The sequence below is a fragment of the Mesoplodon densirostris genome, chromosome 7 (assembly GCF_025265405.1).
Source record: "Mesoplodon densirostris isolate mMesDen1 chromosome 7, mMesDen1 primary haplotype, whole genome shotgun sequence".
In the NCBI taxonomy this organism is placed as follows: domain Eukaryota; kingdom Metazoa; phylum Chordata; class Mammalia; order Artiodactyla; family Ziphiidae; genus Mesoplodon; species Mesoplodon densirostris.
This window is the reverse complement of record NC_082667.1, coordinates 111,406,175-111,477,084: the sequence shown is the minus strand read 5'-3', so window position 1 is coordinate 111,477,084 and position 70,910 is coordinate 111,406,175. Positions and strand designations below refer to the sequence as shown.

Here is a 70,910-nt window from a genome sequence, read left to right as displayed (position 1 = left end):
TAACTAGGGACGGTTACAGAAATGCTAGTAGATTGACAAATGCCACCTCAAGATGAATTGCTTGTCACCTTTTTTCTCTGCTGTGACAAGCAATCAACAGCTCAGATCTTTCATGAGCAGTGAATGACTGTTTAGCTTACTATAGTTTTTCCCCCAATTCAATTATTTATAACAACAGAGCAAAATCTATGCTCATTTGTAGACTGGAATCATTAAGCAGTTAAATGGAAGGTTTCTGAAGGAGTATATTACAATTAAAATATTTAGAGCTAGTGAAAAAAATCACCCTAAATGATAATAATTTTGTATAGTGTTATACAAAGCTCTGAGAACTGGAAGACATTAAATTTTTTTCTTTTATTTATTTTTTAATTCAGTTGCTTATTTGGGGGGAGGATTTGGTATGGGGGCAAAGAAATACCAAAACTAACAGAATGAAACCAACTTTTTTTTCCTCTTATACTAGTAGATAAAACAAACTTTATAAGTGGGTCATGGAAAGAAGAGTGCTTTTGAAAAAGTGTCTAGTCTCCCAGTGTCTTTCCAAACTTAAGCTACTGCAGCACTTATTTAAAGAATAGAAAACATCTAAATGTTTAGGAACCTCTCCCCCTACCCCCTGCCCGCCCTGTTTACAGCTTGATATTTTCAGTTTTCACCAACTAGGCTGAAGATGTTATTTCTTTTAAAACTGGAATTTCCAAATAGTTTATCTGTATTTAAAGATGATGAACTTTGATATTTTTTCCAATACTAAAAAAAAACCTGGTATAATTTACATGTGAACCTTGATTCTGAAATGCATTCCATACCTGTCTCATTTTGCCTTTTATACTGTCTAAAAAAGTACAGTTTCAGTACCCAGTTCTGAAAGTAAAAATTAGATTTAAAGTCTATATTACCTTTCACATTTTCTATTTTTCTCTGTAATTCAACCTTTGAAAATATAGTAACTGGGTATTTCTTCAAACAGATGGCCTGGGTGATGTTCCATAAGTGTAAAGAGGTAGTTAAAAACTCATGGAAGGTGTTTCCAGCAAAACTTGTAGCTTTTGTGTCTTGGCTAAATATTCAAGGGTTAATATAGCCCAGCTGTTCAGTGTCTTTTACTTGAAGAGAACTTATGTATTGTAACTTATTTTTTATTGTGCCTTAAACACTATGTAAATAACCTTCAGTAATAAAGCGTTACAATTATATAATTTGCTTTTATGCAAATCTAAAATTTTTACATAGCAGGTCACAGAAAACTGATGGGAATACATTTTATTTTCACAGAAAAATTTTCTTAGAGGCAGCCTGGGAGTCAATAATGGATAGAATTAGTTTCTACTGGATAAATAAACCTGTATGAATTTCCACATTGCTTCAAATAACTGAGAATTGGGCACAACCAACTACTTAGTTTGGGGACTCTTTTGAAGGAACAGTATTGTCTCTTCCATTTGATACTCTTGCATTACCTTCTTAATAGAGAAAACTACCAGCTTTCAAGTCTAGTAAAGGAATGGGAGTTGAAAAACGGAAAGTTATTAACTTTCCCAAAAGCTGAAGCATATTTTCGTTCCTCTCTTGCTTTCATTAAATACACATAGATTCCAGGAGAATAGGTTGACTAATGATTAGAGCAGGGTACCATCCCATCTCTTTTTCAGAAGAATGTGACACCATCTCTTCATTTCACTTCAAGCACTTCCTCACTGTTCCAACCAAAAGTGCCACAAATCTCAGCTCCTTTTTGTAATGATTGCCACTGTCAACAGCAATTTAATAAATACCCAATTTAGGTAAGTACTGAACTGGATGCTGTAATAGCTATACACACAAAAAAAGAACATGAACCAAACAGTCTTGAGGCACAAATTGACAGGAAGGCCTAATACATATTTATCTATTCACTGACTGATCCTGTATGATCTCCTAGATCCCTCTGAACTCTAAATTTATAGAAATCTATTCTGAGAGCATTCAAATAAAATAATTTGTAGGGAGTAAAAAGGACTTCTGGCTTAGAGTCAGGGGGATCAAGACGATTACGTCCTGCAGAATTCCGTAAAAATAAATAGTAAGTTCTCCAAAGCCCGTCCGACTTCATTTTCGAGCAAAAGGGAATAATGAACTCCTACTTGAGAGTTAAGAATCGCTGACTTGAAGTGAGCAAGTCCAGGTGTGGTTCTGGAAAGAAGCCACGTTACTATGGCAACTTCGAATCGCCATTTTAGGTCTTCTCGCGGCCTCCCGCCCTCGCGTCACTTCCGGTGTCACCTGTGTGGTTACAGGGAGCCGTAAACAGGTGTGCAAACTTCTGGAGATCTGTCGGGATGCTGCAGAGCGGGGCGGCTGGAGGCCGTGGCTGTGCTCTGTGCCCACTGCTGGGCGTTCTATTCTTCCAGGGTAAGTGAGTCGGCGGCGGGCTCGGTCGCACTTCCGGCCGGGGGCTTAGGGAAGATGGTCGCTTTTCCGGTTCCGGTGGGGGGGTCTCAGGAAAGACCCTACTGCGCTTCTGGGAAGGAAGGAAGCGGGAGGGCGTGGGGAGGATGTTCTCTTCTCGTAATCACCACCCACTGAGGGGTGTCGGTAGCTTCTCCGTACTTTCCTGAGCCCCTGGCAGCTCGATCACTGTGCGTTGTATTGTGGTGATGGCACGGCTAGATAGAATCACGGAGGGCACTGGGTTTGGGGGCATCCGGTGTTGTCTTATGAGTTATCAGTGGTTGTTGACTCGGCTGTGGTTTTGTGGGCCGTATATCCTGATTAGGAAAGGACAATTCTAGTCTTCAGGAGTTCCAGTAATTTTGGGAAATAAAATGATGACTGTTGGTAATTTTTTTTTTTTTTTTGTAGGTGATTGTCAGGGCCTATGAAGTAAAACGTTTATGAGTCACAGAAAGGATGTGCTTTGATTTCATTGTAACAGAGATGCATGTGTTGAGGAAAAGCAACTGCTTTGGTATTTTAATAACAGTTTTTTTTTTAATACAAGGAAGGGAATATCAATTCTGTTAAGATTTTAATCTATTAACCGATACCAGAAGTATAGTATTCACACTATCACATAATCTTAAAATTTGGATAAGTTTTGCTTTCATGCAGTTTTCAAGTTGCATAAATTTCAGTCAACCTAATTACCTTCATTTAGGGTGCAGTTATTCCCTGGATTTGTGTGAGTGTGTGGGTGTGTGTCTTCCCCAGGAAATCATATGTTAGTAGAGCTAGCATAGGAGTGTATTGTTAACTTCATAAAATTTCCCTGTGGGTAATGGGAATTTCTGAAGGGGATCTTTGATGTAAAGGCTTCGGGTGTGCTAAGTCTCAGCAGGTAGGGCTAGGGAGTTGTAGTTTATTTGATGACTAGTATTTATGCTGCCAGTATACTCCCTGATCCCTCCCAGCTGCCTGTGTCATAACAGGTGTCCAGTTTTTCAGCTAAATTATTTTGCAATATACTATTTAGGCTGAACTCCTGTCACTCCAAATCATCCTAGTTTCCTCTCTCTGTCTGTCTGCCTGTCTGTCTCACACACACAGAGAAATGTTCAAATATTGTCCTACTGAAAAAAAATTCTAGAAATGGTGGGTGGTTTCACAAACCTGATGTCATTTCACATTGAAAAGAGTCCATCAGTTCAGCAACCAAATAATTCAAATGTTAAAAGTTGAGTCTATGATCTGTATGTATTTGTTGATTTATCTTTTGCCTAAAAAAACCCCCCAAAACCCCCAGCTTTATTGAGATATAGTTCACATGCCGAACAATTTACCCATTTAAAGTGTACCATTCAGGGAATTCCCTGGTGGTCCAGTGGTTAGGATTCCTTGCTTCCACTGCAGTGGGTCATGGTTTCGATCCCTGGTTGGGGAACTAAGATCCCTCATGATGGGATTTTATACATGGCACAGCACGGCCAAAAAAAAAAAAAAAAAAAAAAAGCGTACCATTCAATAGTTTTTAGTATATTCACAGTTGTGCAGTTATTATGACAATCAGTTTTAGAACATTTTCATCTTCCCAAAGAAACTCCATAGTCATTAACAGCCACTCCTCATTCTTCCCTCCCCCCTGCCCCTGGCAAGCACCAATTTACTTTTTATTGCTGGGGATTTGCCAAATCTGCACATTTCATAGAAATGGAATTGTACAATATGTGTTCTTTTGTGACTAGCTTTTTTCACTTAGCATGTTTTCAAGGTTCATCCATTTTTGACGGGGTCTTTTGAGTCTCTTAGGTAATAGACTTTGGTTTCATTCCAGTTTATTTGCCTTTCCTCTTCATATTTAGGACCTGTTAAATTATTAGCTTGTTTGAATTCTTCCTAAGTTATAAGTATGGTCCTGCTATATCAGTTGTCTAAGTATGTAAAACCAGTAGATTAACAAGCCTAGGGCTCTTACACTTTTCTCTTTTCCACTTGAGTGTGCAATTTTATGAATCAATTTGACAGATTTGTATTTTGGAAAATTGGGTGTATAAAATTGGGAGTTTTTGTCATTTTTTTCCACTTCTTCCATGTATAAAATTACTTATGGTTAAATGTGATTTTCTTGTTTTCTTCCCAGATTAAAAATTTTTTTAATATAATTATTTCTATAGTTGGCTGTTTTTACCTGGCAAGAATGCTTTTTCCCTCTGGGGAAGAGATAAATATCCATTAGCACATTAGGCCTAGGGTGAAAGTTTCTGAATGAATGTAACATTGGATTGATATTTTTTTCTTATTTTATTTTTTGAGTGGAAGAGGCACATTATTTTATATCCATTGATTTCAGAATACTATTAATTTCAATAAAACAGAGAAAAGTGCTTATAAGTGTACAGCTTAATGAATTTTCAGAAACTGAACACACCTGGGCAACTAGCACCCAAATCAGCATGTAGATTGTTACTGGCATTCCAGAAACTTTCCCTGTGCCTCCTTTCAGGCATTCTTCCTTCTCCTCCAGGGGGAACCAATATCCTGATGTATAGATTGGTAGTGTAGATTTGTTTAGTTCATCCATGGATGTTATGGTTACTTTTCTGTAACTATACATTTAAGACCTGCTTATCCAGTGTTTAGATTTCAGTGAAGTGACTTTACGTATTGATAACTTTGTGGCAAAATTATGTTCATGAATATGGAGTTTATATAAAGAAGGAAGAAGCTGCTAGTAGGTAGTTTGATTAAAGGTGTACTTGCTGTAATTCAGTAACCAAAATTTGCTCAGAACGTGTAATTTGTATGCTTATTTTATAAAAATTTTTGTTTTATAAAAGGAAACTCTTGGTTTGGTTCAGTTGAATAAGTATTACTGAGCATCCATAATGTGCTACGTTCTATTTCAATGAGCTTAGGGTCTATCAAAGAAGACAGACAAGTCAGCAGATAATTTTAAAACCTAGTACTAAGAGAGAAATGCACTAGAAACCATGGCATCACAGAGGAAGTGCCCTTAATCTGCCAAGAGGATACAGGGAAGACTTCCTGGAGGTGTCTCCAAAGTTAAATCTGAAAGAAGGATAAGAGTTAGTTAGAGAAAGGGAATGAGGAAAATTCCAGACATAGAGAAGAACATAAACAAGGCATGGAGGTAACTTTACAAGAAAATTTTCTGAAACTTACTTTGATTAGATTAACTTAAATCCCGTGTTGACACCAAATATATCTCTGTGGTCAGGAGAATGGTGTGCTGGAGCTACTTTCTACTGGCTCTCAAGAGCCAATCATGCACATGTCTTCCTAACTCAGCATTCAGAGACTTTTACCTTCATAGCTTGAAATTAGCCATGGTGGGAGTATTTGTACCACAGAAATTGTCAAACCTACATATTTGGATTTTCTATTTTTAGCTGTTCACCAGCACACCTCTGGATGTAATGATTAGTTTAGGCCAATCTGAGTCACCTTCCAGAGCTGGGAGTAGGGTCTAGTTATTCTTGGTTTGCTCCTCTCTCACTAGATCCATTCACTTCTCTGTTTTACCTACTCCCTGGAAAGCTGACCTATAAACCACATCATCGAGGCTCCCATCCTCTGGGTTCCAGTTAGGTTTGGTCAGTGGGAGGCATTGGCAGGAGATTGGAGGGCAGGAGGAGAAAGACATTTTTCTTCCCTGCTCCCTCCCTGTCATGGTGCCATGGTTGATAGTGGCTGTGTTCCTCTGTGGCTACAGCTTCTGTCAAATGGCCCACAGATCCACCTCTTACCAGGCTTCAGTAACACCATTTCCTCCCTTTGCCCCTTCAGGCGTGGAGTGGTAAAGGCTTTGTGCCTTTGTTGGCTTCCTTGATGCTGAGAAAAGTCCATTTGAAAAGTGACCCATACGCTCTTCAAAGTTTTAGCTGATTTTGCCTTCTGTTTCCTGCCTGGACCCTGACAGAGGCCTCTACTCCCAAGCTCATGGGCTATGTAGGAAAGGGTGGATATCTAAAGAAAATCTGGATATTGTTAGGAAAGGAGATGAGGGGAATGGATATTGAGCTGGTAACAAACAAGAGTTCACTACCTTCAGTTTGGATTCCTGGGGTGGTGATAGTCAAGTGGGTATATCCAGTAATATTTGGACACTCAGAGACAGGTCATGGCTAGCAACATAGTTTGGGGAATCATTAGCCTATTAGTGGTTGTGAAATCTATAAAAGTGGGTAGGATTGTCCAAAGAGAACATGTTGAAAGAAGGACCATAGGCTCAGGGTGGAACTCTGAGGAACACCAGTGTTTAAGGGATGGGTAGGAAAGGAGGAGCCTTAGAAAGAGATTTGATAGAAACTATCAGAGATGTCGAGTGTGTGCGTGTGTGTGTATGTAACACAATCAGTGTGGAGAGTTGGTTGGAGGGAGACTAATGAGATTCTGATTTATAACTCTAATCCATAGTTCTTTTTTGCTATAAACCAGGGTTGGCAAACTTTTGTAAAGGGCCAGATAATATTTTAGGCTTTGTGGGCCACATGATCTCTGTTGCAAGTATTCAACTTTGCTGGAGTAGCACAAAAGGAGCCCTAGACAATACATAAATGAATAAAGTTGGCTGTGTTCTAATAAAACTTTATTTATAAAAAGATGTTGTGGGCTAGATTTGGCCCATGGTCCATAGTTTGCCCATCCCTGCCCTAAATCAACTGCCCCCTTGACATTATCCCTTGGATATCTCAAAGGCACCTTAAACTTATCCAAAATCAAACTCATGTTCTTCCCTGCCAAGCCTGGTACTTTTCTAGTCCTTCCTGTGTCAGTGAAAGGTATCATCCAGGCCAGAAATATGGGAGTCATCCTCAATGCCTCTCTTTCCCAAACATTCCACATATGATCTAAAACCAGTTCTTGCTGATTTTACCTTGTATTTTTGTCTTCCTAGTTCTCTCCATGTCCACTGCCACCAACTTAGTTCAATCTCCCCTTATTTCTCACTTGACTATTGTAGTAGCTTCCTAAGTAATCTCTTTATATATACTCTTAGTGCCTCCTAATCATCTTCCCTAGAGTGAGGTTTTAAAAATGCAAACTTCTTCATGCCCCTTCTCACTCAGTCCCTTACTTAAGTATTTTCCATGGCTTCCCATTACTCTAAGAATAAGGACCCAAATCTCTAAGGTCCTGCCTGATCTAGTTTCTGCTTACCTCCTAGCCATGTCTCAGTCTTCTCTCTCATGCTCTTTGTGTTGCTGCCATTCTGCCTTTTTTTCAGTTCCTTGACTGACTGTGCTCCTTCCTGACACAGGACCTTTGCATATGCAGTATCCTCTGCCCGGAATGCTCGCCCTCTCCTCACCTTGTTATCCTTCCTTCAGAACTCAACTCAAAAGTAACTTTTTTCAGGCAAGCTTTCATTAACCACTCCCTGCTCCCCTATCATAACTGGTACAGTTCTCATAACCACTCTGTCTTTTCTTCACAGTGCTTATCAGAGTTTGTAATTATACATTTGTCTTTATGATTGTTTGATTAGTGTATTGAACTTCTGCTGCATTTTAAGCTCCAAAACAGGGAGTGTATGTATTTTGCTCACATTTAATCCTGAACTTAGAGGGTGGCACAAAACAGACACTCAATAAATCTTTGTTTGAAGAATGAGTGAATGAATGAGTGTATCATCCTGGAAGCCTTGAGACAGAGAAGGTCAAGGAGCAAACAGTTACTGCTGCAGAGGGATCCAGTAAAATCAGGAGAGAAAACTGCCTATTGGAGTTTTTGTCCCTTGGATTTTGCTGTTTTAAGACAATAATGCCTTTTACTAGAAGTGGTAGTGGAGTCCAAATTGTGCTGTAGGTGTCCAGAAGTGGATGGGAAGGGAGGAAAGGGAGATATCAGATATAAACAACTCTGTCACAAACTTGGCTTAGGATAGAGAGGGCAGTAGTTGGTAATGAGTAGGATTACAGGGTTAAGGAAAATTTGTTATTGTTTTGTTTTATTGTTATATATTTGTTTTTACAGATGGGAGAGAATTCTGTGTATTTAGAGGCTGAGGGGAGAAAGCCCCTCTTGAAAGGGAAATGTTGAAGATAATAGAGAGGGTTTTTTTTTTCTTCTTTCTTCCTGGAAGGGAGGGATCCAGGCAGAGAAGAAGGGCTTGACCTTGCATAGAAAAAGGGACACCACATCCTTTCAGATTGGAGGTAAGAATGGGTGCAGATGCAGGAAAATATGTGACTAAGCAGTTTGTATGGCTTCAAGTTTCTTGAAGAAGAGAGACATTTTCTTCTGAGGTTGCACAGAGGATAAAAGAGAATGGCAAAGTTTGAGGAGTCAGAAAGAGGAGATGACCAAGGCTGGTTAAAGAGTCATCATGCCTCATTAAGGACTTAGCTGTGGATGGAACTGATGAATTTCTTATGGTAACTATCGGTGCAGTGGTGTGATTTTTCTCCTTCAGCGCACACCAGCCACAGTCTAGAAGTGGTCATCTAGGGCTGAGCTTTTCCTGATTCAGTGCAATGGAAAGGTATGTGTCTGGGGGATTTAAGAATGTTGAAAATACTGTAAGAATGGGGATAGGAAGAGAGTGGGTGACTAATAAGCACACTTTGTTCCTACATGAGAACTTTTGGTGACCTGTCCACCTCTTTTTCTTGGTCTCTCTCTGCCTTCTCCCTTCCCTCTGACTTTTGCTCTTAAGGTACTTCCTTTAATTTAATGGAGGAAATTGTCTTTACAAATTGAGTGCAAGCAATGGTCTGTGTGCTCAAGTAGCATTATGTACTAAATGTTATGTGAAAATTGAAAAATAGTAATAAACTGCATCAGAGAATTTGGGAAGGCATCACAAGGGGGGTGATATTTGAGATGGGTTTTGAAGGGCGTGAGTATTGGGGATGTGGTTACCAGGCAGCATTGGTAGGGATGGGGAGAAACTTCCAGATAAAGACATATCCAAAGAAAGTCACAGTGGCATGAAGGACATAGTAAATTTGGGAAATGGCAGGACATTCTGGGCATAGTGAAGGGGATGGGATGGGTAGGTGGGCAGAGTAGCAGAAGTTGGGGGCCAGATTGGCCCTATTTAGATTTTATGTTATAGCCCAGTAGAGAATTGCTGAAGGTTTTTGAATGTTTGTGCTGTTCATTTTAATGATAATAGTTAACATTTATTGAAAGTTTCGATTTCAGGTACTATGCTAAGCATTTTATGTGTTACCTTCTTTAATCTTATTAGATCCTCACAGTGACACAATGAAGTAGGTCTTTTAATTAATCCCACTTACCAAGTGAGGAAATTGAATCTTGAACAGGTTAGGTAACTATGATCAAGGTCTCACAGCCAGAAAGCAGTTGGGCTAGAACTCAAGTTCAGGTCTGTCTAATTCTAAATCTAAACTTTAAAGTCTCTTTGCTACACTTATGTTTTAGAATATATAAAGAGTATATACAGGATATATAAAGGATATATATCCTTGATATATAAAGGATATATATCCTTGATATATAAAGGATATATATCCTTGATATATAAAGGATATATAAAGAGTATGGGGAGTGTGAAGATTATCCATTCATTTCTGCCTTCCATTTTTTAGAGCTTTACCTTAAGTCATGAGTAAGGTGGGTCAGGAGTGAGGGCTTAGGAGAGAGTAGGGATTGAGGGATGAAGGCTTTCCAGGCAGAGGAACAGCATTTGCAAAGCCATAGGAGGAATAACAAGTTTAGCATGGCAAAGTCAGAGAGGATGTCTTGGATGAACCAGAGGTAGTCCTCATCTTTGGGATGGTCAGATTCTTAGTAGAGTTGTGAGCTCAGTCTTGGTCTCCTGCTTTTAAGAGAAATGTGAACAGCCTGGATTGTCTAGAGAGGAGCAAGAAACATGATTCAAAGCAGCAGAGGTAAAGGCAGTGGAAATGATGACTCATAAGTATGTCTCTGATAGGAAAGTTTGAGAGACTAAGGACAGAACTAACAACGTGTCAGTAACGCTGATGAAGCTATCTAACGTGCGTTGAGCACTTACTCTGGGTTAGGTAGGCTTCTTAGTGTGGTACACGTTTTAATTCATTTATTCTTCACAGTGACCTTCTGAGGTAAGTGTTATTATTATCATTCCTACCAGGATGAGAAACTGAAGAAATCAAGTAAACCTACGAAGGCCACAGAGTCAGCAAGTGATAGGGCTGGGATTTGCATCCTTTCTCAACCAGAGGGACTGCTGTTTTCCAGGATGGTGTGTGGGTTTGCTCTCTTCTGAAACCTTGCTGCTCTGTTTGCCTTTGGCCTGCCAGATGAATCATGGCTCATTGTAGTGGAGAAGGAAGCAGGAAAAACAAAGTGCTGGTGGCTTACTTTCCTAAAAAGTGGCTCCCTAATGGAAGAGAAATTTCTACCACTGTTCTCTGAAAGCAGAGGGAATGGTCAGAAGAAAGTGCTAACTCTTTTGGGGGAGATGGGATGTCAAAGTTGGATATACGAGGGGGCTTCCCTGGTTGCACAGTGGTTAAGAATCCGCCTGCCAGTGCAGGGGTCATGGGTTCGATCCCTGGTCTGGGAAGATCCCACATGCCGTGGAGCAACTAAGCCCGCAAGCTACAACTACTGAGCCTGTGCTCTAGAGCCTGTGAGCCACAACTACTGAGCCCACGTGCTACAACTACTGAAGCCCGTGTGCCTAGAGCCCATGCTCCACAACAAGAGAAGCCACCACAGGAAGCCCGCACACCACAACGGAGAGTAGCTCCCACTCGCCGCAACTAGAGAAAGCCCACGTGCAGCAACAAAGACCCAGTGCAGCCAAAAAGAAACAAATAAAATAAATAAACTTTTTAAAAAGTTGGATATGCGAGGTGGTTTTGGAAAGAGGAAGTCTCTAGAGAGTTTAAAAATGATATCTTATTTTTACATTTTAAAATGCATTAAATTGTAAATTTAATAAACTTTTTCCTCCCCATGATTTACTTTTAATGGATGAGTGATTCATTAACCAGCTTTAAGAAAGGGAAAAACAAAACAAAACTAGATAGAAACTTGGGGTAGATTTATAAAAATTATTTTTCCTTTGAAAAAAAATTCCTATTCTTGTTTTCTACTCCTATTTTGCTGGTGGATGAGGCAGTGATAGCTTCAGGTTACAGTCGTGCTGTTCTTGGGGTAAATCCCTCAGACCACAGCAACTGCCATATTCCTGGAGTATAAGTGTGTCAAGGGAGTGGGTGGTGTTGCCTTTTAGCCTTCTGTGGGCCGACCCGCTTGGTTGTAGTTAATTTAACCACAACTCTGTATTTGGAAAAAGTGCTGATGTGACCAGGTTTTAAATTTTTACCCTAACATTCATTCTATGATTTAATATCGTAAAATGACAAAAATACCACCCTTGATTAATGCAGATATCTGCTCCTTATCCTTTTGGGCCTGCCTGAGAAGATATTTATTGCTACGGCTTTCTGATGAGAGCCCTAAAAATGATAAATAGTGTTTCTAGGGCTTCCCTGGTGGTGCAGTGATTAAGAATCCACCTGCCAGTGCAGGGGACACGGGTTCGAGCCCTGGTCCAGGAAGATCCCACATGCTGTGGAGCAACTAAGCCTGTGTGCCACAACTACTGAAGCCCTTGTGCCTAGAGCCCGTGCTCCGCAACAAGAGAAGCCACCGCAGTGAGAGGCTCGTACACCACAACGAAGAGTAGCCCCCGCTCGCTGCAACTAGAGAAAGCCTGCACACAAAAACAAAGACCCAATGCAGCCAAAAATAAATAAATAAAATAAATTTAAAAATAGGGTTTCTATATTGTTCACTCACGTCTATATATTCCACCCATTGTACACATTTTAAATGTTTGGGCTTGCTTTGATTAGGTGTTTACATCGTCCTTTCCCTGGAGATTGAAGCAGATGCCCATGTCCGGGGTTATGTTGGAGAAAATATCAAGTTGAAATGCACCTTCAAGTCAACCTCATCTATCACTGACAAACTCACCATAGACTGGACATATCGACCTCCAAGCAGCAGTCGCACAGAATCAGTAAGTGTCTAATTTTAAGGATATTTCTTTGAGCCTTCTGTGGTCAACAGCTCTGGAATCCTTTTATTCTATGTCACAGGTACACCTTAGGCCTTCTCATCTTAAAATAGAAGATGAGCTTCTATCAAATAGAAGGAGATGAGCTTCTACCCTATATCACATTCATCTGGTCATGTAGGGCTTTTTCTTCTTCTGTGTAAGAATCTTGCAAATAAGCTATAGGAAAAAAAAGTCAGAAACTCAGAGGAAATGTGGTTTAGTTTTGTTTCTCCTTTGTTGTTTCTTTTTGCTTGGCTTCATAGCTTGAGTTTCAGATTTGTTGTACTAAAAAGGGTACCTCCAGGCTGTTGGACAGAGAAATTCTATAGGTCCCAGTCTTAGACATCCTTTTGCTCAAGGCTGCTCATTTTCTGTCATGTGAAGCTGTCTCAGTGGGTGTTTCTGTTTGTATATCGGTACTTGTAGATTTATCTTGGCATCTTCTCCCAGTGTATAAACATCTGCACTGATTTATACAGCTCCCTTTGAAGGAAATTATAGGGCACCTTATGCTGATGACAGATGCTGTTGATGACAGATGGTCTTGCAATATTAGAAGCAATATATTTTAATCACACAGATAAAACCCATTTATGGCTCAGATCCCATTGTGGATGTCTAATTGAATGCTATTAAAAAACCCTTTTTCTGTATGCTTCCAGCAATATTCTAGGTCAGGATACTTTTTATCAAGAATGTGAATATCAGAGTGGTATGTAAGATTGTATTTTTGAAAGTATCCTTGATTTGGTTATCCTGTTTCCTTCATTAGAAGTACTTTCTCTTTGATTTTAATGTACAAGCTTTGGATTTTGTTTTAGGAACCATTATGGAATGCCATGTAGCATCTCTCAGTAACTACAGTAGGTGTTCCAGTTGTCCTAGTGAAGGTGGCTCCAGTGAGCTAGGCTGTATTTGTGGTCCCTTTTTCTCCCTTCCTTCCTTTCTTCCTTCCTCCCTCCCTCCCTCCCTATTTCTTTCTTTCTTTCTTTCTCTCTCTCTCTCTCCCTCCCTTCCTTCCTTCCTTCCATCCTTCCTTCCTTTCTTTCTCTCTCTCTCTCTTTCTTTCTTTCTTTTTTTTCTGAGGTAAACTTTTATTTCTTGGCTGACAGGACTTGCAGACCCATGCTTCTCCCAGCACCTTTTATCCTGCCCAAGCAGCGGCAGCCTAGTCCAAAAGGTGCCATGGCCAAAGGGGTTGGGGAGTCACTTCCCATTCCAGGCTGGAGGAGTGGGGGGGGCTTGGGGATACTCCCCCACAAACCTTTGCCAGCAAGAGGCCATGAGTCACCCCAACCCCAAATCCTGCATTCCGGTAGGAGGTGGCAGTGCCTCCTTCCAGCTCTCCAAACCTGAGAGGGGCATGCATGACCAGACAGGGCAGGACACAGACCCCCAGCTCCAGTAATGGCAGTCCCCAACACCAGCCTCTGCCCGCAGGTCACAACCCCAGCCCCCATCCCAGGGCAGCAGAGGTCTCTCCTCCTCCTTGGTCCTCAGCGATGGATGGAGCCCTCCACACCAGGCAGAACAGAGGCAAAGACAGAAGCAGCGGCAGTGGCGGGGAAGGAGCAGGCACCGAGACTGGTGGCACCGGGGCCCAGGGCTCTCCCGAAGTCAGGGCAAGCTGTCTGTCCAGGCAGCTCTGGGGCTAGACACTAGGTGGGCGTAGTCGGCTGTGATACGGGTACTTGGACACCTTTCCGTCCTGATGCTAGCTGATACTTGTCTTTGGCTGCTGCTCGCTCCTTGGCATCAAAATACCAGACAGTGATGGCGGACCTGGTGGCGTGGGCTGGTTTCACCTCATGGGGGTTCTGCCGATCAGACCAGAAAATGAGCAGCCGGTCAAAGAGTGGCTCAATGTTGGCTACCACAGGACGGCCCTCAGGGAATATCTGCAGCAGGCCGCCATGCACCTTGACGTCCCAGTTCTGATTCAGGTAGTAGATGCAGGTGATGCAGCACCCATCGCCATGCGGATTGTCAACGTGGCTCACGTACCCCAACCCGTTACCTGGGTAACAGGCCACCATGGCCTTGGTGCGCCCATTGATGACGTAGCTGCCCAGCCTCCCAGCACAGTGGCGGATTACAGCATCCACGTGGGCCATGAGGGCACCAATGCTTCGGCAGCCTGGCTCATGGCCTTCCACCCAGGCGATCTGCTCCCCACGGAAGCTGCGTGGCAGGATAGCCCGCTGGCTTATCACGCAGGCGCCCGCCCCGCTTCAGGGCCTCCACCTCTGCCAGCACTCGGCCACCCAGTGCCGCCCCCAGGAAGCGGTCCTTGACGCAGATGCCATAGTACCGCATGCAGGGCACAATATAGCCCAGGGCCAGGCGCTCAGGTGCAGCGGGCAACACCTCCTCCCTCAGCCCGGCGCTGGCCTCACCTCTGCCACGGCTGCAGCCCTCCCCTTCTGCATCCGCCTCCTGGTTCTCCTGCCTGGCCCAGGGCCGCTTGCTGGGGGCGGGGGCATCCCCACCATCCTCTGCCCATTTCCGTTTGGGGGCCTCGGCCGGGCGCCCTGGGCTGCCAGTCGCTGGCACCCCTTGGTGACCAGTGCCGCAGCACCGTCACTCTGCAGCGGCCGCAGCTCGCCGCCATCCTGCCCACCGAAGCCCTCCCGCAGGGGGCTGGCTGTGGTGGAAGCAGCTGTGGCTCTGGGCGTCCCACTCCCCCCGAGGCCTCAGCAGGCGCTCCCGGACGGTGGTAGGAGGACAGCAGGGGACAGGGCAGGTAACTCTCCACCCCCATCCTGGCCCTGCTAGGCTCCAAGGGCTCTGACACCGAACCCGGCAACTGAGGGAGAGCCCGACTCAGGGGCTGCGGCTGGCGCAGGCTGTCCACGGCAGCAGGGTCTGCATCCCCCGGGCGTGGAGGGCGCGGCCCAGGCCCGTGGTGCCACCCTCCTCCCCCTCCTCCTTCTCCACTTGATGCAGCCGCGGGCCGGGGCGGCTGGGCCTGGCGTGGAGCAGGATGAGGCAGGGCAGGTGGCAGAGGCCTTTCTCGTGCCCTGGGGCTGCTTGCTGGTCCCCAAGTCCTCTGCTGTCCCTAGGGGCTTGGGAAAGGACCTGTCACGGTGGCGAGGTTTTTCCTCCGGCCCCGGGGGGCCACCGTTTGTGCCAACCACCCTGCGCAGCACAGCAGGCCATTCCCCGCCCCCCCACCTGCGACGCTCTCCCTCCCTCCCTCCCTTCCTTCCTTCCTCCCTTCCTTCCTCCCTTCCTTCCTCCCTTCCTTCCTTCCTCCCTTCCTTCTTTCCTTCCTCCCTCCCTCCCTCCCTCCCTCCCTTCCTTCCTCCCTCCCTCCCTTCTTTCCTTCCTTCCTTCCTTCCTCCCTCCCTCCCTTCCTTCCTTCCTTCCTTCCTCCCTTCTTTCCTTCCTTCCTCCCTCCCTCCCTCCCTTCCTTCCTTCCTTCCTTCTTTCCTTCCTCCCTCCCTCCCTCCCTTCCTTCCTCCCTCCCTCCCTTCTTTCCTTCCTTCCTCCCTCTCTCCCTTCCTTCCTTCCTTCCTTCCTCCCTCCCTCCCTCCCTTCTTTCCTTCCTTCCTTCTTTCCTTCCTCCCTCCCTTCTTTCTTTCCTTCCTTCCTCCCTCCCTCCCTTCTTTCCTTCCTTCCTTCCTCCCTCCCTCCCTTCTTTCCTTCCTTCCTCCCTCTCTCCCTTCCTTCCTTCCTTCCTTCCTCCCTCCCTCCCTCCCTTCTTTCCTTCCTTCCTTCTTTCCTTCCTCCCTCCCTTCTTTCTTTCCTTCCTTCCTCCCTCCCTCCCTTCTTTCCTTCCTTCCTTCCTTCCTCCCTCCCTTCTTTCCTCCCTCCCTCCTTCCTTCCTCCCTCCCTTCTTTCCTTCCTTCCTTCTTTCCTTCCTTCCTCCCTTCTTTCCTTCCTTCCTTCCTTCCTTCCTTCCTTCCTCCCTCCATCCCTCCCTTCCTCCCTCCCGCCCTTCCTTTCTTTCAACTTAAAAAAATTTTTTATATTGAAGCATAGTTGATTAACAATGTTGTGTTAGTTTCTGGTCCTTTTTTCTTTAGACTTAAAATAGGTCACTTTATTTTGAGTAGTCAGGAAACTATGGCTGGCTTCATATGGCTCTTCCTCCTTGGCCAAAAGTAGGACAGAACAAACAGTGGGGATCTTCGTGGGGCAGAAACCTTAAATGCAAACAGCAGTTCTCATATGGCGCTGTTCTCTGTGAGGCTAGTTGGGAAATCAGCAAACTCATCCAAGTTGGAATTAGTGGACCCTTAAAGTTGCATAACACTATGTTGCAGTTATGTGATCAGTCAGGATTCTGTCAAACTAACCAGTTAACAGGATTTGAGTATCACTAGCTTAACTTGAAACTCACAGGTCAGATTAATCTTGGAGATTCACAGCAGGCTTTGTTTTGTCAATAAGGAGTTTCAAACCCTTTTATACTGATGCTGATAATCAGAGATAGGTATTCTTTACCTCCCTCTTTGGAACATTCTACACATTTTATTATTTACTAATATCTGTATTTCCCACTAGATGGTAAATTCCATGAGAGCAGGGACTGTGCCTGATTGGCTCCCACTGTATCATTTTGCTTAATACAGTGCCTAAGGGCACATAGTAGGTGTGCAGTAAATATTTGTTGAATGAATGCATGAACAAATGAACCAAGAAGTGATTCAGCATCTTCTCTGGGAAGTTGCTTTTCAAAATTGGGCAATTCAGTGTTTGTAAGTGCCTGGGTTCTTAAGTGGGGAGGTACCAAGTAAGAAAAGAACTAGGAAAGGCTTGAATCTTGCATAAGAGAGAGAGAGAAAGATCATATTGTATTGTAGTGCTTGCCCAGCCTACCACCAAATATAATTAGGTGTTTTTGGTGATGAAGTATATGATTACCAATCTGAAGTAGTATTGTTTTAATTCAATGTATATTCATTGAATGCCAATCATGCATCTGACTTGAGGTTTTTATTAATTGCCAAGATAGATAACTTGAGAGAGGCTTATGTTACAGCCTCCTGGTGATCTTGAGAATAAACAAAAATCTCCCCTTTCCCACTTATTAGCTGTGTGCCTTCGAGTAACTCATTTAATTTCTTGTTTTTGTCCTTGTTTCCCTTTCTGCCTGCTCCATGTATGGTTCAGTGGTGTTGTGAAGCTCAAATGAGTAAATGTATAGAAGTAGTTTGCACACTATAAAGTACCATATGAATTAGATGCCGCTTTAGCATAGGGTTTCTCAGCTTTGGCACTGCTGGCATTTTGATACAGATAATTCTTTTTTGTGGGGGCTGTCCTCTGCTTTGTAGGATTTTCAGCAATATCCCTGGCCTCTACCCACTAGAAGCCAGTAGCACTCCTCCCAGTTGAGACAAACAAAATTATCTCCAGATATTGCCAAGTGTCTTGAGGGCAAAATTGCCCCTGGTTGAGAACTGCTACTTTAGGACTTTGGGGAGAATTTAAAAGGGGTTCAAGAATTAGGATCCCTGGATTCTTTCATCAGGCCTTTTTTTGGACAAGTTTTATTAGGCTGTCTTTTAATCTATAGGATGGAAGTGAACAAAACATAAAAAAAATTGTCCAACTTGGAAAACCCACTACACATTTGTATTTTATTTTGGACCTACTTAGCTTTACGTTTTCATTACATTTTCCAAATTAACTTTTTTCTCATGGTGTTGCTTTCTTAGATTTTTCATTATCAGTCTTTCCACTACCCAACCACAGTGGGCACTTTTCGGAATCGAATTTCCTGGGTTGGAGATGTATACAAAGGGGATGCGTCCATAAGCATAATCAACCCTACCATAAAGGACAATGGGACCTTCAGCTGTGCTGTGAAGAATCCCCCGGATGTGTACCATAATATTCCAGGGACAGAGCTAACAGTCACAGAAAGGGGTAAGCTAACTGCCACCAACCTTCTTCTGTAGTGAGTGCTCTCTGACTACTGTGGTGGTTTGTGGGGAGATCAGTGAGAAGCAAAACTACCTATCTTCGTAAGCCGGTTGGTCATTGGGACATTGTGCCATTTTGAATTGTCTGAGGATGAGTTTTTTTATCTTTATTTTTCAAACTGACTTTTTAAAAAAATATCGTCATAGTTTCTCCATTATCCTTTTAAAATTTTAATTTCAGGTGACCAGAGGTCTTGTGGAATGTATGGCAAACCCCTGAATAAATGGAGGGTTGCTGTCTGTGTGAAATAGAAGTCATTCTGGTTTCCCTAGTATGTTCATACCCTCAGTTATGAGACTGTGTTCTTGCCTGTTTCTTGAAAGGGTACCTCCTCTAAAGATGGAGGCAGCACATTTCTTTTATGTTGCAAAGAGCAACTGTTTCCTTTTAGTGTGAAACATGAGGAGAGTGGGTTAAGGGTTGACCTTTTTTTCTACACTATTCCCTGGTGACTGTTGAGTGGTCATTCTAGTCCTTATTTGAATTTGAGCCAAAGACTTAGAGATTCAGAAATGACAAGGTATCTATGGTTCATTATAGATACCTTGTCATTTCTCAAGTCTTTCTGTATGTCTCTCTCTCTCTCCCTCCCCTTCCTCTTTCTTTTTTCTTTATTTTTTTAAGGCAACTCATAGGTTTCAAAGATATAGGAATGTTCATACTGCTGGTAGAAGTAGAAACTGGTATAGTTTTTCTGGAAGACAGTTTGGTAGTATAAATCAGATGCCTTAAAATTATATACCCTTTGATCCAGTAATTCAATTTAAAATTTATTTTTAAAAATAGAGCTAAATATTTATATACAAGGATGATCATCATTATATAACTCATAGATTCAAAGAATTGGAAATAATTTGAATATCCAGCAATAGAAGATTGATTCAATAAATTATTTAATATGGTAGAATACCATGCAGCCATTAAAAAAATCACACCTGGAAGGAATACTTTTGGAAAATATTTATAATATGGTATATAAAAAAGATGCTAGAAATACTATGTAAACTATGATCAATACTTCTGAACATGTACTCTCCTCCCTATACTCAGACTCATAGCCACATACTCCTAGAAAGAAGATTGAACGGGTAGATATTGACATATTGATCCTAGGGAGTGGGATTATGGGTAAATTTTAATTCTTCTTTGTCCTTTTATGTATTTTCTACTGTTTCTACAATGAATTTATGCCCTTTGTAACCAGAAGAAATACAAGAGCAAAAGTAAGACTATCGCATGTCAAAGGAAGCACTTTGCATGTCCCTCTCTTTGACCTCTTTTTCCTCCTCCAGGTTTTGGCATGATGCTGTCCTCCGTGGCCCTTCTTTCCATTCTTGTCTTCATTCCCTCAGCTGTGGTGGGTGTGCTGCTGCTAGTGAGAATGGGGAGGAAGGCTGCGGGGCTGAAGAAGAGGAGCAAGTCTGGCTCTAAGAAGTCATCTATTGAGGTTTCAGCTGAGTAAGTCCAGCTGCAGTCCTGAGCAATCAACCCTCTTCAGAGACCTGGTTTGTGGACAGTACCCAGGCTTCTGCGTCATGCCTTCCTTTCTTCCAGGCTGAATTTAGTTCTGCTGAAAGGGAAATGTGTGGATGTTAATTTGGAGAGAGAGATGGAGGGATTGATAGCATAGTCCTAGTCTATTTTTTTTTTTTGAAATGAGACTGTGTAGTGCTGTGGTTCTGAACATAAATTCTGAAGTGAATCTCTCATTCCTTCAAAATGGACAGGAAATTCCAACAAGTCAGTTATTTTCTCCTTTTCCTTGTTTTGGCACTGAGCTGATATCTCCTGACAGAAGTGCCTGAGCCGTGAGAGAGGCTTTAGAACAGCCAGGGAGAGCAAAACAGTTTAAATAAGTGAGAACTATTCTTGGTCAGCAGATGCTCGGAAGGGGCTAATTGGATTGTGGTTATCAAAAGCATTTGCCAGTGAGCAGGTGTGATCCAGTATTTTCCCTAAGAACAAATCCACTAAAAAAAAGGTAACAAAAGTCTACATAAAACCCTGTTGATTCTCCATTATCTATATCAGGGGCTCTTAACCTGGGGAGAGAAGTCTTACTTTGAGAGAGTCTAAAATCTTTGTGTGTGTGCGTGTGTGTGTGTGCATGTGTGTGTATGTGCACATTTATTTAATGAGAGTAAGAGTGCCCTTTACAAGGAATCTGTAGCCCCACAAAAAGGCACATGGTAAAAATACTAAAACGTCTATTTCGAAGCATGGTCTAACAAGATTCTTTGTGATCTAACCCTAAGTCACATTGTTTCTTGCCATTTCTTCTCATTTGCTCCACATTCCAAACTACAGTGAGCCGTTTCCTTCTCCAAACATACTATACTCATTTAGGCCTTTTTAAAAATTTTCAACATGCTTTCCTCTTACCTAGCATCCCCTCCCTCCTTCCCTTGTTTGCCTGGAAAACTCTTCCTTATCTTCCAAGACTCTGATGAAATGTCCGCTTCTCAAGAGTTTCCCTGACTCTTTCAGGGAAAACTGATCACTCCCTCCTTTTTGCTGCCACAGCGGTTTGACCTTAACTCTATGAAAACATTTACCACATTGTATTCTAACAAAATGAGCTTAAGGGACCATGTTTTATTTATGTCTTTATCCCCAGGCCAGCACAATGCCTCTGTCATGGTTGGTGCTCAGTACATTTCTAAATGAACGATTGTGACTGGCTCCTACTTATTGAGCACTTACTATGTGCCAAGCACTGTGGTACCTGTTTTACATGTGTTTATTTTGCATTTACTCCTAACCGTGACCCTTTAAGTGTAGCTGGTAATATCTGCATTTTGTAGATGAGGAAGTAAGTTCCTGGAGCTTAGAGTAATTTGCCCAGTCATCCTGCTAGTAAGTGGCAGAACTGAAATTTAAAAACAGACCTGTCTGACTTCAACACTTGTCCTCTTAACTGCTCTACCATACTGAGGATAGTGATTGTTCACATTTGGTTTGTCCTCTTTCTACAGCTCTGACCAGGAGAAGGATGACTGCATGGCAAAGCTTTGTGTCCGTTGTGCCGAGTGCCTGGTAAGTCCATGCCATTTCTTCTGTTCGCTGTTCATGCTTCATTTTCCTGCTTAATTAATGAAATCCTTCACCCTCAGAGGCAGCAGAGGATATGAAGATAGGTCTAAAGCAAAGCATGAGCCAAGGTCTTTCCCCAAAGCATTTTGGTCTCAGGGGACCCCCACCAATTCTAACCATTATTTTATTTTCTGTCTTACAGGCAGAGAGTGGTGTCCTTAGGTTAGGGAAGGGGATTGCATAGGCAGCCTCTGCTGACTGACAGGGAACATCCTGAAAGAGGAGTGTCCTATGCTGCTGAGGTCATACTAGGAGACCTGGCTGGACTGGCTGAACCTAAAACCCTAAATTGAACTTTTCTTCTGAGCCTCAGTTTTCGCCAGGGAATTTAGAGTGATATAAACTTTTTTTTTTTTTTTTTTTTTTTGCGGTACGTGGGCCTCTCACTGCTGTGGCCTCTCCCATTGCAGAGCACAGGCTCCGTATGCGCAGGCTCAGCGGCCATGGCTCACGGGCCCAGCCGCTCCGCGGCATGTGGGACCCTCCCGGACCGGGGCATGAACCGCGTCCCCTGCATCGGCAGATGGACTCACAACCACTGCGCCACCAGGGAAGCCCTAGAGTGGTATAAACTTTTAGGTGACTTGATGGCGTTTGTCAATAAGAAATACCCATGTTGGAAGGCTTGAGTTTTTATTTACATTTCAGAAAGCTGTCATCCCTTCTCCTTTGGGTGCTTGCTGTGACTGGTAGGCTTGTGTAGCTGTTCCAGGATCCTAGGAGGGAGAGAGACTCTCTGATGTGGTACTGTTGGAAACAGGTCAAAAGCAACTCATGATCTAATACAAAGCATACCTGTCATGTCAGGGTTTAAACTTGAGCCTTCTTTGTACTTACTGCCAAATTCAGCATTTGGCCGGATGACCGCAGCCCAATTACTCACCACAGTGTTCCTTTTTCTCTTTCTCTCACGTACTTGAGTATTATAGGTAAGATGAGAGAAAGGTTGATAGTGCCAGTGGATAGGATCTAATTCCAACCCTTTGGGATTTGAATATTTTGATAACAAAAAATATGCTAATGTCCTGAAACTAATACAACATTATTAATCAACTATACTCCGATATAAAATAAAAATTAAAAAACAAAGAAAAAAGAATCACTTTGCTGTACACCTGAAACTAACACAACATTGTTAATCAACTATACTCCAATATAAAAAAATTTTTTTAAAGTAAATAAAAAAACGAAATAAGCTAATGTTCATAAGATTATTGTCCACGTTTCAGATATTGATTTGTTCAACAGTTATTCTTCGAGCATGTATCTGACATGCCCTAGCTGTGATTTTAGGTACTTAGGAAACAACAGTGAACAAAACTGACAAAAATTCCTGCCCTCAGAAGAAATTACATTCTTTCCATTCCTGGAAAACTCTCATCGTCTGAGACACAGTTGAAATGTTACCTTCTCTTAAATTGGGGTACAAACAATAACAAACTAAATCTTTAAAAATTAGTAAAATATATAGTATGTCAGATTGTGTTTATTGCTGTAGAGGAAAAATAAAATAGGAAAGGGAGATAGAATGGCTGGATAAGGGAGTATGATACCAAATAGGATGGTTGGGGGAGTTCCCTGGAGGTCCAGTGGTTAGGACTCTGTGCTTTCACTGCTGGAGCCTGTGTTCAATCCCTGGTCCAGAAACTAAGATCCCACAAGGCACAAGGTGTGACCTAAATAAATAAATAAATAGGATGGTTGGGGACACCCTCACTGAAATGATATTTGAACAAACACCTAAAAGTAGAAGCAAGCGACATGGCTATCATGGAGGAACATTTCAGGCAGAGGAAGTGGTTGGTGCAAAGTCTCTGGGGAGAGGCCATGATTGGCATGTTCTAGGAGCAGCACAGAGGCCAGTGTGGCAGGAATGAAGTGAGCAAGGCAAAGAATAGTATTTCTTCAGAGAGATAATGTCGTATCTTATAGAACATTATAGTGATTGTAATCACCTAGAATTTTATTCTTTTCTTAAAATAAATTTATTTTATTTTATTTATTTTATTTTTGGCTGCGTTGGGTCTTTGTTGCTGTGCATGGGCTTTCTCTGGTTGAGGCGAGTGGGGGCTACTCTTTGTTGCGGTGCGCAGGCTTCTCATTGTGGTGGCTTCTCTTGTTGTGAAGCACAGCTCTAGGCGCGCGGGCTTCAGTAGTTGTGGTGCGCGGGCTTCAGTAGTTGTGGCACGTGGGTTCAGTAGTTGTGGCTCACCAGCTCTAGAGCGCAGGCTTAGTAGTTGTGGCACATGGGCTTAGTTGCTCCGCGGCATGTGGGATCTTCCCGGACCATGGCTCGAACCCATGTCCCCTGCCTTGGCAGGCAGATTCTTAACCATTGTGCCACCAGGGAAGCCCTAGAATTTTATTCTTAATGAAACAGAATCCACTGGAAGTTTTTGAGAAGAGAACACTTTGAACCGATGTATGTTTTAAAAGGATAATTCTGGCTTCTCTGTTGAAAACAGGTGGTGATGGACCGTGACAGAAACAGTGCAATTAAGAGGCTTTAGCAATAATGCAAGTAAGGGAAGAGGGTGATGATTTGGACCAAGGTGGTGGTGGTGGAGGTGGTGAGAAGCAGTTGTTTTCTGGTTATAGTTTGTAGGTAAAGCCAGAAGGACTGCTTGACGAGTTGCGTGTGTGTGTGAAAGAATGAGAGGAGTTAAGGATAAATCCAAGGTTCTTGACTTGAGCAACTGGTAGAACAGAGTCGCCACTTTCTAATATGTACAAGCCTGTGGGTGGAACAAGCTTTAGGGGAGCTGAGTTAGGATATATTAAATTTGAAATACTTATTACACATTCAGGTGGAGATGTGGAGTAAGCAATTGGTTATATGGGTGTGGAGTTCAGAAGAGAGGTCTAGAATGGAGATATAAATTTAGGAGTTATTAGTATATAGAGACTGGTAGAGATATTTCCACCAGGGAAATGAGAGTCGATAGAGAGGAACTCAAAGGACTGAGCCCTGGAGCTCTCCAAGGTTTATAGATGGGGGAGATGAGGAGAAATTATCAAAGGAGGCTGAGAAGGAATGTCCAGTGAGGTGGGAGGAAAACCTGGAGAGCTCTGTATCCTGGGAGCCAAATGCAGAAAGCGTTTCAAGGAAAAGAAAGTGATTAACTGTGTCAATTGTTCCTGAGTCAGGTCAAGTAAAATGAGAACTGAGACTTGATTACTGGATGATCTGGTAATGTGGAAGTCATTGGCGGCCTTGGCAAAAGCAGCTTCAGTGGAATAGTGGCGATGAAAGCCTGACCGAGGTAGGGTCAAGAAAGAATACAAAGAGACGTATTGGTGAGAGTGGGTATAAATGACACTTTCAAGGAGTTTTGCTGTGGAGGGATGGAGAGAAATAGGGCAATAGGTAGAGAGAGGTGTGTGTCAAGAGTTGCTCTTCTTTTCACGATGGGAGAAATTACAGTACATTTGTATGCTGATGGGAATGAGCCAGTAGAAAAGGAAAATTTGATGTTACAGGAGAAGGGGGAGGATTGCTGGAGTGACTTCAGGATCTAGTGCACCAGTGGAGATGTTGGCCTTAGATAAAAGCAGCGAGAATGTATCCATACGAAGAGTAAGGAAGGCCAAGTAGGTGGGCCCAGATGCAAGTGGGTGGGTAAATATGATGGGAGCTTGTGGAAGTTCCCTACTGACTGTTTCTCTGTTCCCAATGATGGGAGAAAATAAGGTCATCAGCTGAGAATGAAGTGAGCCGAAGGTGTTGGAGGTTTGGAGAAAGAGGGAAAGATATGAAAATAGTCATCTAGGAGAATAGGAGAATGAGTGGACTAGAGAAATGGGGTATGCCAGGTAGTACTAATGGCCTACTTGAGCTTAGAAGTAATGAATACAAGTTTGAACAATAAAGACAAGAATAAGAATAATAGTGATAGTAGTTCATCATGAATGAGTGCTTACAAATTGCCAGGCACAGTGATGGAAACTGAGGTTTAAAGAAGTTAAATAACTTTACTCAAGGTCACATAGCCAGCAAGGGGTGGAGCTGGGATTGGAACCCAGAGGTAGACTGACTCCTAGCCTAAACTCCTAGCTACAGTCTTGCACATTTTGCTACAGACAGGCATCTTTTCATGTGCGTTGAGGTTTTAAAAAATAGTCACCACGGAAAAGGGAACCCTTAGGGTTTCAAAGCAGAAATTAGCCCAATAGATACCAATTATAATGAGGTCCTATGATGCTTCTTGGGAATTTAGGTGGGTTGAGTCAGTGCCATTTCACTGTTTATGTCTCCCCTAGCCAAGTTCCATTTGGGGGACCCTAACGTGTGGTCTTTGCCTGAATTCGGACTGTGGCATTGTGCTTCATATACACACCACAACTACTGTTCTTTCCCCTCCAGGATTCGGACTATGAAGAGGCATATTGATGAAAGTCTGCATGATAGAAGAAGAGTCACCTAATAACAGAAAATATCCCATTCCACTGGCAGCTAAAGCCTCCTGGAGAAGTGGAGCTGGCTTGGACAGTAGTGATGGAGAATTCTGGAAGCCATCAGTGAAGACTTTAGGAGCTATTTATTTATTGAAGAAATGTTCTTTTTGTATTTATAAACTGTTCAAAAACTCTCAGAAGAAACTCATAACTACCCCTTTTAATAACTTATACTCTAATTGAATGCAGGAATTCTTTTCCTAAATAGAAAGATACTTTTTGTTTTGCCTTTGCTCTTGAATGTATTACATGTTTTCTTCCAATTTTTTGAGGGAGAATCCTAGATGTTGGCCACACTGCTGATGCCAAATATGTACATATATTTAATGAAATGGAGCTTGGAGCTTCCTGATGTGCTCCCAGGCAAAATGTTTGTCTGGGATAGCTATTCTTTATTTTTTGCTTCATGAACATTTTCAGCTGTGAGTTAGCATACAGCATATACTCGTTGGTTTAATTATCTCATCATCAATTGTGTTTGGGAGGCTTGGAGTGCATAACCCCAGTTTTTTTTTAGAGTTGGTAGGCTCGGGAGTCAGTGGTTTACTTTGACTGGGTTTTTAAAGTGTTAAAGTGCATTCAGTTTACAATTAAGGAAAGAAATGATGAGATAGAGGGATTCCTTTCTTTTGTCTTACTAGGTGCAATTTGTTATTTTACTTTCTTACAGCTGACTGATTTATGATTTCCTTCTTGACTTTTCAGATCAGAGGCAAGAAAAACTCTTCAGAAGGTTTTCAGTGGGGCTAAGTAGACTATTTTACCAGTAATTTGCAATGAAATCGTCTTTTAACCTATGCTGTTCTTCAAAAGTTGTTTGATTTCTAAAATGCAGAAAATATGAGCAAACTAATGTATTTACAAACTGTTTTTGCATAATATTTGAGATAAGGAAGTGAGGGTGTGAATAACCTATACTTCCTCCTTGTGTTCTCTTGATACCTTCTATTAGCTTCCTCCATTCTACTGCAGCAACATATTTCAAATTTTAATTTACATGGGATTTTCTATAAGCCATTAAGAAATATGTATGAGCAACAACTACTGAGCCTGTGCGCCACAACTACTGAGCCCGCCTAGAGCCCGTGCTCCACAATAAGAGAAGCCACCACATTGAGAAGCCCATGCACCGCAACAAAGAGTAGCCCCCACTCACTGCAACTAGAGAAAGCCCAGCAATGAAGACCCGACGCAGCCAAAAATAAAAATAAATTAAAAAAAAATATGTATGACATATCAGGAAGGGTTGACTGTGCAGTCCTCTGTAATAGAGGGATAGAGTTCACTTCTTAATTATGAGAGACAAAAATTATCCTCTCTTCCCATCTTTGATTTTTTAACAGGATAGCCCGTTTCCATGATTTTTTGCTAGGTGGCTCCGGAGGTTTCCATATTATAGCATAATACACTGTATGCTGTACAAAAATCACTTTTATATTTTTTTGCTAAGATCTATTTTTAAAAATTTGGGTTATCAGTTCTCATAGATTTGGCCTGGCCTCTTTTGTTAATCTAGTCCATCGATTAGAGAGTCTGATTAGTTAATAGATGTTATGATTTACCCCTGGTCATATAAAGAAGAAGAGGCAAAGGCAAGATTGGCGGTCTACATTTCCAGTGGTTAAATCTCACAGTCTTGGGCCACTTGTTAAGTATGTGAATGTCTAGGGCCAATCTAGTGAGACAATCTGACACCTCAACACAGAGAGGAAAACAATTTGAGCAATGAAAGTAAATAACTTGGGCTCTAGGACATTTGAAGATAGAGATCTAGCTGTGAGGTGAAATTTTTGTGGATCCTCATTTCTTTGAGAAAGAGATGATGTTATAGGAACCCAGGTAAAGTCACATCCCATTGAATAAAGAACGAGTTTTGGCTGAGTTTTCTTGTAATTTCTTTTCAGGCATGTTATGAGGATTAATACAGTGGGATATGTTTATCACAGTCTTAGGGCTGCTCTCAGTTTCCTTCTTCAGTCCTTATATTGAGGTCTGGGTTACAGCTTTTTTTCTTCAAAGGAGCACAAAGCAGTGCTGGGACACATGCCTTTTAAGGATGGAAGGAAGATTAAGTTTTTTCTTTTTTTTAACTTACTGTTTTAATATCTTCTAAGGTGCTATTCTATTTTTCTTTTTGCTGCTCCATGAGTTCTTATCACATTGTATTGAGACCAGCCTTGTCTAGAAAGGGAATTGAATTCTGAAAGCTTCAGAGAGGCTTAAAAGCCTTTCAGAATTTTTCTTTGCCTGCTGAAGTCTTTACTTGTGGTTACATTACCTTATGAGTTTTGTCCATTGAACTCTTAATTTTGTTACCAAATGTGAACTTATAAAGTGCTTTGTGTTTCCCATGTGGCCTGTTACCTCAAGCTTCTTGGGGGCACATTCTCTGCAGCTCTCAAACTGGACTCTGGTGCTTCATGAGGGGGTGTTGCACGTCCTTGTTTAGAAAAAATTCTGGCGGCCAAATCCTGAATCTGAATATTCTTGTGTGTCACTCAGTTATGGTTCCAAAGGGGACCTGTAAGAAGACCAGTAGGGCATGGACCAAGACTCTCATTTAATGCACAATTTAGAACTTTGCTGCAAGACGAGGCAGCTCCAACCCTTTGACTCCAGTGTTGGACTGTTAATTGCTGCATTTCACTGTGTTTTTTGTTTGTTTGTTTGTTTTTGTAGGAGGGTATGCACTATTGGGTCATGCACACAGACGTATAACTCTTTTTTTTTTTTTTTTTTTTTTTTGCGGTACGCGGGCCTCTCACTGCTATGGCCTCTCCGGTTGCTGAGCACAGTCTCCGGACACGCAGGCTTAGCGGCCATGGCTCATGGGCCCAGCCGCTCTGCGGCATGTGGGATCTTCCCGGACCGGGACACGAACCCGTGTCCCCTGCATCGGCAGGCGGACTCACAACCACTGCACCACCAGGGAAGCCCCAGACGTATAACTCTTGAGATCTTTACCACGTCATAGTTAATAAACTTCTTTGCAACTTCTAGCTACTTTTTGGTGTATATCTACATATTATATGAGAGCTGTCCTGTGAAAGAGAAGGGGGGTGGTTTGTGATTTTCAGCATCACGTAACCATTCATCTCTGAGCTGTACCCCAGCAAGAATCTGCATAGATTCCGAGGAGTGCTGCAGCCAGTTCACACCATAAGAGCTGATTGTTAAATTTTGGGGAATTTTGCAGGCCAATTGTTAAAGTGTTGGTAGCTTGAAATAGGCCATGGTGGGGGTATTCACTCAATTGCTGGCTTATCAGCACACCAGTTTTCAAGAACCATGCAGCATAACCCTGGTAAAGAACAAGCATTCAACAACTTTTCAAATGATACAGGACAAGTTCCAAAAAACAAGTATGCCCATGTGTAAGTCAAGCCAGTGCAGGCAAGGTTGAAGGCATGTACACTGAGAACACTTATTTTGAAGTGGCGACTTAAAAGCAAAAGATACCTCAACGTGAAGAAGCTTTGAGTTTTTATCTAGTCACCCACAGTATTCTCTGGGGGAATAAAATGCTTCTTGTATTCTAGAAATGCTGATATCACATGGTCAGTGGAGACTGACATGCCCAGGTGGTGAGTTGGAGGACTGGGCAGGCACATCTTTGGAAGCAGGGATTGAGTGATTGGCTATATTGCCCCTCTGTGTTGAGAGAAAAAAAATGAAAGGTTGCTGTATTTTAGATACAGAGCAAAATGTTTTGTGTTAATCTTAAATTTATTTTGTTTGCAAGAGGCTGATTTCTTTCTCAGCATGTTTGCCTGGGACCATTTGAGATCCCACCCTTGGAGAGTTTGTAATCTAGAAGGGGAGATGACACCTGCAGTGGTCTGGAACATGAGGCTCTCCTCAGTAAGGTGAATTTGTTAACTCATTTTAGAATGAAAGTGTAAATAAAAAGTGGGTAATAGGCCAGATGACTGAAACAAGAACCTTGATTTAAAGGTTCCTGTTTGTGTCTCTGCAGCCAACTCAGAATGCACGCATTGGTTTGCTCTGAGCTTGAACTTCTGTGCAGACAGAAGTGTCTTCAGTTGGACTTGGTAACTGCAGTTGTGGGAGAGCTCAGTGCATTGCTTCTCCTGGCATTCCTCATCTTAGGTAAGCAGTTTCTTTGTATTTCTTAAACAGTGACTTGAACTTTTCTCACTCGGAAGAAGGCTGGTTCTAAAAGTATTCATTTAATGGCGATCCTTTTGGATTGTGAGACCACAATCACAGAGCTGTCAATTTCTGCAGGAGGACTGCCATAAGGTAATCTAATGGGGCACGTTTCGTTTCTGTAGTGTAGAGTAACTTGTGTTAAGATGCTCAGAGAAAAAAGGAGGAAGATTTGCTCATAATAAAAGAGTAAATGATAATGATGATGACGGTGATAAGGCTTTAGCTTTTTTTTTAAACATCTTTATTGCAGTATAATTGCATTACAATGGTGTGTTAGTTTCTGCTTTATAACAAAGTGAATCAGCTGTACATATACATATATCCCCATATCTCCTCCCTCTTGTGTCTCCCTCCCACCCTCCCTATCCTACTCCTCTAGGTGGTCACGAAGCACCGAGCTGATCTCCCTGTGCTATGTGGCTGCTTCCCACTAGCTATCTATTTTACATTTGGTAGTGTATATATGTCCATGCCACTCTCTCACTTCGTCCTAGCTTATCCTTCCCCCTCCCCGTGTCCTCAAGTCCATTCTCTATGTCTGCGTCTTTATTCCTGTCCTGCCCCTAGGTTCTTCAGAACAATTTTTTTTTTTAGATTCCATATATATGTGTTAGCATACAGTATTTGTTTTTCTCTTTTTGACTTTCTTCACTCTGTATGACAGACTCTAGGTCCATCCACCTCACTACAAATAACTCAATTTCGTTTCTTTTTATGGCTGTATAATATTCCATTGTATATATGTGCCACATATTTATCCATTCATCTGTCGATGGACACTAAGGTGGCTTCCATGTCCTGGCTATTGTAAATAGAGCTGCAGTGAACATTGTGGTACATGTTTCTTTTTGAATTACGGTTTTCTCAGGGTATATGCCCAGGAGTGGGATTGCTGGGTCATATGGTATTCTATCTTTACTTTTTTAAGGAACCTCCATACTGTTCTCCATAGTGGCTGTATCAGTTTACATTCCCACCAACAGTGCAAGAGGGTTTCCTTTTCTCCACACCCTCTCCAGCATTTATTGTTTGTAGATTTTTTGATGATGGCCATTCTGACCAGTGTGAGGTAATACCTCATTGTAGTTTTGATTTGCATTTCTCTAATGATTAGTGATGTTGAGCATCGTTTCATGTGTTTGTTGGCCATCTGTATATCTTCTTTGGAGAAATGTCTATTTAGGTCTTCTGCCCACTTTTGGATTGGGTTCTTTGTTTTTTTGCTATTGAGCTGCATGAGCTGCTTGTATATTTTGGAGATTAATCCTTTGTCAGTTGCTTCATTTGTAAATATTTTCTCCCATTCTGAGGGTTGCCTTTTTGTCTTGTTTATGGTTGCCTTTGTTGTGCAAAAGCTTTTAAGTTTCATTAGGTCCCATTTGTTTATTTTTGTTTTTATTTCCATTTCTCTAGGAGGTGGGTCAAAAAGGACCTTGCTGTGATTTATGTCATAGAGTGTTCTGTCTATGTTTTCCTCTAAGAGTTTCATAGTGTCTGGCCCTACACTTAGGACTTTAATCCATTTTGAGTTTATTTTTGTGTATGGTGTTAAGGAGTGTTCTAATTTCATTCTTTTACATGTAGCTGTCCAGTTTTCCCAGCACCACTTATTGAAGAGGCTGTCTTTTCTCCATTGTATATTCTTGCCTCCTTTATCAAAGATAAGGTGACCATATGTGCATGGGTTTATCTCTGGACTTTCTATCTTGTTCCATTGATCTATATTTCTGTTTTTGTGCCAGTACCATACTGCCTTGATTACTGTAGCTTTGTAGCATAGTCTGAAGTCCGGAAGCCTGATTCCTCCTGCTCCGTTTTTCTTTCTCAAGATTGCTTTGGCTATTTGGGGTCTTTTGTGTTTCCATACAAATTGTGAAAATTTTTGTTCTAGTTCTGTGAAAAAAGCCAGTGGTAGTTTGATAGGGATTGCATTGAATCTGTAGATTGCTTTGGGTAGTAGAGTCATTTTCGCATTGTTGATTCTTCCAATCCAAGAAAGTGGTATATCTTTCCATCTGTTTGTATCATCTTTAATTTCTTTCATCAGTGTCTTATAGTTTTCTGCATACAGCTCTTTTGTCTCCTTAGGTAGGTTTATTCCTAGGTATTTTATTCTTTTTGTTGTAGTGGTAAATGAGAGTGTTTCCTTAGTTTATCTTTCAGATTTTTCATCATTAGTGTATAGGGATGCAAGAGATTTCTGTGCATTAATTTTGTATCCTGCTACTTTACCAAATTCATTGATTAGCTCTAGTAGTTTCCTGGTAGCATCTTTAGGATTCTCTATGTATAGTATCATGTCATCTGTGAACAGTGGCGGGTTTACTCCTTCTTTTCTGATTTGGATTCCTTTTATTTCTTTTTCTTCTCTGATTGCTGTGACTAAAAGTTCCAAAACTATGTTGACTAATAGTGGTGAGAGTGGACATTCTTGTCTTGTTCCTGATCTTAGAGGAAATGGTTTCAGGTTTTCACCACTGAGAATGATGTTAGCAGTGGGTTTGTCATTTATGGACTTTATTATGTTGAGGTAAGTTCCCTCTATGCCTACTTTCTGGAGGGTTTTTTTTTAAATCATAAATGGGTGTTGAATTTTGTCAAAAGCTTTTTCTGCATCTATTGAGATGGTCATATGGTTTTTCTCCTTCAATTTGTTAATATGGCTTATCACATTGATTGATTTGTGTATATTGAAGAATCCTTGCATTCCTGGGATAAACCCCACTTGATCATGGTGTATGATCTTTTTAATGTACTGTTGGATTCTGTTTGCTAGTATTTTGTTGAGGATTTTTGCATCTATGTTCATCAGTGATATTGGCCTGTAGTTTTCTTTCTTTGTCACGTCTGTGTCTGGTTTTGGTATCAGGGTGATGGTGACCTGGTAGAATGAGTTTGGGAGTGTTCCTCCCTCTGCTATATTTTGGAAGAGTTTGAGAAGGATAGGTGTTAGCTCTTCTCTAAATGTTTGATAGAATTCGCCTGTGAAGCCATCTGGTCCTGGGCTTTTGTTTGTTAGAAGATATTTAATCACAGTTTAAATTTCATTACTTGTGTTTGATCTGTTTATATTTTCTATTTCTTCCTGGTTCAGTCTTGGAAGGTTGTGCCTGTCTAAGAATTTGTCCATTTCTTCCAGGTTGTCCATTTTAGTGGCATATCATTGCTTGTAGTAATCTCTCTTGATCTGTTGTATTTCTTAAGTGTCAGTTGTTACTTCTCCTTTTTCATTTCTAATTCTACTGATTTGAATCTTCTTCCTTTTTTTCTTGATGAGTCTGGCTAGTGGTTTATCAATTTTGTTTATCCTCTTAAAGAACCAGCTTTTAGTTTTATTAATCTTAGCTATTGTTTCCTTCATTTCTTATCTGATCTTATGATTTCTTTCCTTTTGCTAACTTTGGGTATTTTTGTTCTTCTTTCTCTAATTGCTTTAGGTGTAAGGTTAGGTTGTTTATTTGAGATGTTTGTTGTTTCTTGAGGTAGGATTGTATCGCTATAAACTTCCCTCTTAGAACTACTTTTGCTGCATCCCAAAGGTTTTGGGTTATCGTGTTTTCATTGTCATTTGTTTCTAGGTAGTTTTTGATTTCCCCTTTGATTTCTTCAGTGATCTCTTGGTTACTTACTAGTGTATTGTTTAGGCTCCATATGTTTGTATTTTTTACAGATTTTTTCCCTGTAACTGATGTTTAGTCTTATAGCGTTGTGGTCAGAAAAGATACTTGATACAATTTCAATTTTCTTAAATTTACCAAGGCTTGATTTGTGACCCAAGATATGATCTATCCTAGAGAATGTTCCATGAACACTTGAGAAGAAAGTGTGTTCTGTTATTTTTGGATGGAATGTCCTATAAATATCAATTAAGTCCATCTTGTTTAATGTATCATTTAAAGCTTGTATTTCCTTATTTATTTTCATTTTGGATGATCTGTCCGTTGGTGAAAGTGGGGTGTTAAAGTCCCCTCCTATGATTGTGTTACTGTCAATTTCCCCTTTCATGGCTGTTAGCATTTGCCTTAAGTATTGAGGTGCTCCTATGTTGGGTGCATAAATATTTACAATTGTTATATCTTCTTGGATTGATCCCTTGATCATTATGTAGTGTCCTTCTTTGTCCCTTGTAAAGACTATTTTGTCTGATATGAAATTTGCTACTCCAGCTTTCTTTTGATTTCCATTTTCATGGAATATCTTTTTCCATCCCCTCACTTTCAGTCTGTATGTGTCCCTAGGTCTGAAGTGGGTCTCTTGTAGACAGCATATATACAGGTCTTGTTTTTGTATCCATTCAGCCAGTCTATGTCTTTTGGTTGGAGCATTTAATCTATTTACATTTAAGGTAATTATCAATATGTATGTTCCTATTACCATTTTCTTAATTGTTTTGGGTTTGTTATTGTAGGTCTTTTCCTTCTCTTGTGTTTCCTGCCTAGAGTAGTTCCTTTAGCATTTGTTGTAGAGCTGGTTTGGTGGTGCTGAATTCCCTTAGCTTTTGCTTGTCTGTAAAGATTTTAATTTCTCCATTGAATCTGAATGAGATCCTTGCTGAGTAGAGTAATCTTGGGTGTAGGTTTTTCTCTTTTATCACTTTAAATATGTCCTGCCACTCCCTTCTGGCTTGCAGAGTTTCTGCTGAAAGATCAGTTGTTAACCTTATGGGGATTCCCTTGTTTGTTATTTGTTGCTTTTCCCTTGTTGCTTTTAATATTTTTTCTTTGTATTTAATTTTTTTTTTTTTTTTTTTTTTTTTTTTTTTTTTTTTTTTGCGTTACGTGGGCGTCTCACTGTTGTGGCCTCTCCTGTTGTGGAGCACAGGCTCCGGACGTGCAGGCTCAGTGGCCATGGCTCACAGACCCAGCTGTTCCACGGCATGTGGGATCTTCCCGGACTGGGGCACGAACCATGTCCCCTGCATCGGCAGGTGGACTCTCAACCACTGCGCCACCAGGGAAGCCCTGTATTTAATTTTTGATAGTTTGATTAATATGTGTCTTGGCATGTTTCTCCTTGGATTTATCCTGTATGGGACTCTCTGCACTTCCTGGAGCTGATTGACTATTTGCTTTCCCATATTAGGGAAGTTTTCAACTATAATGTCTTCAAATATTTTCTCAGTCCCTTTCTTTTTCTCTTCTTCTGGAACTCCTATAGTTTGAATGTTGGTGCATTTAATGTTGTCACAGAGGTCTCTGAAACTGTCCTCAATTCTTTTCATTCTTTTTTCTTTATTCTGCTCTGTGGTAGTTATTTCCACTATTTTACCTTCCAGGTCACTTATCCATTCTTCTGCCTCAGTTATTCTGCTATTGATTCCTTCTAGAGATTTTGTAATTTCATTTATTGTGTTGTTCATCATTGTTTGTTTGGTCTTTAGTTCTTCTAGGTCCTTGTTAACTGTTTCTTGTATTTTCTCCATTCTATTTCCAAGATTTTGGATCATCTTTACTATCATTACTCTGAATTCTTTTCCAGGTAGACTGCCTCTTTCCTCTTCATTTGTTTGGTCTGGTGGGTTTTTACCTTGCTCCTTCATCTGCTGTGTGTTCCTCTGTCTTCTCATTTTGCTTAGCTTACTGTGTTTGGGGTCTCCTTTTCCCAGGCTACAGGTTCGTAGTTCCCGTTGTTTTTGTTGTCTTCCCCCAGTGGGTAAGGTTGGTTCAGTGGGTTGTGTAGCCCTCCTGGTGGAGGGGACTGGTGCCTGTGTTCTGGTGGATGATGCAGGATCTTGTCTTTCTGGTGGGCAAGACTGCATCTGGTGGTATCTTTTGGGGTGCCTGTGACCTTATTATGATTTTAGGCAGCCTCTCTAATAACGGGTGGGGTTGTGTTCCTGTCTTGCTAGTTGTTTGGCATAGGATGTCCAGCACTATAGCTTGCTGGTCTTTGAGTGGAGTTGGGTCTTAGAGTTGAGATGAAGATCTCTGGGAGAGCTTTCGCAGTTTGATATTACGTGGAGCCGGGAGGTCTCTGGTGGACCAGTGTCCTGAACTCAGCTCTCCCACCTCAGAGGCACAGGCCTGACACCCAATCAGAGCACAAAGACTCTGTCAGCCACACGGCTCTAGTTACAAACAATAAAGCAGGGCAGTCAGGCAGTTTAACACAGCTTGAGTTCAGCAACCGCCTTACACTATGATCTTCATTGAAATCTCAAAATGAACTCACATCAGATTTGTCCTTAGTCAGCAGAACACTCTCAAACTCAGCTATGGTGCTTCCTCCTTCTTCCATGTTTTCTCACATCACATCTTAGTTTATCACCTGCTCTACGCATCTTTAAATGGTTCCTACTCCTTCTTCAAGGCTTTAGCTTTTAAGTTGCTTGTGGCTTTGGGTACAGCTGTGACTAGCTGTCCTTGGACTCATGGCAGAACTCTTCCTGCACTGTTTCTCTTCTCCCAGTCCTAGACAGGCCAATATTTAACCTTAAGAAGTCAGGAAGTTAAACCTCCATAGAGAGCTAGCCTGTTGTCCATACTTACCACACCCTCTGCATAGCCCTGATCTCAGGAAAGATGAAGTAGGATGGTTTAGATAGAACCCACTCTAAAGGAGGGAGCAGGAGTAATGACTCTCAAGGTCCCCTTCAAGTAAAGGGTTGACCGATGTAACTGAGACTGTATTATAAGAAGCCATGTAACCTACCAGTCTGTATTAAATGGTCTTGGAAGGAAAAACAAGGATGAATTTTAAGAGGTTCATGCCTCAGAGTGGTTATGTGGACTCGTATACCTAAAAACATCCAAAAGCCTGGAGGTACACAGTGATGTGTAAATTGAGGGGACTTAGCATTGCAGGTAGAGCAGCTGCCTGAGTGAGGGAGGGCAGTGAGATTGTCTGTGTGCTCAGTGGTTGCTTGTCCTCACTAGGGGCAAATGCTTTGACTGAGAGAGAGAGTGCCTCTCCCTTATTTTGTGTTGTAATATTGTAATATTTGGGGGTCATTTCCACATCCTGTGTTGTAGTCTCATTGTCATGAGTCTCTTTTCTGAAGATCTTTTTTTTTCTATTATAATTGTGCCAAGGACAACAATTCCTGTACACTGGGGAAAAGGGGATCCTGATACTTACAACTCCCCAGGAGTGATAGAAGGTGCTTGCCAAGAGTTATACTGTGAAAGAGCCATAAGCTCATGTCCAAACATTTGGCCAACACGTGAGATAACTTACTACGCAGAATTATCTCAAGAACATGCTGGTGAAGAGATAAGTCAGTATCTGGGAAAGGAAGCAGGCTAAGTTGAGGATTCAATTGGAGTCTGTCAAGGTGCTGAAGGTGCATCTGAATGCTTTGGTTAGATTTTTAGAGACTGAGATTAATATATATATATATTCTGAATTATATATCTGAATGATAAAATTCTGAACTATATATATATATGTGTGTAATATCTATCTATCTGTATTATATGGTAGGAATTTCTGAATATTTGCCAACTAACTAGGAATCTTGAAATTTGACTAGTGTTCTTGGCCTGGTTAGGTGTTATTAGTTCATCTGATGAGTGGTCCCTGGGCGCCCACTCTGGGTCTTACCCTGCACTGGTGTTGGAGATGCACTGGCCCATAGCCACAGCTCTTGACCTCATGGGGGTGAGGGTGGAGAGCAAGACTTTAATCAAACAATCATATAAGTAAATAGATAATTAGAAGTGGTGACAAATGCCCTAAAGGAAAGAGAAATGGTACTCTTAAAACATGTGGCTAGGTCTGCCCTCGGAAGGGTGGTTCCAGGAGAGGTTTTCCTGAGGAAATTACATTGAATTTGAGATCTGAAAGATGAACAGCAGTTAACTAGGGGAAGGGAGTGGGAAGAGCATTCAGTCAGGGGGAGCAGATTAATCTTGTTTTGGTAAATGAAGTTCAGGGAAGCTTTGCTGTAAAACATTGATTACTTTCACATACACGGAAGAGCAGTACAGGCTAGTAAGGAGACAGGCTCTGATCCAGAATGCCCGGGTTTGAATCCTGGCCCACCACTTGCTCTGTGTTATTAGGCAAGTCACTTTACCAATCTGTGCCTCAGTTTCCTCCTTTGTAAAACCTCATAGGGGGTTGTGAGAATTAAATTGGTTAATGTGCAGAGCGCTCAGACAGTGCCTGGCATATTACCTTCTCTAGTTTATTGAGTATCCACTACTGATTTCTAGTGTGGTGCTATATTAACTAGGGGGAAAAAGTCCGACCCTTTAATGTTAAAAATGAGGCCTGGGGAGACTGAGTGGTTTCCCAAATATCAAAGAATTAGTTAATGGAATGTCTGATCTGGGAAGAGAATTTTTTAAAAACTTAATGCTTTTTATGTTAAATCATTGCTTCTCTATTCATTCACACAGAGTGCTAGTGGTACACTTGAGTACTTAGGACTGAAAATGGGTATCTTCTATTTATCAGATTTTTGCACATTTCTTAGAATTTGTTTGAAAATGGTTTGGGTGTGGCTCTGTGTGTCTTGAGGTTGGTGACTAGATTCAGAGTCTTTTTGGGGTCACCGGTTTCCTCTTAGAATAGAGTGGTGCATTTGCATGATGATTAAGTTGATTTCAGTTTGATGGTTGTATTGGCAGCTATCAGCTATTGTCCAGTATATGCCAGGCACTTCACTGATACTGTGACCTGGGCGTGGGACACTCATAAATGAGACACATATGACCCTGCCCCTGAGAGTATAGATAAGTCTACACTGTAATCAATGATTACTCCTCTATGCAAATGGCACACTGCTTTGGGGAATATATGAGAGCTGTTTGCTGAGCAGTGAAGGGAGCACAACCAACTCCCTGGAGAAGAATTCATCCAGAACACAACAGGGATCTTAGATATCTGAGATATGATGAATTAAAGTTATGATATTAAGGAAGCCCTTTATCATGCTCACCCATGTATGCGTAGGGTAAGGTATGTGTCATGCAGCAGGAATAAAGCTGTGGCTATCCTGAGAGAGAGCTTGTATTTTCATTAAAAGTACTCATATTTGGGGAAATTTAATGTGACTTTTGGTATATCTGAGTCAATGTAATTGTTATCTACATTGTTGTAATGGAATTCAAGAACTGAAACTTAAAATGTTTCCAGTTCATTCTGATTCATCATTTGCCATTCTTGTAAAGGTAGATTCTCAGAACCCAAAATCTCCTCTAAAGCTACAAACTCTGTTTCCTATCTGACTTTTAGGCTATAAAAATAGGATCTTATGTGGTAATGCTTTCTATTTTTCAAAGCACTGTTATCTGCATTATCACATTTGATCCTTGTGTTGTTGTCCCCATGTTATAGGCGAGGAAACTGTGGTTCAGCAAGGTCAATGGACTTTCTGCATAAGTGAGACCTAGGTAGGGCCACCTTAAACAGTTTGACCCTGATTTTCCAGATAGAGGACTTTGTTGATTAGAATACAGGTAAGAAATCTCTTACTGTGCTGTAGAGCCCGCAAACCACAACTACTGAGCCTGTGTGCCACAGCTACTGAAGTCTGCACACCTAGAGCTCGTGCTCTGTAACAAGAGAAGCCACCGCAATAAGAAGCCCGTGCACTGCAACGAAGAGTAGCCCCCGCTCGCCACAACTAGAGAAAGCCCGTGCACAGCAACGAATACCCAATGCAGCCAGAAAGAAAGACAAAACAGCAAACATCAAACAGACAAATTATTATTATTATTATTATTATTATTATTATTTTTTTGCGGTACGCGGGCCTCTCACTGTTGTGGCGTCTCCCATTGCGGAGCACAGGCTCCAGATGCGCAGGCTCAGCAGCCATGGCTCACAGGCCCAGCCGCTCCGCGGCACGTGGGATCTTCCCAGACCGGGCACGAACCCATGTCCCCTGCATCGGCAGGCGGACTCTCAACCACTGCACCACCAGGGAAGTCCTGGACAAATTATTTTTTAAAAAATCTCTTAGGTAATCATTTTTTATACATTAAAATGGCCACCATACGTGCTGGACTTCCAGCAGAGCCGGGTAGGGTACTATGATGTTAATACACAAAGAAGACCTTTCCTCCTAGCATATTCTGAGGTGGAATTACTCCAAGAGAGACCAGCCACAGTAGTAGGTAGGAACCCAAGGCTTGTTGAATTGTAACTCCTTGAAGTTAGGGTTCTTCTGTTTTGTTAAGAAAATTGTAGGGCATTGTGCAGACAGTGAATTCTTTCCCAGGAGCTGGCGGATGCAGTGAAATTAATACCACAGAGATAATATAGATGTTTTAAAAGTACTTTTGCCCATGCACAACCCAGTTCTCATTCTATCCATGCTATCCTGCCTAAAAAAGTAAGAAAGTAGAAAAAAAAAATCTCACTGTGGACCTTTCATGTGGCTTCTTTGTGTCATAACTGAGTTTAAAAAATTTCCTTGTATTTGTGTATCTCTTTTCTTACATGTCCAGAACATTCTTTATATATTTAAAGGTAGTCATTTTAATTGAGTTGGAGAGATAGGTAAAAATTTCAGGCTGAGTATCCTGTAATCTTTTGTTTATGTGAAACTCTCAGGTTGTAGATTGTCTAGGGTTGTCATCTCAAGGCTATCCTGGAATTGTTTGCTTTTTTTCTCTTTAAAAGCAACTTTCATCTAATCTTCCCTTATAGCCAGTCTGAGGCAGCCCGCAAGTGACTCTCCAAACACCACTCTGTTTTGTTTCATCATAGCAGTTACCAGCATCCACTGTTTCTTATTCATTCATTTGCTGCTTTTTTTCCCTCTCCATCTCCCCTCAACGTGCAAGCTGCTCACGAGCCGGGACCTTGTCTTCCTTGCTACATGCTGCAGCCCAGTGCCTCAGACAGAGGCTGACTCACAGAAGAACTCTCCATTGATTTGTTAAATTAATGAACTTCTCTTGACACTATTTTCTGACATTTTTTTTCTTTTAAGGTTGAAAAATTGAGAGCAGCATGTTTTACCCACTGAAACTCATCCTGATGACAGTGTTACTCAGTAAGTAGAAACCAAGGGACCAAGGAGGGTATTTGATTTCTTGTAAGTCTCATGCATGTTCAGAAGCCAGTTTTATATATTTTCATTTCCCCTTGCTTTGTTGAAAATGGAAACCCCAACCTGGAACTTCATAGTTTTGTTGAAACAGCCGTTTTGCTGCAACAGCTGTTTTAGAAGCCAAGTAGGAGACTCTTTCTTGGAAAGCTGAATATTCCTCTGCTGCTATTAGAAACAGAATGCCTTTGGGTCCTGACTGGGTATTTTAGGACCTTCCTATGGGATACAAAGATAGTTTCTCACTGGTATTCCTGCACTTTAAATTGTTATCTTTAAAACCATAGCTGGTCTCAGATCAGGAATCTCTGTAATTGTTTTCATGCTTTAGCTACACTAGTCTTCTTGCAGTTCCTCAGATGCACTGAGCTCTTTCCCAATTTTGGATGGTTTCTTCTGCCTGGAACCTTCTCTCCCCACCTCACCCTAACAAGCGTGCCTAAGCCTTCCTTATTCTTCAGGCTTCTCCTTAAGCTCCACTTTTCAAAAGCCTGCTCTGGCTGGCTCAGCAGACCAGGTTGGAGTCTCCTGTTCCTACAGTGCTCAGGGCTGCTTCTTCTTGCTAATCCCATCTCTTTCTAACTTTTTCATCCTTTTGTCCCCTTGTCTTCTCTTTATCCCATGGATATAGCTCTGTTGGAAGAATAAATTAATTAGATGCTTTGCTCTCATGGCTTTTAATTTTTTTCTCTTTCTTTTTTTTTTTTTTTATTTTATTTTACAAATTTAATCAGTTATACATATACATATGTTCCCATATCCCCTCCTTTTTGCGTCTCCCTCCCACCCTCCCTATCCCACCCCTCCAGGCGGTCACAAAGAACCGAGCTGATCTCCCTGTGCTATGCGGCTGCTTCCCACTAGCTATCTACCTTACATTTGGTAGTGTATATATGTCCATGCCGCTCTTTCACTTTGTCACAGCTTACCCTTCCCCCTCCCCATATCCTCAAGTCCATGCTCTAGTAGGTCTGTGTCTTTATTCCTGTCTTACCCCTATGTTCTTGATGACATTTTTTCTTAAATTCCATATATATGTGTCAGCATACAGTATTTGTCTTTCTCTTTCTGACTTACTTCACTCTGTATGACAGACTCTAGGTCCATCCACCTCATTACAAATAGCTCAATTTCATTTCTTTTTATGGCTGAGTAATATTCCATTGTATATATGTGCCACATCTTCTTTATCCATTCATCCGATGATGGACACTTAGGTTGTTTCCATCTCCGGGCTATTGTAAATAGGGCTGCTATGAACATTTTGGTACATGTCTCTTTTTGAATTATGGTTTTCTCAGGGTATATGCCCAGTAGTGGGATTGCTGGGTCATATGGTAGTTCTATTTGTAGTTTTTTAAGGAACCTCCATACTGTTCTCCATAGTGGCTGTACCAATTCACATTCCCACCAGCAGTGCAAGAGTGTTCCCTTTTTTCCACACCCTCTCCAGCATTTATTGTTTCTAGATTTTTTGATGATGGCCATTCTGACTGGTGTGAGATGATATCTCATTGTAGTTTTGATTTGCATTTCTCTAATGAGTAAAGATGTTGAGCATCCTTTCATGTGTTTGTTGGCTGTCTGTATATCTTCTGTGGAGAAATGTCTATTTAGGTCTTCTGCCCATTTTTGGATTGGGTTGTTTGTTTTTTTGATATTGAGCTGCATGAGCTGCTTATAAATTTTGGAGATTAATCCTTTGTCAGTTGCTTCATTTGCAAATATTTTCTCCCATTCTGAGGGTTGTCTTTTCGTCTTGTTTATGGTTTCCTTTGCTGTGCAAAAGCTTTGAAGTTTCATTAGGTCCCATGTGTTTATTTTTGTCTTTATTTCCATTTCTCTAGGAGGTGGGTCAAAAAGGATCTTGCTGTGATTTATGTCATAGAGTGTTCTGCCTATGTTTTCCTCTAGGAGTTTGATAGTGTCTGGCCTTACATTTAGGTCTTTAATCCAGTTTGAGCTAATTTTTGTGTATGGTGTTAGGGAGTGATCTAATCTCATACTTTTACATGTCCCTGTCCAGTTTTCCCAGCACCACTTATTGAAGAGACTGTCCTTTCTCCACTGTACATTCCTGCCTCCTTTATCAAAGATAAGGTGACCATATGTCCGTGGGTTTATCTCTGGGCTTTCTATCCTGTTCCATTGATCTATCTTTCTGTTTTTGTGCCAGTACCATACTGTCTTGATTACTGTAGCTTTGTAGTACAGTCTGAAGTCAGGGAGCCTGATTCCTCCAGCTCCATTTTTCGTTCTCAAGATTGCTTTGGCTATTCGGGGTCTTTTGTGTTTCCATACAAATTGTGAAATTTTTTGTTCTAGTTCTGTGAAAAATGCCATTGGTAGTTTGATAGGTATTGCATTGAATCTGTAGATTGCTTTGGGTAGTAGAGTCATTTTCACAATGTTGATTCTTCCAGTCCAAGAACATGGTACATCTCTCCATCTATTTGTATCATCTTTAATTTCTTTCATCAGTGTCTTATAATTTTCTGCATACAGGTCTTTTGTCTCCTTAGGTAGGTTTATTCCTAGATATTTTATTCTTTTTGTTGCAATGGTAAATGGGAGTGTTTCCTTGATTTCACTTTCAGATTTTTCATCATTAGTATATAGGAATGCCAGAGATTTCTGTGCATTAATTTTGTATCCTGCAACTTTACCAAATTCATTGATTAGCTCTAGTAGTTTTCTGGTAGCATCTTTAGGTCTCTGATTGCTGTGGCTAAAACTTCCAAAACTATGTTGAATAAGAGTGGTGAGAGTGGGCAACCTTGTCTTGTTCCTGATCTTAGTGGAAATGGTTTCAGTTTTTCACCATTGAGGACGATGCTGGCTGTGGGTTTGTCATATATGGCCTTTATTATGTTGAGGAAAGTTCCCTCTATGCCTACTTTCTGCAGGGTTTTTATCATAAATGGGTGTTGAATTTTGTCAAAAGCTTTCTCTGCATCTATTGAGATGATCATATGGTTTTTCTCCTTCAACTTGTTAATATGGTGTATCACATTGATTGATTTGCGTATATTGAAGAATCCTTGCATTCCTGGAATAAACCCCACTTGATCATGGTGTATGATCCTTTTAATGTGCTGTTGGATTCTGTTTGCTAGTATTTTGTTGAGGATTTTTGCATCTATGTTCATCAGTGATATTGGCCTGTAGTTTTCTTTCTTTGTGACATCCTTGTCTGGTTTTGGTATCAAGGTGATGGTGGCCTCGTAGAATGAGTTTGGGAGTGTTCCTCCCTCTGCTATATTTTGGAAGAGTTTGAGAAGGATAGGTGTTAGCTCTTCTCTAAATGCTTGATAGAATTCGCCTGTGAAGCCATCTGGTCCTGGGCTTTTGTTTGTTGGAAGATTTTTAATCACAGTTTCAATTTCAGTGCTTGTGATTGGTCTGTTCATATGTTCTATTTCTTCCTGATTCAGTCTTGGCAGGTTGTGCATTTCTAAGAATTTGTCCATTTCTTCCAGGTTGTCCATTTTATTGGCATAGAGTTGCTTATAGTAATCTCTCATGATCCTTTGTATTTCTGCAGTGTCAGTTGTTACTTCTCCTTTTTCATTTCTAATTCTATTGATTTGAGTCTTCTCCCTTTTTTTCTTGATGAGTCTGGCTAATGGTTTATCAATTTTGTTTATCTTCTCAAAGAACCAGCTTTTAGTTTTATTGATCTTTGCTATCGTTTCCTTCATTTCTTTTTCATTTATTTCTGATCTGATTTTTATGATTTCTTTCCTTCTGCTAACTTTGGGATGTTTTTGTTCTTCTTTCTCTAATTGCTTTAGGTGCAAGGTTAGGTTGTTTATTCGAGATATTTCCTGTTTCTTAAGGTGGGATTGTATTGCCATAAACTTCCCTCTTAGAACTGCTTTTGCTGCATCCCATAGGTTTTGGGTCGTCGTGTCTCCATTGTCATTTGTTTCTAGGTATTTTTTAATTTCCTCTTTGATTTCTTCAGTGATCACTTCGTTATTAAGTAGTGTATTGTTTAGCCTCCATGTGTTTGTATGTTTTACAGCTCTTTTCCTGTAATTGATATCTAGTCTCATAGCATTGTGGTCGGAAAAGATACTTGATACAATTTCAATTTTCTTAAATTTACCAAGGCTTGATTTGTGACCCAAGATATGATCTATCCTGGAGAATGTTCCATGAGCACTTGAGAAAAATGTGTATTCTGTTGTTTTTGGATGGAATGTCCTATAAATATCAATTAAGTCCATCTTGTTTAATGTATCATTTAAAGCTTGTGTTTCCTTATTTATTTTCCTTTTGGATGACCTGTCCATTGGTGAAAGTGGGGTGTTAAAGTCCCCTACTATGATTGTGTTACTGTCGATTTCTCCTTTTATGGCTGTTACTATTTCCCTTATGTATTGAGGTGCTCCTATGTTTGGTGCATAAATATTTACAATTGTTATATCTTCTTCTTGGATTGATCCCTTGATCATTATGTAGTGTCCTTCTTTGTCTCTTCTAGTAGTCTTTATTTTAAAGTCTATTTTGTCTGATATGAGAATTGCTACTCCAGCTTTCTTTTGGTTTCCATTTGCATGGAATATCTTTTTCCATCCCCTTACTTTCAGTCTGTATGTATCTCTAGGTCTGAAGTGGGTCTCTTGTAGACAGCATATATATGGGTCTTGTTTTTGTATCCATTCAGCCAGTCTGTGTCTTTTGGTGGGAGCATTTAGTCCATTTACATTTAAGGTAATTATTGATATGTATGTTCCTATTCCCATTTTCTTAATTGTTTTGGGTTCGTTATTGTAGTTCTTTTCCTTCTGTTGTGTTTCTTGCCTAGAGAAGTTCCTTTAGCATTTGTTGTAAAGCTGGTTTGGTGGTGCTGAACTCTCTCAGCTTTTGCTTGTCTGTAAAGGTTTTAATTTCTCCATCAAATCTGAATGAGATCCTTGCTGGGTAGAGTAATCTTGGTTGCAGGTTTTTCTCCTTCATCACTTTAAGTATGTCCTGCCACTCCCTTCTGGCTTGTAGAGTTTCTGCTGAGAGATCAGCTGTTATCCTGATGGGGATTCCCTTGTGTGTTATTTGTTGTTTTTGCCTTGCTGCTTTTAATATGATTTCTTTGTGTTTAATTTTTGACAGTTTGATTAATATGTGTCTTGGTGTATTTCTCCTTGGATTTATTCTGTATGGGACTCTCTGTGCCTCCTGGACTTGATTAACTATTTCCTTTCCCATATTAGGGAAGTTTTCAACTATAATCTCTTAAAATATTTTCTCAGTCCCTTTCTTTTTCTCTTCTTCTTCTGGAACCCCTATAATTCGAATGTTGGTGCGTTTAATGTTGTCCCAGAGGTCTCTGAGACTGTCCTCTGTTCTTTTCATTCTTTTTTCTTTATTTTGCTGTGCAGCAGTTATTTCCACTATTTTATCTTCCACCTCACTTATCCGTTCTTCTGCCTCAGTTATTCTGCTATTGATCCCATCTAGAGTATTTTTTATTTCATTTATTGTGTTTTTAATCGATGCTTGATTCGTCTTTAGTTCTTCTAGGTCCTTGTTAACTGTTTCTTGCATTTTGTCTATTCTATTTCCAAGATTTTGGATCATCTTTACCATCATTATTCTGAATTCTTTTTCAGATAGACTGCCTATTACCTCTTCATTTGTTAGGTCTGGTGGGTTTTTATCTTGCTCCTTCTCCTGCTGTGTGTTTTTCTGTCTTCTCATTTTGCTTATGTTACTGTGTTTGGGGTCTCCTCTTTGCAGGCTGCAGGTTCGTAGTTCCCGTTGTTTTTGGTGTCTGTCCCCAGTGGCTAAGGTTGGTTTAGTGGGTTGTGTAGGCTTCTTGGTGGAGGGGACTACTGCCTGTGTTCTGGTGGATGAGGCTGGATCTTGTCTTTCTGGTGGGCAGGTCCACGTCTGGTGGTGTGTTTTGGGGTGTTTGCGGACTTTTTATGATTTGAGGCAGCCTCTCTGCTAATGGGTGGTGTTGTGTTCTTGTCTTGCTAGTTGTTTGGCATAGGGTGTCCAGCACTGTAGCTTGCTGGTCGTTGAGTGAAGCTGGGTGCTGGTTTTGAGATGGAGATCTCTGGAAGATTTTCGCCGTTTGATATTATGTGGAGCTGGGAGGTCTCTTGTGGACCAGTGTCCTGAAGTTCGCTCTCCCACCTCAGAGGCACAGCACTGACTCCTGGCTACTCAATTTGGGATGATTTGTTGTCTATTCATGTATTCCACAGATGCAGGGTACATCAAGTTGATTGTGGAGCTTTAATCCGCTGCTTCTGAGGCTGCTGGGAGAGGTTTCCCTTTCTCTTCTTTGTTCTCACAGCTCCTGGGTCTCAGCTTTGGATTTGGCCCCGCCTCTGCGTGTAGGTCGCCGGAGGGCGTCTGTTCTTCGCTCAGACAGGACAGGGTTAAAGGAGCAGCCTCTTCGGGGACTCTGGCTCACTCAGGCCGGGCGGGAGGGAGGGGCACGGAGTGCGGGGCGAGCCTGCAGCGGCAGAGGTCGGCGTGACGTTGCACCAGCCCGAGGCGCGCCGCGCGTTCTCCCAGGGAAGCCGCCCCTGGATCCCGGGACCCCGGCAGTGGCAGGCTGCACAGGCTCCCGGAAGGGCGGTGTGGACAGTGACCTGCGCTCGCACACAGGCTTCTTGGCGGCGGCAGCAGCAGCCCCAGCGTCCCACGCCCGTCTCTGGGCTCCGCGCTTTCAGCCGCGACTCGCGCCCGTCTCTGGAGCTCCTTTACGCGGCGCTCTTAATCCCCTCTCCTCGCGCACCAGGAAACCAAGAGGGAAGAAAAAGTCTCCTGCCTCTTCGGCAGCTCCAGAGTTTTCCCGGACTCCCTCCCGGCTAGCTGTGGCACATTAGCCCCCTTCAGGCTGAGTTCTCGCCGCCAGTCCCAGTCCTCTCCCTGCGCTCTGACCGAAGCCCGAGCCTCAGCTCCAGCGCCGCCCGCCCTGGCGGGGGAGCAGACAAGCCTCTCGGGCTGGTGAGTGCCGCTCGGCACCGCTCCTCTGTGCGGGAATCTCTCTGCTTTGCCCTACCCAGGTATGTGGGGAGTTTCTTGCCTTTTGGGAGGTCTGGGGTCTTCTGCCAGCGTTCAGTAGGTGTTCTGTAGGAGTTGTTGCACGTGTAGCTGTATTTCTGGTGTATCTGTGGGGAGGAAGGTGATCTCCGCGTCTTACTCTTCCGCCATCTTACCCGGAAGTCTTTTTCTCTTTCTTAAAAAACTTTAAAAAATTATTTGGTTGCTCTGGGTCTTAGTTGTGGCAGGTGGGCTCCTTAGTTGTGGCATGTGAACTCTTAGTTGTGGCATGCATGTGGGATCTAGTTCCCTGACCAGGGATTGAACCCGGGCCCCCTGCATTGGGAGCATGGAGTCTTAACCACTGTGCCACCAGGGAAGTCCCTATTTTTTTGTCTTTTTAAAGTATGGTTGATTTACAATGTTGTGGTAATTTCTGCTGTACAGCAAAGAGATTCAGTTATACATATATGTACATTCTTTTTTATATTCCATTATGGTTTATCACAGGATATTGACTACAGTTCCTACTATATGCAGTAGGACCTTGTTGTTTATCTATTCTATTTTTTCTCTTTATTATTAGTTTTTTAAACTTTGAATGGTGACCTAAACACTGACTCAGCAAAGTGCACAAAAGAATTGTCTTTGCTCTAATTCCAGGCACCATAGCATGTGCACAAACATGCAGTCAGACAGACACACACACATGAAACTTGTATGTATTAGAGAATTTTTTTCCCCATAGAATCAGGGTTATAAAAATCTCAGAGGCTATTTAGACATTTCCTGGGTGAAGCAGCCTGCAGGTTTTTGCCCTTCCATCCAGAGACTTAACAATCCAACCCCGTGTGGAGTGGCCTGGTGACATCAGCGGGTATTGTACTTCTTGGTGGAGAGGTTTTCCTCCTCTGTAGAAAGTCTCAATTTCTTCAGCCATTTCTGTACAAAGGTTACCCATCAGTATAAGTTTCTCTTTGCTTTGGTTGCTGCTCTTGCTTTCTGGCAAACTCATTTAATTCTACAGACAGTGCTCTTCATATTACATTAAATAAGCTTCTTATACCTTTAACCACACTTAAAGTTGCTCAGTTCTTCCTTACAGGAAAATTCCAGGTCGCTTTTGCAGGTACTTTTGATTTCTTTCAAAAAATAATTCCCTCCAGAGGGTGGAGAGTTCATGTTTTCTTTCACGTCCTCCCCACTGCGTGTTGCCTGCTGTGGGCAGGAAGTTAACACTTTTCTTTCGGGGCAACAGCTTGGATGGAGAGGTTGGCACATTTTCTGTTTATTCCCAGATTCGTTCACTTGGCTCTGCTTTGATAGGAACCGGCCAGCATCTAAATGTGTCTTTCTTGCTATGGTTATCTCTTTGCATAGAGCATGTCTTGTGAAAACAGAAATATCCATGTCATGGTTTTCTCTTTAGAAATGGTTTTCTCTTTAAGGGAAAAGAGAAATTACTTGAGCAATGGACAGATAGTGGAGGGGTACCGCATGGGCTAACCCTAGAGACTGGAAAGCCAGGGCTGAGGGCAGAGCTGGAGGAGGGAGGTGGGGAGAAGGCAAACACAAAGGGAATTCAAGGGAGGAGCTGTGCTCTGTACTGGCCTAATTACAAGGACCTGCACTACAGCCAGAATCAGCCAGCAAATTCAGAGATAAGCTTTTGTAAAGGAACTAAAGAAGGAGAAAAGCAGAGGGAAGCAAAAATACCTGTGAACTGGTTTTTCAGTTAGGGAATGGGTGGGAAACTAGGAGCCAGAGACATCCCATTTCCTGTTTATGGGTGTCTAAATTCATGACCTGAAAGGAGAGACTTCAGGGTTTCCCTTCTCTTTTCTTCTTGTTTTGTTTTTGTTTTTGTTTTGTTTTGTTTCTCTGGCCACACCACGTGGCTTGCAGGATCTTAGTTCCCTGACCAGGGATTGAACCTCCTCCCTCGGCAGTGAAAGCGCAGAGTCCTAACCACTGGACCACCAGGGAATTCCCTCTCTTCTTTCTTTAGAAAGGAGATTGCAGGGATGAATTCTAGAAAAGGGGAAGGGACTGGCTAGGAGCACAGGACCAGTTAGCATCTATATAGCCTGAAGATTGTAGAACCCCTCTGACTTGAGCTACGTGGGGGGAACTACAGGGTGTTTCTCTTACCCTTGGGAATGCCATGCTGGTTTGAATGAAGGGCCTCTGAATACTTTGTCCACGTTGGGTCATCTGGGGTGGAAAGGTGCATATACTTGGAGATTAATACTAATTTTTGTTGTTGAGTGTATTTGTCTGAATGATGCCTCCTCTTGCCTTTTTGACTTCTGTAGGTTATTCCTTGGGCCTGAATGACTTGATTGTTTCCTCCGCGGAGCTAACAGTCCATGTGGGTGATTCAGCCCTGTTGGGATGTATTTTCCAGGGCACAGAAGAGAAACTTGTGACCAAGGTAGACTGGATATTCTCATCAGGAGAGCACTTCAAGGTAAGAAGGAGGAAACACTGCTGTGTATTAAAAGCCCCTGGCCAATGGTGTCAGAATGTGGGGAGAGGGAGAATCAGGTCATCCAGTGCCATGAGATGGGGTTGCAGGAGCTTGGGCTCTGGAGCTTGCCAGAACTGAGCCTCCTTCTAGTCTCGCCTCTTGGCTGTGTAATCAGCTGGGTAAATTACTCAAACTTCTGACATTCAACTTCCCCATCTGTGAAGATGAAGGTGATTATAATAATGGTAATGCTTACTTTTCAGGACCTTGAGAAGCTAATGGGAGACATGCACATAAAGTTCTTTAGTTCCTTTCCTCTATTTCTCCCATTTGTAGAGTAGCATAGGTGGGTGTGAGGGTGAGAAGAGTGAAAATGCATTGGTCTAGACAAAAAGAGTTATGGCCTAGGCACAGGAATGGTGTCACAGTAATCTTTTCTTTGGGGAGGGGGCAGATTCTTTTAGCACTCCAGTGACCCATTTATGTGCTGGGGAACCATCTCTTTCTCCTTCATGGCTGCTTAAAGTGTTGGCATTAGCAGACTCAGCATGGCTGAGTGAAGGCCTTTCACGGGAGCTCTTTGGATTAGGAAACAGTGTATTAAGCCTCATCTGAGATTCTGTGGAGATACTTGTATGTCAGGATCATTTGCGAAATATGTCCTAAGTAATGTATTGTTGACAATAAAGTTCCAACGTTTGCAAATGTAATGTTGCTTTTGTAGCTCAGAGCATGTTATCCCTATAATGCTACTGTCACTCAAATGTTTATTACTATTTATTGTTATAAGAGGGAAATACCCATGGTCTAAGTGAAAATAAGAATTCCCCGTGGCTCCCCCTCCCAGTCTGTAAACCATTCCCTGTTGATGACTCCTTCTCATGCCTTATGATAAGCTGCCTGGAGGAGGGCAGAAAGGACAGCGGTAACAGCCAACATGCTGGGGATTCTCACAACAGCCAGTCTGTGGGATTACATTTGGAGGCCATTGAATGCGGAGGCCATGGCAGAACACAGGGTGAAGATGGGAGATGCTTTTCAAAAGTTGTGAGTTTGAATCCCCAGAGTGATCTTCAGAGTGGGTGTTACATTTTACCTTAAACTGTAAGAAATGGAAATGTGTTGACCCTGTTTCTCCAGTTGTCTTTGTATAAAATGAGCCACAGAGCCTTGTGCAAGTCAGTGTATTGCCTGGCACATGATGATGATGATGATGATGATGATGATGTTGATGATGAATTGGATACCAAGTACTTTTTTTTTTTTTTTTGCGGTATGCGGGCCTCTCACTGTTGTGGCCTCTCCCATTGAGGAACACAGGCTCCGGATGTGCAGGCTCAGCGGCCATGGCTCATGGGCCCAGCCGCTCCGCGGCATGTGGGATCTTCCTGGAACGGGGCACGAACCCTCGTCCCCTGCATCAGCAGGCGGACTCTCAACCACTGCGCCACCAGGGAAGCCCCCAAGTACTTTTTGATCATAGTGGTGTTGATGACTATGCTGCCTCCACAGAACAGGGGCTTTTGAGTCCAGACTCCTGGGTCTGGTGCCATGGACTTTACATTTTCTCTGATATTGTATTGCCCTCCAGGATGATTACGTGCTCTTCTATTATGCCAACATCAGTGTGCCTGTGGGGCGTTTCCAGAATCGTGTGAGCTTGGTGGGGGACATCTTACACCATGACGGTTCTCTCCTGCTGCAAAATGTGGAAGAGGCTGACCAGGGAAACTATACCTGTGAAATCCGCTTCAAAATGGAGAGCCTGGTGTTCAAAAAAGCAGTGGTCCTGCGTGTACTGCCAGAGGAGCCCAAAGGTACATAAATGCTTACTCAGAGAAGGGCGAGGGGGCAAGAGATTTGGTGTGCAGTGAGGGAAGCGAACTGATTTTGTTGAGCAAGTGCCAGCCATTGTGCTGTGTACTTACCACAGAGTGAGTCCTCAATAAAATAAAAATAATGATGATCATTATTTTATTATTACTTTAACATGTTTCAACCTCATGAAAATGCTGTGAAGGAAGTACTGTATTCTCCTCTTCATTTTACAGATGAGTTAACTGAGGCTTAGAGAGATTAAGTGACTTGCCTAAGGACATATATTTATTAAATGGCATATCCAGTACTTGGACCCTGGTACCTCTGTCAACAAAGTCCATGTTTTTTTCACTATACCCTGATGCTTCCCATCAGTTATCCATGTTGATGTCGTGTCCATATTTTGTAGGTAACTACGTTAGGTGTTCTGGGGGATATAAAAGAAATGAGCAGATCTCTCTAACTTCCTAGGACCTCATGTTCCCATTTATAAATGGCTTCAGTAGATTGTTGGTTTTAAAAAACATGTTCTATAGAACACTCAAGGTCCAAGGAACCTGGTGGGCCACACAAAGGGTGAGAACAGGGCAGGGGATTGATAGAGGATCTAGTTGGGCAGGACCTCTGGCTTCCACCTCCACTACAACCAAAGTCCTTTTCCTTTTTCCTGTTGTATTCACTGGGCTGCCAGATAAGATTTTGTTTGAAGAAAGAATTCTGCTGCTTTAAAAAGTTTGAAAACCAAAGAATTAGATACATTCTTTAAAAGTGTGAGATAGAAGGAACAGTCTTTGGCCTCAGGAGAGCTTGCTGTTTAGTGAGTGAACTAGAATCTAGACGCCCCTCTCCCTGCCAGCTAGGTTAGGTCCATTCTTTCAGTGAGCTCCTTTGGAGCACCCTGTCCTCCTCTCTGGTGATATTCAACACACCTGTTCAGTTGTGTCTCCCCTGCTCACCTGGATCTGTGTTCTTGGTCCCATGACCAGCCCTAGACACAATGCCTGGCATAGAGTAAGCATTCAGTAAACATTTGTCAAATGAAGGAAATTCTTAAATTAGCATCCCTCACTTGAATCTGACTTCTGAAAAATGGAATGGTAGAAGGAATTGTAGAAGGTGGCCTCTGGCCTCTCTCCTAATTTTTCCTAATTTTTTTCAATTGCATTTTTCTTTTGATTTTAAATGTATGGCTCTCCAGGAAGAAGAAATGAACCAACTGCCTGTGTTCCCCAAGGATTATCTTTGAGTTACCCCTTTCTACTTTGTTCTCTGATGCTGGGCCTGAGGACTACAAGCATGTCCTACAAAATGGGTGCCTATTCCCGCTTAGAAGAGACAAAAAGGGAAGGAGCCCAAAGGAGGCAGTTTTAAGAACTGAGTCCATGGGAGCAGGCTAGAGCAATTTTAGGGGTAGTCAGATATTTCCCAGTAGCCAGTGGAGCAACTTGTATTTACTTTTCCTTTCCAGCCAGCGTGGGAATAGCTCTAACTCCTGACCATTTGCCTGGTGGCCATCTCCTTCCATGTGAAAACTCATCTAGATTTCCTCCACAAAGTTTATCCTTCAGTTTGTAATTTTTCTGTGTTTCTACTACTTCAACTCTTTTATTCATAGTTCTTATTTTAAACAGTATAGACAATTTTCTTTTTTCTTTCTTTCCCTTTCTTTCTTTCTTAGGAATTTGCTTCCATTTTATTCTGTGAAAGGATTTTAAGGCATCTGAATGTGTGTGTTCACAGATTATATAATTATACTATATAGATATATTGTATAATAGTTAATGAAAAGTATAAAGAGAACAAAAATTAATTTTGATTCCAACTTGTGCATATAATTTCAGTCAGATGATCTTCATTTTTAAGATTCAAAATTGAATTAAAGTTTTCATATCAGATGAATTTCTTGAACAATGTTTTGAGTTTGGTTTAACATTTTGGAAAATATGTTGTTCAAGGAGAGAAAATATTCTTATTGAAGGGATTCGTGCACATGGTGGGTAGTATAGTATGTGAGTTTAGGTGGCTTCTAGACCCCTAACTTCATTACTCTATTATTTTTATTCTATTCTAATCTCTTCTCAATTTATAAAGTTCTATGATTCTAGAAGGGAGGCAATATAATGAAATAATTAAAAGCCCATGTTTTGGAATCACACCCAACAGTGCTTTAAATCCTAATTTAGAGAAAGTTCCTAATATTTGGAAAACAAAATTTCAGTGGTATAGGCAATTTTCTTACAAATAAAAATAATATTAACTTCCCACATTTTTGCTCTAGAATCAGCCATCCTTCCACTTCTGTGAGGTGGTAACAGTAAAGGGAGTGAGAAAGCGTGGGCTTTGTTTTCACTCAGGCCTGGGTTTGAGTGCCGGCTCTGCCTTTTACTGGCCATGAAGCTCTGGGCTCTTTCACTTTCTTCCTCTGTGAAATGGGAGAGTAATAGTGCATATCTCAAAATATTGTAATGACTAGGTGATATCCTAGGTGTCTAGCACATGCCTGATGTGTTGAAGGAACTCAGAATGTTCAGTTCTTATTATTGCATTTAAAAAATAGGGTTCAATTCTTAATATACTCATAGATTTAGAGGGTGTTTCCTTCCCTATTGGTATTCTTTGCAGTGAATTTTTATTACTTCCAAAATAATTCCCTCCATAGAGTTTTGAGTTCATAATATTTTCTTTTGCTTTCCTCCCATTGTGCGTCTTTCGTCCTGGGTGGGAAGTTAACGTTCTCCCAGGGACACAATTTGGATGAAAAGGTTAGCTGATGCACTGTGTTCCTTTATGAGCTCCGCTTAATGCTCTTTTGAAGGAACTCTGTCCAGTTAAGACCTAGGCTTGTGTCTCCCTTAAATATCATCCTGCCTTTCTTTTCTTAATTGACTTGTGGTCGATTTGTATAGAGCACTATTGAAAAATCAGAAGCATCTTTCTAATTGTTTCCTTTTTCAGGGACTTCTTGAAATGACTAAAGCAGCAAACATATGATGGGGTCAGCTGCTTATACAAATACGCAGGAGGAAGAGACTATGTGTTGGAAAGCCAGAAGCAGGGGAAGGGGGAGCAGATGGGGAAGTGGGGGCAGGGATTAAAACAGAAAGAAAAGCCAAGAAGAAATCTGTCTGTTGTCTTGGCCTAATTAGCAAGCAGTCCTGTGACCTGTACTCTAGCCAGAATTGTCCTAAGCAAGTCCTAAGACAACTTGTAGAAGAATAAAAGAAATTGAAGAGACTTACCCATGATTCAGTTTTTCAGCTAGGAGAGCCAGTGGATTATTTATAAGAATGAGAGTTATATAACTTTCCACTTCCTGTTTATGTTAAGCAGGTGTGGGTATCTAAGTTGGTGAACAGAAAGTGGGGGGCTTCAAGGTTTTCTGTACTTTCTTTATTACAAGCTTGAAGTGGAGTTGGGGCCTGTGGGAGAAGTTCTAGAAAAGGAGAAGGAGAAAGGAATTAAAGAGAACCAGAAAGTGTTTACTGAAGTCAGTGGGACCCCTCAGACTTGGTGTATGTTGGTAGCTAGAGGGTATTGTCTTATCCTTGGGGTATTGTGTGGATTTGAGTGAGAGACCTCTGAGTACTTTGACCACACAGAATAATCTGGATCATCTGTGGAGGGAAAGTGTGCAGTATTTGGTGGTGACATTAATTTTACTGTTGAGTATCTTTGGCTAAATATTATCTCTTCTGGAAGTTCTTTGGCTTCTATAGATTATACCTTGAGTTTGACTTGATTTACCATTTTATCCCCAGAGCTCACGGCTCATGTGGGTGATTCGACTCAGATGGGATGTGTTTTCCACAGCACAGAAGAGAAACACATGACCAGGGTAGACTGGATGTTCTCATCAGGAGAACACACCAAGGTAAGGAGGAGAAACCCTCATTGTGTATAAGAAGCCCCTGGCCGATGCTGTCAGGACAGAGGGGGGAGATCAAGAATCCAGGCAGCAGGTGCCATGTGGTGGTGTTGTGAGGGCTTGGGCGTTGGACCTTGGCAAAGCTGGGCCTCTCAGCTCAGCCACTTGGCTGGGCAATTTCACCTTCCGGTTGGGAAAAATGACTCTAATGAAGATGATAAAGAAGAAGAAGTAGATGCTGCTGCTGCTCAGCTTTTCAGGTTGTCAAGACGCACACAGGAGACAGCTGGTGTAAAGCATTTGTACATGACTTGGCCACTGCATTTTAGTTTAATTCCTCTTCTCCTTTCCCCTTTTTGTAGAGTCCATGGGATAGCAAGGGGGATGATTTTGGTGGCCTAGCCAGGAAAGCAATGGGCTAGGCATAAGCACAATTGCATTCGTATTCTTTTTTTAAAATTAAAAAAATGTTTTTAATTTTTATTTTTAATTAATTCTTATTGGAGTATAGTTGCTTTACAATGTTGTGTTAGTTTCTACTGTACAGCAAAGTGAATCAGCTCTATGTATACATATATCCCCTCTGTTTGGGATTTCCTTCCCATTTAGGTCACCACAGAGCATTGAGTAGAGTTCCTGTGCTATACAGTAGGTTCTCATTAGTTATCTATTTTATACATAGTATCAATAGTGTATATATGTCAATCCCAATCTCCCAGCTCATCCCATCCTCGCTTCCCCCTTGGTATCCATGCGTTTATTCTCTACATCTGTGTCTCTATTTATGCTTTGCAAATAAGATCATCTAGACCATTTTGCATTCTTATTCTTTTTTTAAAAAATTAATTAATTTAATTAATTTATTTTTGGCTGCGCTGGGTCTTCGTTGCTGCGCTTGGGCTTTCTCTAGTTGCGGCGAGCGGGGGCTACTCTTTGTTGTGGTGTGCGGGCTTCTCATTGAGGTGGCTTCTCTTGTTGCCGAGCACGGGCTCTAGGCGCACGGGCTTCAGTAGTTGTGGCGCACGGGCTCAGTAGTTGTGGCACATGGGCTTAGTTGCTCTGTGGCATGTGGGATCTTCCCGGACCCGTGTCCCCTGCAATGGCAGGCGGATTCTTAACCACTGCACCACCAGGGAAGCCCTCTTATTCTTATTTGGGTTATTTTTGTGAGTTTTCTTCTGTGCCCCATTGCCCCATTTATGTGATGGAGGGAATTTTCTTTGTCTTCATGGATGCTTCGAATGTTGGGATTAGTAGGTCCTGAGGGCCAGGTTGAGGAGTACTTCATGGGAACTCTGAAGTAGTAAACAGCAAGTTGGTTCATTAGACCAGTAGATGTCAACTATGGCATGGTGATATCCTGATGAGTCAAGGTGTGTTGTAAGAGACATCTCAGGTAACTTATTGTTAATAAAAGTTAAGGTACAAAGTTTAGAAAAGATTTAACTTTTATAAATAAAGACATATTCCAGGTCATCCCTACAAAAAGTCATTTATATTCACTTGATTCCTATATGCTGAGTGGGTCAGAAATGGTGGCATCCAGATGTAGAGAACAAATGTATGGACACCAATGGGGGAAAGTGGCGGGGGGGTGGTGGTGGGCTGAATTGGGAGATTGGAATTGACATGTATACACTAATATGTATAAAATACATAACTAATAAGAACCTGCCATATAAAAAATAAAATTCAAAAATTCAAAAAAAAAAACAAAAAAAGAAATGGTGGCATCATGGTGGGGTCTGGGGAATTACATGTAGTTCCAGATTCACCTCTGGGAACTCGTCATGCATTTATATGTCATCCACCAATTGAGACACTGCAGAAAATAGGATGAGAGTTGACATTTTGGGTTGTGCATTTGAATCACAAGAGACAAGCCAGGTCTTTTCATTCATGTTTCTGTCTGTATACCCATTTCCTTTTCTTAAAAGCTTTTAAAAATAATAATATTTATATAACTTTATAAAAAATTCCAACACATTTATTTAACAAGTGTTCTTAAAGCATCTGCTATGCAGTGAATACTCAAAGCTCCTGCCCTGATGGGGGACTTACAATCAAGATGGAGGGATAGAACCTAGGGGCAGGACAGGGATAAAGACGTAGACATAGAGAATGGACTTGAGGACATGGGGAGGGGGGAGGGTAAGCTGGGACAAAGTGAGAGAGTGGCATGGACATATATATACTACCAAATGTAAAATAGATAGCTAGTCGGAAGCAGCCACATAGCACAGGGAGATCAGCTCGGTGCTTTGTGACTACCTAGAGCAGTGGGAGGGAGACGCAAGAGGGAGGAGATATGGGGATATATATATATATATGTATAGATGATTCACTTTGTTATAAATCAGAAACTAACACACCATTGTAAAGCAATTATACTCCAATAAAGATGTTAAAAAAAAGATGGAGTGATATACGTAGTAAAACAATGAAGAAATAAATACATGATATGTCAGGTAATAGTAAGAGCTATGGAGAACAAGAAAACAGGGTTTTGTGGTTGTTATTTTATGTAGGTGGTCAGGGAGACCTCACCAAAAAGGTAACATTTGAGCAGAGGTCTCAAGGAAGTGAAGGAGGCAACCGTGCATCTGTCTAGGGGGGAAGAGTGTTCCAGGCAAAGGAAGCAGCAAGTGCAAAGGCCCTGAGGCCAGTACTCAAGGAGCAGCAAGGAGACTGGTGTGGTTGGAGTGAAGTCACCCAAGTAGGTGAGGAAAAAGCCAGTAGAAGATGAAGTCAGAGAGGAGATGGGGGTGGGGCAGCTCATGGAGGACTTTGTACTTTTAGGAGAAATGGAGGGCTGTTAGAGGGTTTTGAGCAGAGGAGTGATATGATTTAACTTATATTTCTAAAGGTTCATCTGCTGAGAATAGACTGTAGTGGGGAGTATAGAGGGATACAAGTTGAGAAGCTCTTGTAGGAATCCAGGTGAGAGATGGTGGCTTGGACCAGACTGTGGAAGAGGTGAGAAGTGGCTAGATTTGGGATGTATTTCGAGGGTAGAGGATTTGTTGTGGGATTAGATGTGAGTTGTTCAAGAAATAGAGGAGTTAAGGATGACTCCAAGATTCTTAACCAGGGCTTAAGAAAGAAGACGTTTCCATTTACCAAAATGGGATGGATAAGAAGGAACTGGTTTGGGGGAGAATTTTGGAGTTCAGTTTTAGACATGTTTCAGATGCCTATTGGAAATCCAACTGGATATGTCATAAAAAGTAAAGGTGTACTTTTACTTTTTTTACTGGAGAAGTGCAAAAAACTGAAAGTCCCTCATTCCCACTTTCCTCATCCCTCTCTTGAGATGGAAGAGTTGTTTGTGGTTTGGTGGCGTCCTGCACAACTATGTGCCCGCAGACACGTGTGTCCATGGATTTGTGTTACTTCATACATTCTGATAATACCCTTACTGTTTCCACACACAGAGCCTGTGAGTCCTGAGAGCTCCCCTCGCAACCTTCCCCACGCCCCTCTACCCCAGCCCTTCAGTCTCATACGTTTTGCCTTTCCCTTCTAGGAGGAGATTGTGTTGCGCTATTACCCCAAACTCAAGGCACCCATGGGATACCCCCAGAACTGGGGCCGCTTCCAGAACCGTGTAAACCTGGTGGGAGACACTTCCCGCAACGATGGCTCCATTATGCTCCACAGAGTGAAGGAGTCTGATGGAGGAAGCTACACCTGCAGTATCCACCTGGGGAACCTGACAGTCAGGACAACCACTGTGCTGCACGTGATCCTGAAAGAGCCTCGAAGTATCTAACATTTGGCTGGAGAGGGAGGAGGGACCTCATAGCCGGTAGGCAGGGCCAGGACTAGGGTGAGGCTGGAGAGGCTTCTAGGGTGCAAAATTTAAGGAGGCATTACTCTCAGGTGCTGTACTTGCCTGACCCTGATAAGCCCAGCACTTATCAAGCACTCGTACCCTGTACTTGCATGACCTTGAGAGTGATACGTCTTTAAATTTGGTGCCTTATGCACCTTATTGGCCTCACCCTAGTTCTTCCCTGCTGGCAGGTCAAGGAAAAAAAAAGCTAATATTGAGTGAACACCACCCCTCTGCCAGACCTCACTCATCATTAGTGTAATATACTAAGTTAAAGGTACAGGAGCTCAGAGATGGATTGGAGTTGTTTTGACTTGGCTTCAAGGGAGATGCTCTATGCTCTGTAGTGGAAAGGAAGATGATCCCGAGCTGGTGAGAGACAGCAAAGAACAGAGAGAAAACAGGAAGGGGCCAAAACCAAAAATAGAGGGGTTTTCTGATCAAAGATTCTGTATTCTGGCGAAACACTGTGTATTAAGGCCATTGGTGTGTAGGAGAGTAAAGACTCAATTGTGTTGACTGATAGAGGTTGATAAGTGAGGAGTTAAAGTTAAACCATAACCCAGCTAGCAGTCAGGATGTGGCCTGTGGACTTTGCCTTTTGCTAGGGACCCAGGGGTTGGCTGTGGTTGGTTGGGGGCAGGGATAGAGGTGAGGGTGCAACACACCCCAGTACCTCGGGCTAGAGACTTAAGTCTATGGAGGCACCTTCTTGCCAATAGCAAAGAATCCCAGCTGGAGAGGGAAGCAGACAGATGGCTTTCTTCACTCTCAGAAGTCTTAGCTCCACTTCACAGAGAAAATAGAAGCCATTAGCGGGAGCTCATTCAACTTTGGAGCCCTCCCCACCCACAAATGGACCTACATCTGCTCCCGTCCTCATGCCTGCCCTGCCATCCTGAGCTCCCTTCCACCCAGGGCTTATCTGAGCCCCTGTGCTCAGGTGGTGCTCTCTCTTCCTTCTCAGGATCCTCACAGCATGGCTCTTTTTTTTTTTCTTGCGGTACGCGGGCCTCTCACTGTTGTGGCCTCTCCCGTTGCGGAGCACAGGCTCCGGATGCGCAGGCTCAGTGGCCATGGCTCACGGGCCCAGCCGCTCCGCGGCATGTGGGATCTTCCCGGACCGGGGCACGAACCCGTGTCCCCTGCATCGGCAGGCAGACTCCCAACCACTGCACCACCAGGGAAGCCCCAGCATGGCTCTTTAAGCTCGTACTTTCCAAGGGCTTCTACCACTCAGCACAAACATCCACTTCACTCTTCCTCTTACCTGTGTCCTTGTGTCCTTTAGCTCTCATCCTATATCTTTATTTTTCTTGAAACAGCTTTATTGAGATACAACTCACATACCTTACAATTTACCCATTTAAAGTGTACACCTTGATGGGTTTTAGTATATTCTGAGTTGTGCAACCTTCCCCACAATACATTATGTATTTCTTTCTTTACACAGCCAGATAGCTTGCTAAAGGGCTGGACATGGTGTCTCCTATCTCATCTCCCATTAATTGATAGCACACTGCATTCAGCCTTCTGCTTCTTCCTCTACTCTAGTGTCGATCACCAATGGTACTCTAATGGCACATCCTCGACCTTCTCTACCTCAGTAGTATTGTTCTATATACATTCAGTATATTCTACGTTACATACAACTTGATCTGTCTGCCTATCTATGTATCTCTCTATCTCTATGTATTATATGAGCTCCACCCAAATGTTCCACAAATACTCAAATACAACATATCCAAACCTACCCCTCTCACCTCTCCCCAGTCCATCTCTTCAATCTCAGTTAATGCTACCACCATCTACACAGTTATCCAACTGGATGCCTGGGGGTTGTACTTGATTCTTCCCTTTCCCATGACCCCCAGTCTAACAAGTCAACAAGTCCTGTCATTTCTACTACTGACTTAAAAAAATATCTTTATTGGAGTATAATTGCTTTACAATATTGTGTTAGTTTCTGCTGTACAACAAATTGAATCAGCTATGTGTATACATATATCTGCATATCCTCTCCCTCTTGAGCCTCCCTCCCACCCTCCCTATCCCACCCCTCTAGGTCATCACAAAGCACCGAGCTGATCTCCCTGTGCTATGCAGCAGCTTCCCACTAGCTATCTATTTTATATTTGGTAGTGTATATATGTCCATGCCACTCTCTCACTTCCTCCCAGCTTCCCCTTCCTCCACTGTGTCTTCAAATCTGTTCCCTACGTCTGCGTCTTTATTTCTGCTCTGCCGCTAGGTTCATCATACCGTTTTTTTTAGATTCCATATATGTGCATTAGCAACCCGTATTTGCTTTTCTCTTTCTGACTTACTTCACTCTGTATGACAGACTCTAGGTCCATCCACCTCATTACAGATAATTCAGTTTCGTTCCTTTTTATGGCTGTCTACTACTGACTGGATCTGCCTTCTTTCCCATCTGTCACCACCACCTTATTCTGGCTGTCTCATCCCTGTCTTGGACTGTAGGCCCCTCACAAGTCTCTGCTTTCATTCTCAGTCACTACCCCTCATTCTTCATGCAGCTCTGAGTGCCATCTTTCTCAGTAACAAATCTCAACTGCTTATAATCTCTCAATGTCTTCTCCGTTGCCTACGGAAAAAAATCCAAACTCCTCATTGAGATAATCAAGGTCCTTCATGACTTACATCCTGTTATTTATCCAGCCTCATTCCCCGCCACACCGACAAACACAACCTTTGAACCAGACCCATGGAACTCTTGCTAGTTTCTAAAAACACCATCCTGTCACCTAAAAGCAACTAAGAGCTCCAGACCTTGGGTATAAGGTCCCTACCATCCTTCCCCATATTGTTTGCCAACAAAACCTTGATGTTTCCTTTAAGACTCAGCTTAAACTTTAAAACTTTTGCTGACAAATTCTCAGGTTCTGCTCCCCATAGAATTGGGTACCCTTTTCTCTATGCTGCTCTGTACTCTATATGGACTGCTCTCAAAGCATCTATAAGCAGTCTGTGGTTTTCTGTTTACATTGTCTCTCTCCTTGAAGGCAGGGACCATGCACTATTTGTCTTTGCATCTTCTGTGCCTAGTGATATCTGGCACCCAGGAGGTGTTTGATGTGTATGTTCAGAGTGAACTGAGGAAATGAGTGAAGGGTACCATAAGGATGGAGGTGCTTTACTTTGTATCATGACTATGGGGCTGAGTGTTGTAGCCTAGAGCAGGCTCTAACATGTCTGTTATTTCTGTCATTTGGTAAACCACATTTTAAGATAGAATTATTAATGTGAAAGGAAACTCTACTGTAGGTGAGGTGATATTCTCTTTTCCCACCGACCTTAATCTACATTTTAACAGTAACTGGGGGTGGGGGTGGGGTGTGTCAGCGGACTTTGGTTCTCAGTCTAATGGGGACAGCTGGAGTCCTAGTGTTTCAACATGGAGTGGAGTCTGACCTTCTCCTCCCGCTTCTGACGTGGCTGTTGCTACTTGGTCTAGAACTGGTTAGGCTCCCAGCTCTTTTCTGGAATATTGAGGCCCTGTCATTACTTTTCTCCTTTCCCAAGCATTGGTGACCTCAGTAACCCTCGGACCTGAGATCCTGGGCAGTAATCAGCTGGTGATCATTGTGGGGATTATCTGCGCCACTATCCTGCTGCTTCCTGTTCTGATATTGATTGTGAAGAGGACCTATGGGAATAAGAGGTACAGGGCTGCTCGCATCTCTTGGGCTGGGGGGCTGGAGATGCCTCTAGCCCGAAGTGGAAGAGAGTGATAAGGCTCTAAGTGTGCCATTTTCACAGAAGAGGGTGTTTTAAACCAGAATCATCTGTGGTTACCACCTTAGACGTCATTGTATAGTGAGTGACCCCACCCCCTTTGCTCCCTGTTATCCTGAAAGGCCTTGCACATTCCCACACCATCCTCATTTTACAAAGATTACAAAGACTTACAAATGTTGGTCCAAGTAGAGCACAATTAAGAGTATACATCTTATGCAAGAACCATAACGGTGCTATTCAATGCCTGAGAGAAACGATTTTTGAATTATCCACAGTATGTATATACTTCGTAGAGAAGCTCAGATTTTGAGGGTTGTCAGTGGCTTTATCTGAAGGACCACATTTTAATTATGAGAAGCTACTTTTGAATGAATGGCCTCAGGTCCTAAATTATTTATTGTTGAAATGTGTTTTTAAAGGCTTGAAATTCTACCAGTACCTCAGAAATACACCAATGCTCTGGGCACGGGCTCTAGTGTTTCACTGGCTGTTGACAGGCTCATATCCTTCCGTTTATCCAAATATTGATGAACTGTGTTGCTAGGGCAAATTGACCTTCTTTTTGAAATAGTGTCAATGGGCAAGAACCCCCATTAAGACTGAGTAGTGATGACTTTTGGGACTCCTTTCCCCATGGGACATGTATTGTACAGAAACTCCTGCTGCCTGCTAGGTTTGCACTTGACCCCCCAGGGGCTCTCTGACTTGGTTTTGAACTTGAAGGTCTTTGCTTTCGGCATGTGGACAGCACTGAACCGAGAGTTAGACAACCTGGCTTCCCTTTCAGCTCACTTCCCTGCTCTGGGCCTCAGTTTCCCTCAAAATGAAGAGCAGCACTCCCATGTCTGTCTACTAGTTTATTCTAAAGAAATAGTCAGACGGATGTGCTGAGACTTGTGCATAAACATGGTTGCTGTAGCAAAGATTATAATTAAAAACTGAAAGCATTCTCAGTGTCTGTCAGAAAGGTAATGATTCAATAAACTGGTATTCCATTCAATGAAATACCGCATGGCTCTGTATGTAATGATGGAGAAAGATGTCCGAGGAGTAGTATTATACAATATATAGTATGATCTCATTTTAATAAAAAAGCATATTATGTAATTCTCTCTTCAGCAGCATATATACTAAATATATTTTGTGTGAGTATACTTATGCTTGCACTGAGAGAGGTTTGGAAGGATAATTCTAAAATATTAATAGTGAGTGCTATTTGGGATAAAAGGAAAGTTGGGTGCTAGGAGGGTAGGGGGTTTACTGGAACCTCAACTTCAGACTGTCTACATTTCTGTATTATTTGAGTTATTTTACAATCAGAGCATATAACTTTATAATCAGAAAATATGACTAAAATATTTCTACTCTGAGACAAAAAAATGTACATTCCTTTCTAGCTTTAACCCTGGTTGTTGTTGTTATTTTTCTTTTTTCGCTCCACCTTAGGACAAAATAGGAAAAAAAGGAAGCCTATTTAGTGACAAATGCAGAAGGCAGATGGTCAAGCAATCAAAGGCCAAGGGCAGGGAAGGGGCCAGAGCGCCCAGCCCTGGGTGTTTGAGGGGATAATTCTGCTTGGCATCCTCCCTGGAAGAAAGAAGCCGGGAGCCTTTGAACCGGTGTCTCGCTGAGCTTCTGCTGCTCCCTGCTGGTTCAGCTCCATTTTCCCAGTCCTCGGAAATGATAAAATCGAATCCCATGGCCCCTCTCTATTAATTCACTTTAAATTGTTATGGACAGAAAACTTGTTAGTGTGACAATAGAGAGGTTGAAGCTGTCGTTCAGCCTAAACTATCTCCAGATGCTTTTCTGCTTTCCGTGAAAGAGATGCATCTCTCAGATATCAAGCGGAGCTGGGGAGCGTGGGCTGTAGGTGTCTGGGAGTAATTCCTAACCTGGGGTCTCTCTCTTCATAAAACTCTGTGTGGTCTCATGTTGTCACCCTTGAATATACAGTGCTGGCTGGGTAATTCCACATGCTTTTCATGCCTTTGCAGTTCAGTAACTTCCACGACCTTGGTCAAAAACCTGGAGAACACAAAGAAGGCAAATCCAGAGGTAAGAGAAGAACTCTGCCATTTTGCTGCTGTGCCCAGTGAGGGCAAGGTGGAGACTGCTCCAGGATCCAGGTGGTGTCCTTATCATTCCCCTGTGAACTGTGTCTCATTATGTCTCGGCGCATCCAGTGCCTGGCACAGAGCACAGCTCAGGAAATCTCCATCACTGCAATGAGTCCCTGGGAGAGTGAGTGGCATGGGGCGGACAGGGCCAGTCCAGCAGCCCAGTACATCCTTGGAGGGCCCTGGGAAAGTCCTAGTTCAAGCCCAGCTCTGCCACCTCCCTGAGCCTCAGTTTTCTCATCAGTAAAATGAGTTTAAGGACAAACATATTTGCCCTGTTATAAGGTTCAAATAACATGATGATAGGCAAGTGCTTTGTAATCTATGAGGCACTGTATCCATATAAAGGATGATTATGATCCATTCCAGAGTTAAGTGAAGGAGTTAATTGTTCAGATTAAATATCCGGGGACCTTTAGAAAGAGAGGATCAAGAACTTTTTCAACCATATTAGTTTGTGGTAAATAATTGCTACCAGGGACTGAGAAATGGATTAGTTTCCTTGAACTCTTTTTTTCCCCTTTTGTTCTTTCTTTTCTTCCCTCCTCCTTCCCTTCTTCCGCCTCCCTCCCTCCTTTCTTTCCCCCTCCCTTCCTTCCTCCCTCCCTCCCTCCCTCTCACTTTCTCTCTCTCTCTCTCTCTCTCTCTCTCTCTTTCCTTTGAAAAACTCCTCTTATAATATTTACCTTTCCACCTTTTGGGCTGTTTGTGACCCAAGAGTAGGATTTTCTCACAACATAGTGCAGGGGACTCCAGAAGCCCAAGACTTTGTCAATGGATGATATCACTTCTCCAAATAGTGCCAGGAATGGGAGTCACATAGTACCTCTGACCTCACAGATGTGAAGTTCAGTGAGGGCTGTTCCTGGCATATAAACCCTCTGGAAGAGATGATGACATTTAGCTGCTGCTGAATGCGGTCCTGCCATGACTCTAATGAGGAGGAAATAATCACAAAGTACAAGTAATCTGGCAAGATAAGAATTTTCTTCTGCTACCTCAGTGCCCATCCAAACGAAGATGTTTGATTTTTGTTTTTTTGGCCACGCCATGCAGCACGTGGGATCTTAGTTCCCTGACCAGGGAGTGAACCCACGCCCCCTGCATTAGGAGCGTGGAGTCTTAACCACTGGACTGCCAGTGAAGTCCCAGATGTTTGACTTTTGAACCAAAGAATTTGGTTCTTAAGATAGTGCTCTTTGCTGATGAGCTAATTTTCTTAATTTCCAGGAAGTCTGAGGACTGGATTATCATGACCTATGATAATTCTCTAGCTCTTAGTAACCCTCTGACCTACTGATTTTGGTGGTTGATGCCCTGGAGGACCCCTGTCCCCTTGAAGAGTGGTAGATAGCCTTTTCTCTGGTATGTAAGACTTGTTGAGTTTTAGGAATATTTACATGTTTTTCTCCCCTCTAGAAACATATCTACTCCTCGATAACCATGCAAGAGGTGACTGATGAAGAATCAAGTGGGAAGTCAGAGGCCACCTACATGACCATGGTGAGGAATATTCTGGGTCCAGCCAAGCCATGCATCTGGAGGCAGGAAAAGGAGCTGGGAAGGATATGGCAAACTCATGGGGGATGCACATTGCTAGGTCCCCTGGGGAGGCCACTCTGCTGAGGGCAGAGATTTTTCTAGGTAGTAGGAAAGGGTGAGAAGCTGAAGCTCTGCTGGATAGAAAAGTAATATCAAACTTGTCCTTATACCCAATTTCGAGTATTATGAGTATCTCTAGGGCTGGAGAGGATTGATCTTAGAGGTAAAAGGAAGTGCCTTCATGAGGGTAGGCAAGATCTCTGCCTCATCAGTACAATACTGGTTTAACACAGCACAGTAAAGAGGGGGCTGTAAGATCCTTGCACAAGCATCGTGTCACAAAGGATAGTTTTCCTTCCTTTCAAAATGTGCCTTCCAACTCTTAGATTTTTAAATTCTGTGACTTATTATACCTTGACATAATCTAATTGCTAGCAAGGCTGCATGCTGAATTTCATGTAATAATACAGAGTCTGATTCTTACTTTCTCTTTGCTCAACTCTCCAGGGAAGTCCAGCACCTAGAAAAGACACTGGCTGTGTAGTGAGTAGGGGTAAGGATAAAAGGACTGAGCTGGCGAGGGATATGATGCTATTTGTAGACTAATGATAGACACCCCAGCCATGGAGGGAGCCGTGTTCTGCTGGGTTCAGGAAGGCTGGCCTCCTCTGCTTATAGGATGATGGCTTCTGTTTGTTCCTGTCACACCAGCGCTAAGGACACATGACTTCCAGATGATTACAGCAGAGAAAGGTTCTGCCAGGGAAGTGTGAGATCAGAGCCCTGGCCTGGCTCCACCAAGGGAAACATAAGATCCCCTCTGAAGTTGAATATAGTCATTCCCCTCCCCCCATCCTTCTCCTGTTATAGCCATGTGATGCTACAGTAACTGCCAGAACCTCATCTTAGAGATCTGCTGATACAGCTGCACAGTGGCTGCTGCTGAGTGTGTCAGCCACCTGGGTGGTACTGTTTGCAGATAGTCTTTGGCGCAGAGATGATGGAGGAGGGAAAGCCAGCTCCAAAGCCAGCTTCCAAGCCAGCTTCCCCATGTTCACTGCCAGGTGCTTGCGATTGAAACTTTGCAGAAAATGGCACCCCTGTCCCCTTGAAACGGTTTCAATAAAGCGAGTGTGATGAGAGGCCAGGGTCACAAAGTCAAAGTCCTTCAGGGGTTGTCAAGTTATTTTAAAACACTATGTACCAAATTAAACAAGCCCGTGGGTGAATTCTGGCCTGCATACCACTTGTTTGAGACCTCAGGTAGGGAGGTGTTATCTGAAAGAGAGCAGGGTAACAAAGAACCTTTGCTTCTTGATTAAATTTACTTAAATGAAGGGGGCACCACGCTGTGTCCCCTTTCTGAGGCTGTATAGTACAATGGTTAAGATCACAGGCTTTGGAGTTGGACACACCAGGGTCCAAATCTTTACCCTGACTTAGAAGCTAGCTCAATCTTAGGCAGGTAACTTAGCTTCTCTGAACTTCAGTTTCCTAATCCTTAATGGGAATAATAAAACCTATCTCTCGGGTGGTGAGGATCAAATGAGACAGTGCATGTGAAATTCAGAATTGGGCCAGACAGATGGAAAGAGCTCAATAAATGGAAACTATTATGATTGAAACGCTTCTTACAAATGTGCTTTGTTTCTTTCTCCCCACAGCACCCAGTTTGGCCTTCTCTGGGGTCAGCACCAACTAGCCCATCTGACAAAAAGTCAGACGGGGGAATGCCCAGGACAGAGCAAGCCTTTTGAAAAGAAGGGGGAGTTCCCTTTGCCCTTGGCCATGACGCAGACTCTCTTTTCCTTGTGTCCTGAGTCCTTGTACCAGTTATGTCAGACCCCCTGCCCTCCCAGTCCTCCTCCGGCCTCATTGCTTGGGCAAAGGGCTGAAGATGGAGGGCTTGAAGCTTGGCAGAGAGACGGGACAGCTCTGGAGGAACAGGCCCTGATTAGGGGGATCACAGACTTTGTCCCTCTGGAGTGGGACACTGGCCCTGGGGACCCTGACTGAGCTGCCCCAGCGGCCTCAAGCATCCCATCAGGTCAGACCCTCTGCTTGGACGGTGCTCTTTGTGGATGGTTACAGGGAAGAATCACAGAGATAAAAACCAACCCAAACGATTTCGTTGGCCAATTATCCCTAAATAAATGCAGTTTGTGGAAATCATCCTGTGTTTCTACCCTGGCTGAGGGGCAAGTGGAGTCTTGGTGAGGAATCTATGGTCTGGAACTCCTGAAACAATTGAAGTGACTGGAGGAAAGCCCCGCTGTGACTTACACACTGGGGACTGGTTTGAGGCCTGGGAAAGTTTTGAGGGGATGAATGGGGTTGGAAGTGGGGTATAAATACAGCTCTTTGATTTAACGCAGTGCTACTTGATTCTGGCTGGGTATCAGTGTGGCTGGTGGCTCTTGGCTGGACTCCACCAGAGGTGTTCTGGTTTGGAATTCATGGGTGGAGCTGGGGCACTTGCCTTTTTCAGAAGTGACACTCAGGCGGTGCCAAAGTGGACAGCCACTGATTTAACTCTTGGTCTGAAATGTGAGGCTCCCTTACCTTTGGGTTACTATTGTAAGATTTAATGAGGTTCGTTTTTAAAATCCTTTGGTTCTGAACTCCTATTTCTAGTCTGGGCCCAGCTCGGATCTCCTCGTCTTTATTGCCACAGGGCCTTCCTCATTCTCTGCATCCCACTTTTCCCTCTTAGGCATTCAGGGCCTGGATAAAGAGCAGGTCTTTTGTGGGTCTCTGATTTCTGATCCAATCTTAAGTAAGCTATATTTTTAAAAATTGGAGTATAGTTGCTTTACAATGTTGTGTTAGTTTCTGCTGTACAGCAAAGTGAATAAGCCACATGTATACGTATATCCCCTCTTCCTTGGATTTCCTTCCCATTTAGGTCACCACAGAGCATTGAGTAGAGCTCCCTGTGCTATACATTCCGTTCTCATTAGTTATCTATTTTACACATGGTAGTGTATATATGTCAATCCCACTCTCCCAATCCATCCCACCCTCGTTTTCCGCCTTGGTATCCATACATTTATTCTCTACATCTGTATCTCTATTTCTGCTTTGCAAATAAGTTCATCTATACCATTTTTCTAGACTCCACATATATGCATTAATACACAATATTTGTTTTTCTCTTTCTGCCTTACTTCACCCTGTATGACAGTCTCTAGGTCCATACACGTCTCTACAAGTGACCCAGTTTCGTTCCACTGAGTAGTATTCTATTGTATGTATGTACCACATCTTCTTTATCCATTCCTCTGTTGATGGACATTTAGGTTGTTTCCATGTCCTGGCTATTGTAAATAGTGCTGCAATGAACACTGGGGTGCACATATATTTTTGAATTATGGTT

At 42.4% G+C, this 70,910-nt stretch overlaps 2 protein-coding genes and 1 pseudogene across 3 annotated transcripts; 2 read left to right on the top strand and 1 right to left on the bottom strand.

The window, feature by feature from the left end:
• Positions 1–2,321: 2,321 nt before the first annotated feature.
• On the top strand, positions 2,322–25,931 carry MPZL3 (myelin protein zero like 3). Of its 2 annotated transcripts, none has more exons than XM_060105120.1 (6): positions 2,322–2,394; positions 12,294–12,424; positions 18,130–18,340; positions 19,690–19,855; positions 21,373–21,433; positions 25,854–25,931. In XM_060105120.1, exons 1-6 carry the CDS (start codon positions 2,322–2,324, stop codon positions 25,878–25,880), a joined length of 669 nt encoding a protein of 222 aa, XP_059961103.1. In that variant the 3' UTR covers positions 25,881–25,931. The 2 variants fall into 2 exon arrangements, with proteins under 2 accessions (XP_059961103.1, XP_059961102.1); XM_060105119.1 differs by having other exon boundaries at positions 12,258–12,424.
• Positions 14,122–16,636, bottom strand: LOC132493243 (prolyl hydroxylase EGLN2-like; annotated as a pseudogene).
• Positions 25,932–41,023: 15,092 nt separating the features above from the next.
• Positions 41,024–69,291, top strand: JAML (junction adhesion molecule like). The gene is made up of 9 exons (XM_060104540.1): positions 41,024–41,066; positions 50,438–50,592; positions 52,184–52,409; positions 56,169–56,281; positions 59,802–60,039; positions 63,657–63,795; positions 65,870–65,978; positions 67,412–67,495; positions 69,199–69,291. The coding sequence occupies exons 1-9, from the start codon at positions 41,024–41,026 to the stop codon at positions 69,289–69,291; spliced, it is 1,200 nt and encodes a 399-aa protein (XP_059960523.1).
• The last annotated feature ends 1,619 nt before the right edge of the window (positions 69,292–70,910 follow it).

Bases quoted from the DNA above. Each gene is read 5' to 3' on its own strand.
- JAML (XM_060104540.1), top strand. From the start codon at position 41,024: ATGTTTTACCCACTGAAACTCATCCTGATGACAGTGTTACTCA. The intron at 50,593-52,183 runs GTAAGAAGGAGG...ATTGCCCTCCAG, and splicing joins CATCAGGAGAGCACTTCAAG to GATGATTACGTGCTCTTCTA. The intron at 67,496-69,198 runs GTGAGGAATATT...TTCTCCCCACAG, and splicing joins AGGCCACCTACATGACCATG to CACCCAGTTTGGCCTTCTCT.
- MPZL3 (XM_060105119.1), top strand. From the start codon at position 2,322: ATGCTGCAGAGCGGGGCGGCTGGAGGCCGTGGCTGTGCTCTGTGCCCA. The intron at 18,341-19,689 runs GTAAGCTAACTG...TTCCTCCTCCAG, and splicing joins GCTAACAGTCACAGAAAGGG to GTTTTGGCATGATGCTGTCC. The intron at 19,856-21,372 runs GTAAGTCCAGCT...CTCTTTCTACAG, and splicing joins TCTATTGAGGTTTCAGCTGA to CTCTGACCAGGAGAAGGATG.